General features: G+C 35.0%; 2 protein-coding genes and 1 long non-coding RNA gene across 6 annotated transcripts; 2 read left to right on the top strand and 1 right to left on the bottom strand.

Annotated features, from left to right (window-relative positions):
- Window positions 1-18,912: 18,912 nt before the first annotated feature.
- LOC111910732 (receptor-like cytosolic serine/threonine-protein kinase RBK1) lies at window positions 18,913-24,875 on the bottom strand. The gene is made up of 7 exons (XM_023906558.3): window positions 24,590-24,875; window positions 23,945-24,511; window positions 21,139-21,396; window positions 20,899-21,053; window positions 19,886-19,965; window positions 19,676-19,811; window positions 18,913-19,568 (listed from the first exon to the last, which is right to left on the bottom strand). Exons 1-7 carry the CDS (start codon window positions 24,594-24,596, stop codon window positions 19,260-19,262), a joined length of 1,512 nt encoding a protein of 503 aa, XP_023762326.1. The 5' UTR covers window positions 24,597-24,875; the 3' UTR covers window positions 18,913-19,259.
- A 3,869-nt stretch (window positions 24,876-28,744) lies between these two features.
- Window positions 28,745-30,860, top strand: LOC111910733 (uncharacterized). 4 transcript variants are annotated; one of them, XR_008232241.1, is made up of 3 exons: window positions 28,745-28,787; window positions 28,997-29,873; window positions 30,394-30,860. It is a non-coding gene; the product is annotated as an uncharacterized LOC111910733 (long non-coding RNA). The 4 variants fall into 4 exon arrangements; XR_008232242.1 differs by having other exon boundaries at window positions 30,572-30,859; XR_008232240.1 differs by having other exon boundaries at window positions 28,997-29,511; window positions 29,789-30,856.
- Window positions 30,861-38,562: 7,702 nt separating this feature from the next.
- On the top strand, window positions 38,563-45,306 carry LOC128133658 (uncharacterized). Its single transcript, XM_052771168.1, has 7 exons — window positions 38,563-38,569; window positions 38,629-38,898; window positions 38,999-39,092; window positions 39,411-39,525; window positions 39,757-39,885; window positions 40,567-41,081; window positions 44,934-45,306. The coding sequence occupies exons 1-7, from the start codon at window positions 38,563-38,565 to the stop codon at window positions 45,304-45,306; spliced, it is 1,503 nt and encodes a 500-aa protein (XP_052627128.1).
- Window positions 45,307-72,089: the final 26,783 nt, after the last annotated feature.

The following is a 72,089-nucleotide window of genomic DNA, read 5'->3' as shown; positions in this document are numbered from 1 at the left end:
AGTTTATGGCCGTAAACTCCCTTAGGAGTGTTCCTAGGCCGTAAACTCCAAGTTAATGCCCTTAGAAGCCTTAAAACCACTCATGCCTTTTATGAAAAGTACTTAGAATAATTCCATGATGCAAGTAGAAGCCTGAAACCACCCTAGAACCCATCACCATGAGTTTACGTCCGTAAAATCATGGTGAGTAGTCCCTGGGCCGTAAACTATGTAATAAGGGTTTATTCTTGGAGAGTAAACTCCATTCCTTAGCCATACACACCCTTAAACGCTACCCGGGACACCCAAACACTTAACCAAAGTGTTTTCCGCTCCTGTGAGCGTGTATATTTGTTTAATTAGTATTAATTATGCTAATTATATGTGAACATATGTTATCATATGTTAAATAGGTCATTGTATGTGTTCAAGTCCTTGCGTGACACAGAACGCCCAAACGACACCTTCGTCGGACCTACTTACACCAGGTGAGTTCATACCCCTGAATGAACCTTTTAAATGTTTTTTACATGTTTTATAGGGGGGAATACAAGTTAAACATGCCAGTTATCATATCAATCACATGTGATTGATAACCCGCATGCACAAGATTTTACCACTGTACACTGTTTTACCGAGTAGGAGACTATAATGGTTTTCCATTTTTTCAAAACTCTTACTTATACTGTTTTATCTAAATTCATTCTAAACTAGTTTATGAAGGATTTTCTAAGGTTTTCAAACATATTTTACAAAAGAATACAAATTGTGATTTTCTCCGGATATAAAGGTTTCCATCAAAGTTTCCCTTTTCGACGTATACTTTTACTTGTTAAATACTGCTACTTCACTTCTACTTGATATCGTCTCTACTTCACTTATACTCGATACGCTGCTACTTCACTTATTGTCGTCTCTACATCGTGATACGCTTATACTTGTTCGACACTCTTACTTCACTTGCGACCACTCCTACTTCACTTGTTAGACACTCCTACTTCACAAAGATCACTTCTAATTGATACACACTAATTCGTAGTTAGATGTATGTCTGTGCTTATATAGGTACATATAAGTAATGATTGAAAGACTTAGGAAGGCTCGTCTGCCCTATTTCCTTTTCTTCATTGAGATGTGGTCTGGTGGGATCGGATGGCCGTCCGAAGGTCGTTTGACTCATTAGTTATATATTATGTATATGAGTATGGACATATAGGAATTCTCTAGTCAGTTCAGTTAAGAGTTCCTACCTCTAGTCTACACTTACATTAGAAACCCACTATTGGGAAGTCTCTACCTCTAGTTCAACACTTACACACTACCCACTAATTGGAAGTCTCTACCCACTATTTGGGATGCATCTTCAGGACACGGCCTTCTCCGTCGTCTAGTTGGTAACCAGAATCTCCTATAGGGAGAACGGATATTGTGTGTATAGATCTATACGGGATTGACAACCCCGCACCCAGACTGGTAGCTACAGTCCCGACCTACCAAGCCAACGGGTGACAAATGTCACATTTTATAGACGCTTGTAGGGCGTCTAGTACTCTAGTCAGTATGATTATGAGTATCCCGGGTTACCTTATAATTCATTGGCTTTAAGGTAACGGTATTTCGCCAGCAATTTACACTGTATGCCGGTAATTCATTTTCAGAGTCACACTGTTTTGACCTTACAAGACGTATCTTTCATTTGATGCTGTCTGGGGTCTGTATCCACTGTATTCACAGTATCCACTGTATTCATTGTATTTACTGTTTTAGACCTTGCTAGACGTATCTTTCATTTGATATTGTTTGCGGTCTGTATTCACTGTTTTGGACCTTACTAGCTGTACCTTTCATTTGGTACCTTCTGGGGTCTGTGTCTCTATTTGTTAGACTAAACCAGGCGAGTCGTTCATTCGATACTCTCCTGGAGTCTATGATTCCATGCCTTAGTCAGCAGTCCTCACTGCTGAGGCAAATGTTATTCCCTGATGTCATTTGCTTTCCTCGATGATCAAATTCAGTATTTTGATAATGATAGCAACTTAGGGAAAATGACTTTTTACCACATAACACTGATCAGTCTTGGTAGAAGGATGCTTTATTAAAGAAAATATAGGATTTTCTGGAAAGAACTCTAATACACAGTAAACACTTAAACTACTACTTTATAAAGTTATTTGGATAAACGTCACTAAATACTTATGAACTCACCAGCATTTGTAAAAATGTTGATACTCGCTTTTCAAATAACTTGTATTCTCAGGTCAGCAATTAGACAGGTACACCCCCGGAGCTGTTGATGAAGATGGCTTAGTACCTCGCTATACTTATGTATATCTGTTTGTATTACTTAATACTTTGTAATGTAAACCATGTAAAAACTATTACTATTAATGCAATGTTTTGTTGTACTTTGATTACTATATGCATGTGTTGTGATACTTGACATGACGTCATCCACCCCAGAACGTTTCCGCCGTTCCGGTTTTGGGGTGTGACAGAGGGTACCCATTTCGGGTCGACATTTTGTTCAGCCGCGTGAGCAAGGCAGAGTCTACAGCAGGGCTGTGGTGGGTTTGTGACTTATGTGGTGGATACGAGGGTAGGTCCAGAGAGATCGAGTTCGATCGATGAGGTCCCGATAGTGCGTGAGTTCCTGGATGTGTTCCCCGAGGAGTTGTCGGGTGTGCCTCCTGAGAGGCAGGTTGAGTTCCGTATCGATTTGGTTCTGAGGGCAGCGCCCTATCGCCTTACACCTCCAGAGATGCAGGAGTTATCCTCGCAGCTTCAGGAGCTATTGGGAAAGGGGTTCATATGGCCAAGTAGCTCGCCGTGGGGAGCGCCGATCCTTTTTGTCAAGAAAAAGGATGGTTCACACCGGATGTGCATTGATTATCGGCAGTTGAACAAGCTGACGGTCAAGAACCGTTACCGCTTACCGAGGATCGACGATTTGTTCGATCAGTTGCAGGGAGCGTCTTGGTTCTCCAAGATTGATTTGAGGTCTGGATATCATCAGATGAGGGTGCGTGATGAGGATATACAGAAGACAACATTCATGACTCGTTACGGGCATTACGAGTTCGTGGTGATGCCTTTCGGGCTCACTAGTGCACCGGCGGCTTTCAAGGATCTCATGAATAGGGTGTGCACACCGATGTTGGATCGTTCAGTGATCGTGTTCATTGATGATATATTGGTGTGTTCGAGATCCAGAGATCAGCATGAGGAGCATTTGAGGAGATCCTCGGAGTTCCGAGATCGGAGAGGGTTTACGCCAAATTCTCCAAGTGCGATTTCTGGTTACGAGAGGTCCAGTTTCTAGGACACCTCGTCAAGAAAATTGGGATATTGGTCGATCCGGCCAAGATTGAGGCGGTGATGAGTTGGGAGGTGCCGAGATCCCCTTCGAAGATCAGGAGTTTCCTGGGGTTAGCTGGTTATTATCAGAGATTCATCCAGGATTTCTCTAGGATTGTTGTTCCTTTCACCAGACTGACCCGGAAGGGCGTGACTTTCAGTTGGGGCCCGGAGCAGCAGGCCTCATTCGAGACACTTCACCAGAGATTTTGCGAAGCCCCAGTGTTGTCCCTTCCGGAGGGAATGGAGGACTTTGTGGTATATTGTGACGCGTCGATATCGGGACTGGGTGGGGTACTGATGCAGAGAGGGCATGTGATAGCATACACATCGAGGCAGCTGAAGTCTCATGAGACGAGGTATGCTACCTACGATCTGGAGTTGGGGGTTGTGGTGTTCGCCCTCAAGATCTGGTGTCACTATTTGTACGGGGTTCGGTGTACCATATACACGGACCATAAGAGCTTGAAGTATCTGATGGATCTGCCCAACCTGAACATGCTTCAGAGGAGATGGTTGGACGTGGTAAAGGATTATGAGTGTGAGATCTTGTACCACCCAAGCAAGGCTAACGTGGTAGCCGATGCCTTGAGTCGCAGGGCAGAGAGTGCCCCTTTGCGAGATGTTTGTCTGACGTTGACAGTGATGACTCTGGTGTTGGACACCATTCGGGAGGCCCAGGTAGAGGCCATGAGACCGGAGAACCACAAGCGGGAGCGGGTGATCGGTCAGAAATCTGAGTTCATTGAAGATAGTCGGGGGCTTATGACCTTCTAGGGCTGGATTTAGGTGCCATTTGAGGGCGGGGCACGTGTCATTTTGATGGAGGAGGCGTATAGGTCGAGATTTTCGATCCATCCCGGGGCCACTAAGATGTATTTGGACATGAAAAGAGACTATTGGTGGCCCTGTATGAAGAGGAATGTGGCGTGGTTTGTAAGGAGGTTCTTGACCTGTCGCAGGGTTAAGGTCGAGCACTAGTGTCCACATGGCAAGTTGCAACCGCTTGAGGTTACCCAGTGGAAGTGGGAATAGATTTCCATCGATTTTATCACCAAATTCCCGTGAACCGCGAGAGGCGTCGATGCAATTTGGGTGATCGTCGACCGGCTGACAAAGAGCGCTCATTTTCTTGCTATCAGTGAGAGCTCTTCCGCAGAAAGGATGGCAGAGGTGTATGTGAGGGAAGTGGTATCGCATCATGGTGTACCGATCTCGATTGTGTTAGATCGAGATGTGCGTTTCACTTCCAGGTTCTGGAAGAAGTTCCATGAAGAGTTGGGTACTAGGCTGCATTTCAGTACCGCTTACTACCCGAAGATGGACGGACAAAGTGAGCGGACGATTTAGACACTCAAGGACATGCTTCGGGCATGTGCGTTGGACTTCGGAGGGAGTTGGGACATGTATCTGCCTTTGGCTAAGTTTTCCTATAACAACAGCCATCATTCGAGCATTGGTATTCCTCCATTTGCGTTGTTGTATGGGAGGAGGTGTCGGACTCCCATCTGTTGGGGAGAGGTAGGCCAGTGAGTGATGGGCAGCACTGAGATAGTGCTTCAGACGACAGAGTAGATACAACAGGTTAGAAAGAGGTTGCTGACGTCCCAGAGTCGCCAGAAGAGTTACGCGGATAGGCGCCAATCCGAGCTTTAGTTTCAGGTTTGAGATTTTGTACTCCTGAAAGTTCTCCTTGGAAAGGAGTGATCCGATTCAGGAAAAGGGGCAAGTTGGGGCCCCGGTACATTGGACCATTCAGGGTGATCACGAGGGTGGGCAGGGTAGCATATTGATTGGAGCTGCCTGCGGAGTTGAGCCAGATTCACGATACCTTCTACGTGTCTCAGCTGAGGAAGTGTATAGCCGACGAGTCGGCAGTAGTGCCGTTGGAGGATATCCAGGTGGACGCAGGGCTGAATTATGTTTAGAGATCGATCGCGATCTTGGACCGTAAGGTTAAGGTTCTGAGGAACAAGGAGGTGCCAACGGTTCAGGTCCAGTGGCAGCATCGGAAGGGGTCCAAGCTGACTTGGGAGACGGGGTCAGAGATGCGGGAGCAGCATCTGGAGTTTTTTTCGGCATGAGACTTCGAGGGCGAAGTCTGGTTCTAGTAGGGGAGAATTGTAAAATCCCGCAATTCAGGTAAAGCTATTTAACCCTTCCATTTTATCAAGTTGTCAAGATTGGTCCCTTGAGAGAGTTGTTGTAGCAAATGAGTATGCTAGGCGTACTGGGGAGTATGTTGCGCGTACTCATGCGCTTAATTTGGATGCGGACTCGCCTGGGTACGCTGGGCGTACCCAGGGTTACGCTGGGGGTAACGGGTCCAGATGCAAACCCTAAATGTTTGTCTTGTGCACTATTTAAAGGATGCTAAGGCTCATTTCTCAGCCTCCATATCATAGAGTGAAACCCCAAGAGAGAGCCTTCCATCGTCCTTAGCTTGAGTGTGTGTGTTTTGGAGCTACAAGTGTCTTGGTGTGTTAGTGAAGAAGAAGGAGAAGAGCTTGTGGAGGCTAGGGCTTGAAGTGCAAATTTGGATCTGAGATCTTCAGAGAAAGGAGCTTCATCTAGAGCTATAAAGTTCAAAACTTTCCTCTTCATTTGGTTTGATGTTGCATGGACCATTTCTAGGGTTAAAAGTCCCAAAGGTGGAGACTTTATGAGTGTAATGTACTCCATGGACCTAGATTTGTCCCATTTTAGTGATATTTGTGTTATAGATCCGTAAAAATTCCATCTTGGTCGTTGTTATGAGGTCGTGCTTGAGTTATGAGCTTTTAGGAGTTTGGAAATGGAATGTTATGGGTGTTAGTGACTTGTCCAGCCATGCAAAGGATTAAAGTCACCAACTTTATGGATTAAGAGGCTTAGAAACGGTCAGATCTAGAAGTTGGACGTGGGTCTTAACTGTTTAAGACCTTAAGAGCTTAGAGTCTGAAACTGGGAGTTACAAGGGGCGTAATCCCAGTACGCGTGGCGTAAGGGGTCACACACCCCGTTTCTATGAGGACGCTAGGTACGCCCAGCGTACATGTTTGGTACGCGCAGTGTAACCCAGAGAGTTGACTTTTGTTGACTTTTAGGGTTTGGTCAACTTTAGGGTCTTTGAGCCATGAAAGGGGTAAAATGGTCCTTTACCCTTCTAAGAGTACTAAGAGAGGGAATCGACTGGCGTTGAGAGATGTATTGATTTAGAGTGTTTATTTCATATGATAAGGCGGAGGCTAGTCCAAATTTTTACAGAGTTCGAGATTACCGAGTTACCCGAGGTGAGTCTTCTCACTATACTTTACCTAGAGTGGTAATTAGAGTTATGCGACATAGTATTTTGTATGCTTTTGCATGATGTGATTTCTATGTGATTTATGCCATGTATGTTACAAAGTTTATAGAGTTAGGACCGGAAGGTCCACAGAGTTTGGGCCAGAGGGCCCACAGAGTTATGGGACTGGAGGGTCCCACTGAGACACATTGACCAGAGGGACAAACAGAGTTATAGCCTCGAGTGGCTAATATGTGTTGTGTGTGGTATTTTGGGGAACTCACTAAGCATTTATGCTTACAGTGTTGTGTTATGTGTTTCACGTACCAGTGAGGATCGCGGGAAGGCGCTGGTTTCATCTGTATGCACATGAGGAGCTTTTACATATTATGATCTTTGGATGTGATGTTATGAACTGGTTATGTGATATAATTATATTTTTATAAGAATTATGAATGAAAGTTTGTTTTTAAAATGTGAAAAATTATTTGAAAATTTGGGTGTTACATTAGTTCAATATACATATTCCATTGTGAATTAAAGTAAATATCTAATCTAGACAACAAGATTACCGTCAAAACGAGTATAGATCCGTTGTAATAGCATGTCTTACCATCCCTTCTCCATAACTGTTTTCTGCTGACCAAACAGTCTAGAATATACTTACACCAATCAATTTTAGAGAAGTCTTTTACCAAGACCAACTTATTAACAACATTTATTTGATTGGTACCACTCAAAGTTGATTCAGCAAATGTCTTAATGAATCGGGTAAGGAAATTCAGCCTAAACATAAGATTGTTTTGCTTTGTGTTTTTGATCGTTTTCAGGTATTCTTCACAATGCATTAAACCCTTTTTCTCATATCGATTTTTCCATTCTTGAAGAACTTCATTATCTTTCTCACAACTACTCATGTTCAAGAAGTCTTCCCCTACATTTAGTAACACCAACATGTCATGCACTGTGTCTTTTATAATTCTTATCACCATATTCTCCAGAACTAAACGATTATTCTGTGGATAGTGATCTAAGAGATAGTAGTTAAATAACCTCGGAGTAGTGTCCATGTCAATATTCAGAAGTGAACCAAAACCCATAGACACAATCCTATTTTTCTTTGCAGGGGACATTATTTTCACAACTGTACTAACCCTTCCAGGAGTCATCCTAGTTGCAAGTCTTATATAACCTTCTGGATGGTCCTTGCTTACTTTTCTAACCTTCCCCTCCATCTTTTTGATTTTAACATTCTCATGTTCTATTTTTCCCTTGTTTCTCTTTGGAGATTTCTTTGAATGAGCATCATTCACTACCTTTTTTCTTTTAACAACATTTTCCTTATCTTCCATATCCATACCAATTTCTGCCTTTTCATTGTCTCTCTTTGACCCACTCATACTCTCCATAAGTAATTCATTTAAACTTCTTGGTTTTTCCCTTCAGCACTTGCTTCTGCCGATTTCTTATTATCCTTAACAGGTGTCATTCTCGCAGAACCTTTCCTTTTCATTCTTTTTACACTTGTGCTATCAATAGGAATTGTCTCTTTTTTATCTTTGTTATCAACTGTTGAATCACACAAACAAAATTAATCATTGTCTACTCATTTCCATTATTCACACATTATTTAATAACGCAATAACACTAATTTAAAAGTATATTCGAAATTTAATAAGTAAGTTTGTTATAATATTTAAATTAAAACCATTTATCCTAGAATTATATTGTATACAATTACAAGTTGTACTAGAACTTGAATACAATATTTAATTTTACACTAGTTATATCATAAGTATATATACTATCCATCAGTAATTAGAAGCACTTATGATCTTACCTGATTTTCCAGATTCTACATTTTTCTTTCCATGTTCTGATCTTGAAGTTTTTTTTTCTGTGCTTCTTTGTTTTACTTGATCCAACAATATTTATATGAATTGGTTCACTTCCTTCACCTTCTGGTTCATCAAGTAACAAAAGATACATATTTCCTATAAACATGTTTTAAAATTATTATTATTATTTTTCATGAAGCAAAAAAAGAAAAATGCATGTACATTGATAAATGATATTATCTTTCATGGGTGTTTGATCTGGTACGATAGTTCCTTCTCACATTTGTTTGGCTTGTCGTATCAACATTAATTAGATCCGACTTCGGTTCTGCAACAACTAATGAATCAAATGATTACAATTCATTAGTAATATGTTTCAAAATAACCAGCCATAATTCAATCTCTATAACCGCTATCTATACTATTTATGTTTTCATTCTTTAAAAATGCAACAATGTAGATACACTGATTCTGTGAGAATTGAAGTCAAATAGTAAATGCAAATAAAGAAAAGCCGCCAAAATCACAGTAATAATAATAAAAAACAGTTACTTACTTGCATTTTCAAATTAACCAGCCATATTTCAATCTCTATAACCACTATCTATACTTTTTATGTTTCCATTTTTAAGAATGTAACACATGTTCATATACTGATTCTTGGAGAATTAAAGTCAAATAGTATATACAGATAAAGTAAACCTCAAAATCACACGAATAAAACAACAAATAAAAACTAACTAATAATACAAAAAAAAATACAAAACAAAACAACAATATCATCCCCTAAACTCACACATCAACCACTTACAAGATTTTGGCAAGGTTTAAAAAACCTACCTCACTATACTAAGAAAAATACAAAAAGCAAATCAACGGTATCAGCCCCTAAACTCACACAACAACAACCACATATTGTGATTTTGACAGAATGCATTACACAAAAACATTGTCATACAACATTGTATTCTAGCAGAATATACTCCCATAATACTTCAAACAGAATCGACAAAATAATGAAAAAAAAACAAAAACAAAATATTTTTACACTACCAGAACACAAAACAAAAACAACAATCATATACCCTTTTTTGCAAAACAACAATAACATATATGTAAAATCCAAAATTTTAATTGAATTTTAAATCTCCAATTTCAGAAAACCCTAATAAAAAATACCCCCTTTTTACACTATTTCAGTCTATTTTACTTAATACAACTTTAAAACCACATGCAAATACTACATTGTTCAAACATTCCAATAGAGTGTTATGTATTCAAAAGATAAAGTTTTTTTTTTTAAAATTACCTATAGGCGGAGAAACGAAATCATCATCGTCCTCATCTAGATTCAACACCGTTTCTTGTGTGTTATTAAATTTCGATTTGAAAGAACGCGACCTTGTACTCCTCATTATACTCCAATTTCTTTTACTTCGAACGATCACAATGCACCTTCTGTGAACAATATTCAAGAATCGATGAGTATATATACAAACGAAAACAAAATCTACCGATTTTTTGGTTGATTAGAGAAGATATTCTTTGATTTTGTGTTCTAATACAGAGGAGAGTGGAATCCAGGTTCATGCGATGTTATAGGGATTATGCGGGAAGTTGTGATAAATACACTCAATTACATATTTTAATGGAGTCGAAAAATGTACACAAATACCCTTATTCATCCGTTTTCTTTAAATGTGGGGCTTTTTTTATTTTTTATTTTTATATCAAATTAATATTAATCATTTTCTATTAAAAATTAAATATTTGATTGGTCCACATTTATGCATACAATCAAACAATAATTACTTTGAATAAAATAACCTATGCCTATATATATATATATATATATATATATATATATATATATATATATTATTTTGGTTATTACTGATACTATTTTCTTAGTAGATTTATTATAATTATATCTTTTGAAATAGGTTAATAATAATAAGAAGAAGAAATTAAAAAATGGTCCATCTGGTATGTATTTTTTCGAGGTTCAGTCAAAACCTCAAACTTCATGGTCCTTTTTACCAAGTTTGTATGTAGATTTGGTCCCTCCTAAAATTGGAATGACTAAATATCCCTTATTAGGTTTATTTCTATATTATTTTCCATAAGTGTTTAATGTATTAAATAAAAATAAGGCTTTCTCTCTCTCTCTCTCTCTCTCTCTCTCACTTTCTCATGTACGAAGCACCCCAAGTTCATCTTCTCCAACGTATTCTTCCTCACTAGTTTACCCTAAGCTCTATTTTTCTCTCCATGGCAATGGTCGTTTTGTTCCCGAAATTAAAAAACTAGAGAATGTTTGAAATTTGAAATACATCATAAATGTGATTAACAATCATTTTGTATTGCCTTAAATTTGTGGAGCTTCTTCTCCATCCTCACTAGAGCATACTTCGATTTTGATGAAGAGTTCTCAATTTAATGGAGCTTCTTATTTAGGATCTGTTTTCTTCAACATCAAACTAACTCCGATTTAGGGTCTCAGAGCCTATGGCGGTGGCTCTAGTGTGTGATTAAGCTCTCAACGACTAAAACAATAGTGATTGCGTTTTTGGGCATCATGTATCTACCTCCATTCTAGTGATGATAATATTGCAATCGGTAGTTTCCGGGCCCGAACATAAGATTTTCGTCATATGTGTCGCCAAGAACAAAGAGCCGATTGCAAAGTCGGTGGCCAATATGGGAAGATCGTCATTAACATACCTTTACTAGCATGCTCAAGACAAAGATGAAGCTCACTTTATAGACCGACCATGGTAACGCGTTCAAGAAATCATCGGTGTAAGCTTGTAACATGGGCTAATTTAGAATTTATCTGATTTTTGTATTTCACGAAACAATAACATTTATTCCTGGCTTTCAATGGTTGATGAACTTGCGTTCGAAATTTGTTTGAACTAGTCAATGGTATTGAATCAAGAGTTGCAGGTCTTGACATGTTGTGAATTTGCTACAGGGATGTAACATTCGATTTCAAGTAAGTTCGTGTTTGGCCCTTTAAAATTAAATTTTTTTCACAGAAATGGTCCGTCGTACGTTGGGTGTAGGTTTAGTACACTTAGCGTACATGCACGCAATGAATCGGGGAACTTAACCGTAACCACGTACGCTGGGTGTATGCGGTGTATGTGGGGCGTATGCCTGCCAGGGTCAAACCCTAATTTTTAGGGTTTGCACCCTATTTAATCATCATTATGGCATTTGGACACTTACCCACATGAGGTATTAGCATTTCGTGAATGTTCTACCGTACGTTGGGTGTACATTTAGTACGCTTAGCGTACATGCATGCATTGAATCGGGGAACTTAACCACGTACGATGGGCGTACATGGTGTATGTGGGGTGTACGCCAGCTAGGGTCAAACCCTAAGTTTTAGGGTTTGCACCCTATTTAATAATCATTATGGCATTTGGACACTTACCCACATAAGGCATCAACATCCACTGGTCATTACGTCCCATTGAAACCCTAGTTCATTCTTTGAGCATTTTGAGCATTAGAAGTTGTTTTAATTCCATTTTGGTGTGTATTCAAGAAGGATAAACTTGGTGACCAAGCATTGTTGAGGTTGAGCTTCTAGATCTAGAGTCTTCATCCACTTTGGGAGCTTGAGAATGTATAAGGCTCTTATCTTGTTGATTCATTTTGATAGTTTGAGTTAGAGGCCTTTTTGTAAGTTTTATTTATTAGAACCCTAAAATGGACGAGATCTGATAGTTAGACCCCTTGGCTGAATGGATTAAACACTAAATGACTTAAGGTGGTAAGCAGCCCAGTACGTTGGGCGTACCGAGTGGTTCGCTGCACATACTGGTGATCGGTCGTGTACGCCGTACGTACAACGCGTATGACGAACTATGAATATTTAATCAATTATTTCACGGTTTGACAATTCTATACAATTTAATCAATTTTTCATAAGAATCTCAAAAATATAATGGAATTGTGTTCTTAACATATCGGTGAACAACATAACTTTATAAATTTTAAGATCCACATCAAAGTCATATATATTATCATTTTTTGTTAATTATCCACCAATCAATAAATTTGATTGGTAAAGATCACCAATTTTTCATATCCATGAAACTGGAGTTTTCTTGGGACAATAAATGATTATCCACCGAACAATAAATTTTATAGTTACCAAGTGTCTACTACATGATTAGTCTCATTTTTAAGACTCGTCCAAATTGAAACATGTAAATTTATTTTTCTTTTAGGGCTGAACTAAAGTTAAAATTTACCTTGTATGTCATATCCTTAGGTTTGAAATAAATTCTCTTCATTTTTAATCATGAAAACTTTTCAATTTATAAGTTTTTGTAGTTTTACAAAAAAAGTTAGTGTTAGAAATAAATAGAATGCCTAATATGTTGTTCGTTGGTTCTATGCTGACCTCTGTGACATACTCACCTTTATATTCGGATATTCCTTCACTACTAGAAACATGGGTTTTAGAGACGGACGAATCCGTCGCTAAATGTTGTTTGCGATGGATCAGCGACAGATTCACTCCATAGGTAATTAAAAGGTGGCTAATGACTCAGCGAGGGTTTTAGCGACGGGTCAGTTTTTCCTTGCGACAAACTCAAAAGGACCATGCACTCCATAGGTAATTAAAAGGTGGCTAATGAAGGTGGCTATGAGCATAAGTGTTAGTTTAGGTAGCAGGTAGAGATACCGGTGATGTGGGATTAGGAGTAGTAGGTGTGGATGGGTTGGTGGGTAGGGTATCATTGAAAGAGGTTGGGATGTTTAGTGTAGGGTCAGTAACGGGTAGGTTTTCAGTTAAGGTTGTAGTAGGGATAGTGTCAAATGATGGAATGGGTGTAAGATAACTAGAGATATATGGGTCAGAAGGTGTAGGTGTCATATGTGGAGGATCGGTTTGTAGAAAGGGGAAGTTATGTTCAACAAAAAGAACATGACGGGCGATGCACATGCGATCAGTGGTGAGATCGAGACATTGGTAAGCATAATGATCGGGACTATAACCGAGGAAGATACATGGAAGGGAATGGAAATCCATTTTGTGTTTATTATATGGATGGATATGAGGATAACACAAACAACCAAAAAATACAAGAATGAAAAATCGGGTTTGTGAGAGGAGGAGTGTTCAGTAGGTAACACATTGGATACGGTATAGGATGACATGCAATTGATTAGGAAAACAACAGTGTCATAGGCGAAGTGCCAAAAACAAGATGGAACACCAGATTAAGCAAGCAAAGTGAGTCCTGCTTCCACAGCATGTCGATAACAACGCTCAACAAAGTCGATTTGCTCATTCGTATGAGGACATGAACGTCTATGAGTAATGCTGAGTGGAGAAAAGAAATTAGGGAGATTTCGAAATTCTCCACCCCAATCAATTTGGACAGATTTAAGTTTTGTGTTAAAATGTCGTTCAACCATAGTTAGAAAGTGTTTAATATGAGCAAGCACATCATATTATGTTTGAAAGGGAAAAAACATATGTAATGAGTAAAATGATCAACACAAAGTTGGAAATAGTTATGTCCATCAAAAGAGATAATAGGAGGAGGTACCCATACATCACAAAAAATCAAATCTAAATGCAATAACTTTTAAAATTCGATAAAGGCAAAGAAAGTTTAGAGGATTTTCCTACATGAAAAACATTATAAGGAATACTTGAAACATCCGAAAAATACAACCCAAAAATGTCATTCCCAAAATCATTTAACAAACATAAATATCATCGTCATGGTATGAGTTCATAAAACATGCATATCAAAATCTCATAAAATTCAGTCATCGTAACACAATCTCATATAAAACATCAGAGTAAACTCCCAGGCTAATAAAATTATGGTGTGTGCCATGCCATCATCCCGAGCCCTTTCCCTTGCTAGCTGAAGTACCTGAAACCAAAAATGAAACTGTAAGCACGAAGCTTAGTGAGCTCCCCAAAACTACCTCATACCATACAATAACACATATAACAAATATTGGGCCTTGCACACTGCATCAGGCCCCGCCCAGAATCGGACCAGGGTCTGGCATAAATTGGGCCCCGCCCACTGCATCGGGCCCCGCCCGACATCGGACCGGAGTCCGGCATAAATTGGGCCCCGCCCACTGCATCGGGCCCCGACCGACATCGAATCGAAGTTCGGAATAAACTGAGCATAACATAAGCATGAACATATAACATAATCATATATACTGCCTTGGGCTTGCCCGACATCGGACCGGAGTCCGGAACATACACACATAACATAAACATGCATGAATCAAGAAGACATCAAGCATTCATAACTATTTCTCGGGACCACCCCGACATCGGACCGAAGTCCGGAACTACTATCATCTAAACGGGTCAGCATTATGGCCGTAGACCCGTTCCTACTGGAAGGGAACTCACCTCATTGGCTGACTGCTGAAAAACTGGGTGAGGGATCCCTATCTGCTGCTGACATCTCGATTCTACTCGTCGAGTTCTTTTGTTTCCGAGTCTCACTTATTTCTAACACGCTGAGTCATCTCCTTAACTCAGTGGTTTCACTCATAATCAAAGAAGGGTTTGGGGACATCGATCCGACTCGTCGAGTTCCAAGAACAACTCGGCGAGTTCATTGCATGCTCAGATTATACAGTTGATCCTAGGTGATTCTACTACCTCAAATTCATAGATCTAGACTCCTTAGGCTAGAATAACACGTAAAGTTGCTAACTTTACGGGCATGCATGATGCTATGAAGCTAAATCACCCAAAACAAGCTAGAAATGAGGGTCTAGGGCATAGAATGGGACCTTGGCTGAATAAAGGTGGCAGCTTTAAGCTTCTGGAGCTCAAGAGTGCCTAGATCTAAAGTCCTTACAGTCCCAAAAGCTCTCTCTCCCCGAATTTAGCTTGGAAAGGACCCAAAAGTAGCAACAAACAAGCTTTCATGAAGATCTAAGTGAAAATACGCCAAGGTATAAACTTTATACCTTCAAGAGCGCTGAAATGCAACAAAAACTCTGGATTTCCTGCCTCTTCTTGAATCACCAATAGATCTCTTCCTTCTCCTAACTTCAATCACACAAAAATGGCAAGAAAGGATTTAAGACACTTAATGGGTGCTAGGTTTTCGAGAATGGACTGTGGAGTGATGGAGGCTGGGGTGAAGACTCATTATGTTGCTTAAATAGGGTGCAAACCCTAAGGATTAGGGTTTCCTCCAAATTGACCTACTCGCCGAGTCCATTTCTGATTCGTGAAGTAGTCAACTTAAACCCCGCGGTCCAGCTCGCATCTACTCGACGAGTTAGGGCTACCAACTCGTCGAGTAGCTTTTATAAAATGAACATTTAGAGAATTAGTATCATACCAGGAATGGGGCATTACAATGCTTGAGTTTTATTGCAAAACTGGAAGAGAGTATTTTTTTAACATGGAATGTAAAAGTTGCAAATGAGGGTGACCAAGCCGTTGATGCCATGTGTGAACAAGATTACGAACAACAGTGAAAACGTTTTTGGAAATTGGATGGAATGATGGCAGATGAAGCGAGTAGAGCCCGTTCTTACTTGGACCCCTGAGGAGGATAGTGCTTGACTTCCCATCCTTCATGGAGTAAAAAGTGTCATGAAATCAAAGCAAACATTATTATCATGACAAAATGGTTGAACAGAAAGAAGATGTTGCTTAATTTGTGGCACATGAAGAATATTTAGTAAAGAAAGAGTTTTGTTCGAAGAGTGAAGTTTAATGGAACCGACATGTAAAATGGATAAACCCTTGCCATTGCCAACATGGATAAAAATCTTCACCATAATGCGATTTAGATGTACTGATACTACACGATTCTGGTGCTACATGGCTATTAGCATCGGTGTCAAGGAGTCCGAAGGGAGATTAGGACCGATAATTAGCATGATTGGCTGAAGATTGTTGTCTGTTTCGGATTGGTCACAGTTCAGATAGTCAGATGGGATGCGACCAATGCCACATCGCTTGCAAGTTCCATACATTGTATTCTTATTGGATTCCTAATTGAATTATCTTCTGTTGCTTTGGTTGTTCAGTACATCCATGCCCATGATTGTTGGTGGTGCGACCACGACCACAGTTGTTTTGAGGGTAGGAAGTGTAGCAAACTTGTGGATGTTGGGTAAAAAGTTGTAGACTGAATCTGATTTGTGAGGCAAGTTAATTAAGAGATTGAACGTGATCATGTTGTGAAGAACCTACTAGAGAAGACATGCCAGTAGTATTAGTAGTAAAGGCCTGTGGTGATAGGACAACATAAACAAATTGTTTGATTATGTAATCATGATCTGAGAGTAGTTCATGTAACTCATAAAAGGCAGTTGGAACCCGTCTAGAAAGAATAGTCAATTTCAAACCATTATAATCTTCACGAAGACATGCAATTACAAGCATAACCAAATCTATTTCTTTAAAAGCTTCACCAATGTTGGATAGAGCATCATCATACTCTTTTTCTCTATTGAGATAGGCTTCTGATGTTTCATCACCCTTCATTTGTATCTTCATTGAGTTTCGAGAGTGTATTCCCTGGAAGACGTGTGAGGAGTGTAGACACGTTCTAAAGAGAGCCAAACTTCACGTGATGTAGTAATGCCTTGAACATATGAGAAGGAAACCTCTGAGATTGTTGAGATGATCAACATCCTGACATAGGCATCATTAGAAATCCAATCGGATAGTTAGGGTCTGGCTGAGCTTTTGTGGTGGTTTCTTTTTTTTTGAAGTACTGGTATGTTCAATTGTTTCCAGTGGGCAAGTAATGGTACCATCGGTATAACCAATGAGATTGTTTGTGACAAGAAAAGGAAGAATCATGGTTTTCCAAAAAACATAGTTTATAGGAGAGAGGGTGAAACCGAACTTGTGAGAAAGTGCGAAGTTTTCTCAGGTGTAGTGAAGACAACGATTAAGGCCATTGTACAACCGAAAGTTTAGAAGAATGATTAGAAGATGGTTGGCTGCAATTAGAGTTGCCGAGAATTATGCTGTGATACCAAGCCAAACTTTGTCAAATATTGTGTATTGTATTGTATTTTATTGATAATCACATACATAAGGAATATATATACCCTGTAATTGTCTAATATATATTTGGACCATACCTCTAGTTCTTTTTATAAATGTTATAAATTATGATGATTTATATTAGAGGTGTGCATAAAACCGTACAAATCGCCCGCACCGCGTAACGCGGTTTAGAACTTTAGTGGTGCGGTTTGTGGTTTGAAATTTTATTAAACCGCACTTTGCGGTGCGGTGCGGTTTGCGGTTTATAATTGCAAGATTGCGGTCCAAACCACACCGCATATATATATATATATATATATATATATATATATATATATATATATATATATATATATATATATATATATATATATATATATATATTCGGAAATGCATAACTAGATAACCAAATGGTTATTATAGTTTATTCTTATATATCTTTAAAATTTCAAGATTACTCTTGTAAGGTGTAACCAACATTTATTATGATTTGCATCATTAAATATAAAGAACTTCACATCTTTTCACGTCTTATGTATATGTTTTTTTGATTCAATGTCATAGTTAATTACTATCTATGTATTTTAATTATTGTTATTATGGTATTAATTAATTCTTAATAATATTGTTTTTAAAAACCACCTATAATTATAGATATTGTTAAAAGTGACACTATTAGTCAGACATATAAGTTATACAAATGGATATTGTATCGTCGTATCAATAAACAGAGATATAACTACATACAAAATGTTGCATGAAACTTAATTTTCCTCATGTAAATCATAATGAAATGCGAGAATGTCATTTTGTAATTACGTATTTAAGATTAATAATATGTTACATCATGTAGACGATTTTTTCAAACCGCACAAAACCACCCGCATCAAACCGCACCGCACAACGTGGTTTATAGCTTTCGCGGTGCAGTTTGCGGTTTCTGATAAACTCAAAATGCATATGCGGTGCGGTTTGTGGTTTTAGGTATAAACCGCACCACGCACACTCCTAATTTATATTTTAAAATCTAACATCAGCATATAACTTTGCTGTCTAATAAAGAAAAAAAAATGTTTTAATATTTTGATCATTTATTATAATCTTATAAAATATATGATTCACATTAATTAAAAGAAAAAAGAAACTTATAAATTATAAAATTAATATCAATACATCAAATCCAATTTTCATATCGTGTTCATCTATGTCGTATAATATGCCATTCTTATCAATAGCCCTCATCAAAGATCACAAAAGCTTAGACTAGTAACTATCAAAAGATCGTAACAAAGATGTATATGTACCTGGCCAGGACTACCCTAGATGTAAAAGCCGATTTCTTGTTTGTTGATAGGACATATGAGCAACATTATAGTTGTATTGCTAACGTGCGCTTGGAGTGTAACTTACTATTTTGGGGGTTTAATTAACCTTCCATCTTTCTTTCTAAACACTTACATTTTTGGGATTTAATAAATGTATATATCATAAATACACGATTTACAACCCTTTTCTCCCTCTAAAATCAACAACAACCAACACTTCCAAGAAAAATATACAACAAAAAAAGACAATACCCCTTTGGCCTTTGATACACCAGCACGTTGTTACTGTTAACAATAATGTTAACAGCAACAACGTGTCTGATAAATACATACAAGTACGTATACAGTACAAGTACACATACAATGTGTCTGATTTTATGTCAGACGCACCGTACCTATACAAATACACGTACAATGTGTCTGAGTTTATATCAGACGCACTGGACCTGTACAAGTTTATATCAACCCATAACAAGTTCCCGATGACGATTGAGATCATTGAGATACGTTGTAGAAGTATAACCCTCCAAATCACAAGCATCTAAAATCATTGCTCTCCCATCAAATGTCTTTTGTCTCAAATCCATGATTGTGGAATCCCCTTTTAGTATTTGAACAACTCGTTTCATGTTCGGGCGTTTTTCAGGCATGTGATGAATACATGATGAAGCAAGCAAAATTATACGCTTTACTTCGATAAGTTCATACGAATTTTCTAATCGAGGATCGATTAGTCCCTTTATGTTACCTTTCTCCAATAGCGGTTTCGCCTACAAAAGACTATATAAGTAGAATTCCCTCATGATTTTGGTTAAAGAAATAACAATGTGTTTTAATTTATTTGTTTATTATTTTTGTATTTAATTCTTTTACATACCCAAATTACGAGACTTTGTCGACGTGAATCAACAGCACGACGACCGGAGATAAGTTCGAGCAAAAGAACTCCAAAAGCAAATACATCTGTCTTTTCATGAATTACTCCGTGCATGAAATACTCGGGAGCCATATATCTAAAAAATATTTTTTTTTTTAAAAATGATTTTTTGATATAAACAACCAAACAAAAAAGTAAAATTTATAGTACCCGAAAGTGCCCTCGATTGGTGAAACAACTTGTTGAGCCCATTTTTCGGGTAGCCATTTCGCTAGACCAAAATCTGATATCTGCTCAAATATATATAAACTATATATGAGTTTTTCTTTTTATTTATATATATATATATATATATATATATATATATATATATATATATATATATATATATATATATATATATATATATATATATATTAGTTAGAGAGTGTTTGAGATTATTTTTCAAACCGACTTTTTAGACTTTTGGCTTTTTCAAATAGCCAAAAGTTTAAAAAGGTGTCAGGCAAATTCAAAAGTCCTTTTAGATTGATTTTTAGGCAAGAAGAAAAAAAAGTGGTTTTAGAAGTGAGGAATTGGTGATTTTTGGCTTTTTGGCTATTGCTCCCTCAAAAATTAATCCAAACACATTTTAAAAACTTTTTTTGGAAAAAACCATAAATCGTCTTTTTGTCAAAAATGACTTTTTAGGTTAAAAAGCAATCCCAAACACCCAGGTAATATGATATATGAGTGAGTGTTTATATCTGATCCCAGAAAGAATGACTTTTTGGGGTGGTTTCCTTTTTTTTTTTTTTCATTAAGTCGTGTATAGGTAAAGTGGTTGAATGGATTTATAATGATGTCTTATTAATAAAGTGTTTTCTAGACCGAATAAACCGTCTAAACGAGACTAAATGACCATTTTACCGTTACATTCCAAAAAACAAATTTCACACTATTCATTAATTGTAATGATATTCATCAAATTTAACAGGATAGAAATTATGAGGAAGAAACATTCATTATTAGTTGTACACATAAAGTGCTTAACCCGTTATTGCTATTAAGTCACAAAGAGAAAGAATCTTATCTCTATTAAGTCCTAAATTTTTTACAAATTTTCCTTAGTTTGTTTTTTTTCACTCCATTTGCGTAAGTGTGTCATTTTCGCAAATATTTTTTAAAAATCATTTATCCGAAGTTTCAAGGATTTATCGAAGTAGTGAAATAAAGAAATTAACCTGAGGTTCATAGTCTTCAGTTAATAAAATATTCGAAGCTGTGATATCGCGATGAATTATACGTTTGTTACAGTCATAATGAAGATACTGTAAACCTTCCGCAATCCCAATCGCTATCTTAAACCTTATCTTCCAATCTACACTCTCTTCATTGCCTAAAAATTAAAAATTATGTAAGCTGTATACGGGTGTTTCTTTTTTACTTAATGTAAATACAGAAAGTCGGGAAATGAGATTTACCATGTAGTAAAGTTGCAAGGCTACCATGAGGGGCGAATTGAAGGACAAGGTGCAAATCATTATCAGAACTGAAACCGATTAACCTAGCGGCGTTTGGGTGGTTGATATGTGCAATGATCCCAAGTTCGGTTAAAAAATCCCCAACTCTATCTTCATCTTTTTTCTCTTTTTTTGTTATTTTTTTTACGGCTACAATTTGACCATCGGGTAAATAGCCTTTGTATACTTCTGCGTGCCCGCCTTTTCCGAGTAAATTGTCTGCACCAAGCATTTTGAACATGACAAAACAGAACATGCTATATTGTATTTGGTATGTATTAAATTAAGGATCTGACTCTGTCAATGGTCCCACTTAAAAAAATGAATGGGAAAGAGAGTCGCTATCAATATCTTAGATAATGGAAGAAAAGAATGGCCTTATTTTTCGAAAATAGTCTGACCCAAGTTGTACTGTGTTTGGCATACACTGTATTTATTATTATTTTTTTAAATCCGTCTTAAAAAAAGTAAACACGGAGGGAGATGGACTCACTATCACGTTCTCGTCTGTGTAAAAGACTAAAATAGCCCTAAACCATGTCAATAAGATAAAATGAATTTTAAAGGAAGAAAAGAATGGTCTTATTTTTCGAAAATAGCCTAACGCAAGTTGTATGTGTTTGACATACACTGTACTTTTTTTTTTTTTTGAATCCGTCTTAAAAAAAGTAAAAACAGAGGGAGATGGACTCGTTATCACGTTCTCGTTTGTGTAAAAGACTAAAATAGCCCTAAACCATGTCAATAAGATAAAAAAAAAATTATGTTGTCGAACCTAAAAACATTAAACAATGTGGGACAGAGACTCGCACTCGCTATTGCTATCGCTATCTTGTATGTGGAAAAGACGAAAATGTCCTTGTTGTGAAAATAGCTCTAGAAAATTTATCGTGTGTAATTTAGTCGTGGCTGGTGTGAAAGGGGCAGTCGTATGAAGGAGTGTTTTTGTTTGTTGTGTGTAAGTTTAGGGACTTAGATGTAAGTTTATTATATTGTTGGAAGATGATTAATGGAACATGATCACATGGTGGATCTAGCCATCTAGGGTATGTAGTACATTTATGTGATGAGATTGAAGATGATTAATGAAAAGAGCATGTGGGGTTTTTGGAGTATTCTGATCACAGAAGATGTCTCCATAAGTCAAGTCCAATTGAACTACATTTTTTTATCAATAAATAACTCAACTCTTTTGTGTGCTTTTGGGCTCTTTTATTGGTCCAGGTGCAGCCATGAGCTATTTAATTTTCTGTCTTTTTGTAATTATAGAATTTAATAATTAATCCAATAATTTATATGTTATGGTTCAAGCATAAAGTGTCGGGGATCAGGTTTTGCCTAAAACCTAAACCTGGTTTTTGTGTAAAAAACTAAAAATATATTCCGACATAAAAAAATTGTTACATTTTACACAATCAACAGTAGATAACTATATTTTAAATTCGTTTAGATACAAAAAAGTGAAAAACCCATCTTTTAAATTTTTTGGTTTTGGGTTTGTTTTAGTTTAAAAAAATTTGTCTGAATAGGATAAGATAAGAAGTGGTTATTATTATTGAGTAAAAGGGAAATTGCAACTAGTTTGTGAGTGAAGTAGACACTGCACCTAGATTTGATTACAACATATGCTCTTACACTGGTTCAACTGTCAGAGGTTCTTTTGTCCTACAAAATTTATTGGTTTTTTTTGTCAATTATTGGTTATCATTTTGGTCTAAAAGTTTAATGTATGCAATATTGATAATACTGTTTCAAAGTTATTTAGAAATATAAATGCTTTTTGATCGATATATTGAAGTTATTGTAACAAAAAAGATAGAACAAATTTATTATAACGAAAAAGATGTAAGACACATTAAGTAAGGCAAAATTTAGTTGGTTGTGTTTGTTTAATAATACAAACTACAAAGTTGTTGTTATAATAAAAGGATGTAAGATAAATTTGTAAAAAAAGAAAAAACTTATATATGAAAATTTGTATAAGTTGGAAAATAGAATATACTTAAAATATTTGTTTGGAATAAAATAATGTGTAATGGGTTAGAGATAAATCACCTTTTACATATTTTTTATGCAAAAATGCTCCTTCTAACCGGTTACATGAAAAAATAAATTATAATATTCTTAAAGCAAAAAATAACACTCACGCTTAAATTAGAACCTTACGTACAATTTTTATCTATGTATAACTATTATAAAGACGTGTGTGAAATTGGCAATCTAAAAATAGCAAATTAGCAATAATCCTATTGTGGTTTGCAATTAAATGAAAGTGACTTTCATGATTATATTAAAAGCTTTTTTTTTGCTATATCTCATGTTACTTAGAATAAGCGTTTAAAGGGGTCGAAAACTTATATTTAAAATATCTACAAACTCTAGACAATTTATGGTAAATTAAGAAAGTGAAAGTCAATTAATCAAGTCTTTTCCTCAGTTTATAAAAATATTCTTTTTTCAACAGAAAAATGATAATAACAGTAAAACTAAAACGCAAATATTGATTGATATATGTTGCTAAAAGTTAATATTCTCATAAAGTTAGAATTTACAAAATCCTGATGCAGATTAAGTTAGGGGTGCCTTTGAGGATAAGAAGTCTAGTTCATTTTCCATTATATTAAATTTGACGAATATTATTTTAATGTTTTTTTTTTTAAAGTTACATGTTAAGATATATTAATTATCTAATTCTATAATCGTTGTTCAAGTTTAATTAACTTGTTGGCATAAAAAATTCAAGAGGAAATGAGAAAGAAAGTGTTACCATGGCTGAAACCATTTGTAGCCGACTCAAGTTCTTCATAAGTGAAACTCCGCCATGAAGGTTTAGGCATATAAAACTCGTTAATGGTCGCCTCCGAGCTATTATTCCTCCCAAATTTCTTCATGAAGCTCTTCCTTGAATGTTCATATCCAGCCACCAACGGCCCAGTCGAAAACCTTCTGAACGATTTCCACTTCAAATTATCCATCATATTCCTCCATGGCACCGTCTCCGCCGTTGGCGACGCCGGAACGCTGGTGCTGTTGTTTTCCCTATCTCCATCTCCGTCGCATCCTCCCGTCGTCGCCACTGCCGGAGGTTTCTTATCAAATTTCAAGCTGCAGGTGCTCGCGCTCGCACTCATGCTCCTTCTTAGGTTGATACTGTTATCGGAATCAGAACCGGATCCAGGAACTTCAAACACGCCTCTTGGAGACGATTGATCGTCGCTTTCACTACCACGATCGCGTTTGTTTTTCAAGCTTTCATCCGATTTCTTTTCTAGGTTTTTATGAGGTTTCTTCGAGCTTTCTCCCTTCATTAAACTCTTCGGCATTTTTCGTGAACCTAGAGCACAACGGAAACCGGAATGAGATAAAATCGTAAATAAATGACGACAAATTTTCAAAATCGGAGAGCAATTACCTTTCATTTCGATGCGATTGAGCTTAAATTGATAGGACAGGCTCAGTTCCAACAACACTTGGGGAGTTTTTCTCGCATTTAAACCATGTCCATAATCAATGACGTGCGCGGTCGTTCCACGGTGGGAGACGACGGTGACAGTGACGGAGAAAGTGAGAGACGGTGGCGGAGAAAGAATGGACGAAAATCGAATGGTTCAGAGAGAGAGAAGGGGGGAGAAATAGTATGGCGTTGAGAGGCAGATATTATTTGAAGGAAGAGTATGAGGAGGGAAGATTGGAAGATGATGCTCTGCCTTCGAATTTTATACACCGTTTCCTTTTTATTTTTCATTTTTCTGTAACAATAATTAAATATATTTCTAATCGATTTTTATTAAGATCAATAATTTTTTTACAAATAGAAACAAAATTAAAATTTTTATTTTCTATTTTTAGTTACAACTAGTAGAAATCACATCGCGCATTAGGTCATAGAACTTCTATGTATTTCTAAATGTCCAACAGTTCAGTAATAGTTACACCATATTAAGTGGACAGTATCAAAATATATTTTAAAAGTGGATTTATTTTATGCAACACATAGAAATACATGAGTTTAAATAAAAAAAAATCAATAATAACATAGTTATTTGGTAATTTATCAAATGGTCAATGACCTAGCATAAAAAGTGATTTTCTAAAATAAGAGGTTATGTGTTCAAATATCATTAAAACACATATAAATATTATTTACGAGTAGGTTAGTTTGTTTTTTTTCTTTTTTTTTTTTCAAATAATAACATCGTTATTTAGTATAAGCGTAGTACATGATATTGATAGTAAGAACATATAAAATTTTATAAGTTAAAACTATAATAAATACGAAAAAAAAATTATAAAGTCTATATAAATTAGGAATAGATGATAACATAAATTAATCAAGATTAACTATACAAACATATTAAATGATATTAATAGTAAGAATGTATGAGTTTTGTGTATTAATAACACAATAAATATCCTAAAAGTTTATAACATTTAAATAAAGTAGAAACACTAGATATTGTTAATGAATCACAATTAATTGAGAAATTATAATAATAAAAAGTAAGAATTTTAAAAAATTTATGTAAAAGACCAAAAAAACGTAACATTAAAATATAGTAACATACCAAAATCGGAACTTATAAATTATCAATAATTTAAATTTAAAATTACTATTTTATCAAAATATTTTGAGACAAATGAAAAAGTTTAAATATGAAAATCTGTTATGATCGAAAGCAAAATCTATATTATCAAAGTGATTTTTATTTGGCATATTGTATTATATGGTGAAAAATTTGTAAATGATTTGGGTTTAGCCATTTTTAATCTGAAAATAATAAAACCAAATAAATAGTATTAGTAAACATGTAAGTGGAAACCATATATATATATATATATATATATATATATATATATATATATATATATATATATATATATATATATATATATATATATATATATATATATATATATATATATAATTCAATAAAAAAAATATAATTGTTTAGATTTAACGGATATTTATATAAAAAAATTAAACTAAAATAGATAAAAATCAAAGTATAAAGTTATTTTGCATAGAAAGGTGTCGTTTAGATAACCTAAAGACTAAAGTTCAATATATAACAAAAAAATAGCCAAAAATCAATTTCATTTATATATTTATCTATTTTTCGATGGATGTGAATATATAGGATTATAAAAAATAAAAATAAAAAAAATAAAAAAACTCTTATTTTTATCTTATTTTTTACTTTTATGGTTTATATTTTTATAGAAGGAAAATTGAATATGTGAAAATTAATTATCCTTTATAAATAGATAACCTAAAGACTAAAGTTCAATATATAACAAAAAAAAATAGCCAAAAATCAATTTCATTTATATATTTATCTATTTTTCGATGGATGTGAATGTATAGGATTATAAAAAATTAAAAAAAAAAAAAAAAAAAAAACTCTTATTTTTATCTTATTTTTTACTTTTATGGTTTATATTTTTATAGAAGGAAAATTGAATATGTGAAAATTAATTATCCTTTATGAATACACATTTATATCGATATATAAAAATATTTTTTTTATTCAAAGTTTCAGTTTTTATCTTTTTATCAATAATGGCAATATAAACTGTAATATTTTTTATAAAAGATAATTCAGATATAAATGATCGATATACTCATTTTGTTAATAAATTATTGACCATTCACTAATTACTCATTAATATACATTATTTTATAGTTATATTCAATATGAATAACCTAAGAATTGACATATCAATTTATTCGTTGATATGATTGTCATTCACATGTGAATGATGAGTATGAACGATAAATAATTATGTGAATGGTTGCTAATATTGACAAATCGAATTACATGTAAATTCGAATAAATATTCACATTCACATGTGAATCTAGCTAGATACGTATGCAATCTAACTAAATTCATTCGATTTCTTTTACTATTTCAACATTTTGATCGCACAAAAATTGTTTAAAAAAATGGATACAATATTCATTTTTATGTGAGTTAATAATTGTAAAACAAGATACAATTCCAATTTACAATATGCATCTAAACGAGGTGAAAGTAAATAAAATATAAAGTTCAAATTCATAATATAAATCTGAATGAGTCGAAACTTAAAAAAAATGAATTCAGATTAATGTAAATATGAACGAGTTAAAACTAAAAGGATTTCTATTATTACAAAAATTATAAATTTTCAAATATTTATTTATTTCATGAAAAATAAACCTTAAAAACAAAAACAAAACAAAGCTGTTTTTTTTCATAATGTGGTACATAGATCTCCAACTAACAAATATACATTCATTAACATCCAACAATCTAGTGGTGTTACGGAACAACTACCCGACGAGTGGTAATAACGACAACTACAGTAGGTTTGACAGTAGCTTTTTTCTTTTTTTCATATTATTGGTTCCTTATTATTGTTATTATTATTATTATTTTATTTTTGTTCTGTATGAACCTAACAATACAAAGATAATTTAGAATCATTAATCTTTTATTCTTTTATATATATATATATATATATATATATATATATATATATATATATATATATATATATATATATATATATATATATATATGTATGTATATTAAAGTTGGACCATTGTTAGGAATAGTGAACATCCATCATTTTTGGCAAAACTGCTCCTTCTTCTATATTAACTTTGTTATATTTAGCCTTTGTTGCTATTGCTTTCTTTTTTGGGCAATTTATGCCAAGTTGTCCATTCTTTGTGGACACGTGCTCTAAAGGATTGCCACAACAGATTGAAAGGTTGGCTATTTTAGTGGCAGATCAATGGGAGGTCAATGTCTTGGATTACTGTCCTCGACACGTGTTGTGTCACCCTCTTCCACCTCTCCCGCTTCGAATCAGATGTGTTTCTCACTCATTCTTTCCTATCTCTCATCGACTCCTCCCTTTTTCATTCCTTTTGCTTATGAGACCATTGATTACCCACCGAATGTTTAATTGGTGAGTATCGAATGCACGCAGAAGATCCCTCTGACCAAGCGTCTCGAGCGGTCGACCCCTAAGCTTACCTTCGCCATCAGCATCACCATCTTCAAAGAAGTGATCCAAAGTTGTAAAAGAAGAAGATGTCGCTTTGTTGTGGGTTCAACAACTAGAGATTTCCAGTGATTCCAACTTTAAATCAATATGTTTCTACAAATGAAGGTACAAATCAATCTGTTTTTGGTTCGACTTTTGATTTGGAGGCATTTGGATTTTCCAACACATGTAAAATTGAATTTCAAAGTCCTATTAAAACCCCTTCAATACGTTCTCTTTTCCATATGAAAACACGCACACACAATAATCCTATTTCCACCTTTATCTTCATGTATTTATTCATTCTTCTTCACGTAGTATTGTTGCAGGTGTGCATATACAATTTGAATTGCCTCCACATCTCTTCTAATCCCGCCTCCCTACGGCCATCACCTGTCGCCGTCGCAGTCGGCCTTTCCTCCATCTCACCCGTGTTGGAACCTTGGATGATGATTTCTTCAATGGAGATGAAGAGCTTGATCACCGATTCTTCGAAACCCTCCCCACACCACAACTAAATGCCACCTCATTCATAGTTGATTTCTTGGCTGCTCTTGACACTCTCTACAAACAGGTAAGACTTTAGAAGCTTATCAGAACTGTAAATTGCTTTAATCGGTTAACTGTTCATTTTGTTTTATTTTTCAATGAATATTTGTGCTCTTGGAGTTTACATGAACCTGTTTAAACATGAAAGTGCTGATTGTGGCTTTTATTACTTATTTTCTTGGTGTTTCCAAATTCCAAGTGTTTTACCATTATTATCTTTGTGTAAACTTATAGATCAAGCCAAAAGGAGTGACCATGAAAGCATTGTTAGCCAAAGCTACATCAATTGCATTGGCTAAACACCCTATCGTGAATTAAAGTTGTAGAGATAGAAAGAGCTTTCCCGTGCTTCAGAATGTTCATAAGGTGAACTTCTTACGCCCTAATTCTTTTTTTTTCTAACTTTCTATATTAAGTTGTGTCTTCAAACATTGGCCTAACTCAAGGTACTAATAAGATTGATAATGTTCCAAATTCAAACTTGAATGCCAGGTATCCATGTATCAATAGACTGATTAATGATTTTTATGTATCATTTGAATATTATTATTCGGCTCAGGTACCGTGTGACGGGGCCTAATTTAGAAATCAATCCATCATTTGGTAAACGAATTGGGTACTACAATTAGGTTCCGACTTTGATTGTTATTGATGTTTTTGGTTTTAATTATCTATTTTACCAGCATTACAGGATACTTATTTTGCAGTATGATATTGTCGACATCTAACCGTCATATTTCGATTTGAAGGTAATATTTAATGATCGTTTTTTTAGCAACTTTTGTTTGATTTGAAGCTTTTCTTTCACATTTGGGATTTATTGTGGTTTCCTACTTCTGTCAAATTAGAAAGAATGTCAATACGTGGCTCTATTTGAATGGTTCTACCACTTCCGATCAGCTCCACATCCGTCCAATTACCCATTTACCTCTTTTGCATAGATAGCAACTCCATGTCCCACCTTTTTCTTTTTAGGGTCCTTATATTTTGAGAAACATCTACTAAGATCACCATTTTCATTTCCAGGTGGGTGGATGGATTGAGGAATGTGCATGGTAGAGTTCAACCACCAAATGCTAGCAACAAGGCGCTTCTAATCGGTTCTCATTTGGTCAATAATCACCTTAATACTTTTTAATAACAAGATTTTAACGTTTTAGGGAAAATTACACATTATCAGCCTTTTACCTCAAAAGCCATTATGAGTTTTTATTTGCATAAAATATATGTATTCACTTTTTCTCTTCATTTCCGTCATTATTGACCTAAAAAGCAGCTACCAGGTTCAATTTCTCAGTTGGACATTTTTCAATGAGTTGGCATTTGACATGGCAAGTATTTTTCAATGAGTTGGCATTTGACATGGCAAGTGAAATGGCCACATACATGTGTAAAAGTGTCAAAAATAGTTGTTTTTAAGTGTCTATTAAGTATAACACATGCTTATATGGACATCAGATGCCACATCATAAAAAATTGTTCATGTAAGCAAATCAAACTTGCTAACCGGGTTTTGTAGGTAACTAATGGCTGAAATGAAAAAGAAATATATACCAATGGCTTTGATACAAGTAATTTTTTCATACTTTTTTTTAGGTTTAAGGTTGATGATGTAATGATTTTTTGTGTAGTTTTCGTTTTTCTATCTTAAGTATTTCTTAAGTGGTGGAGTTCTTTTTCTTCTCTCAACATGATATTGTTATTGATGTTGGTATGTTTTGAAGAGTTTGTAAGCCTCATTTTTCAGTTTTTCGCTAATATTATGAACATATTTCTCAATTTTTTTTAATTTTGTTTGTTATAATTTAGATGATCAAGAGTCACGGACGTTGATGGGATTTTATGCTTCTCCTGGTGTATGCACATACTAATTTGTTTATAAATGAGTCTTTAGACAAGAGATGAGAATGTTGTAAGTGTATTTTTTATAGTCAATTGATTTAGAAATTACTTTAACAAAAAATATACTGATGCTTATAGTTATTTTTGTTTGAATCTAAGTTTGCGTTTGTTCTCAAGAATGTATTAGGATGTTTATAGTTATTTTTGTTTGAATCTAAGTTTGCGTTTGTTCTCAAGAATGTATTAGGATACATATGATAGAAGTATCACTTTTTATGAAATTGTAATGACATATTTTATCAGTGCAACCCAACATAGACCCAAGAATTAATGCATCAACCATTGGAGTAGATGTTGAACAGGTATGACCTACTTTAATCTATATTCTAGCAATGTACGTTTAGTTATTTGTATTTTATATCATCCTACTTTCACTTCTCTCTCTTAAAGCATTCTACTTTCGAGTTTTTAAAGTTTTGTATAGACAAATAGTCCATGAAGATAGACCGAACAAAAAATCTCACAACTAACCTCACAAAGCGGGGTCTCTCACCTAGTTTACTTTAAAACATTATATTTTTTATAATTTATTATAGAAAATCTATTATCATAAATCTTCTCCGATCGTTTTAAAAATCTAAATAATTTATGCATATATTTGTAAAACGTATTATAAAGCTCTCAGCTAATTTGTTATTTTTAAGAGCACGTCTCACATTTAAAAAATAATAATAATAATAATAAGCTTAATAGTAACATTTAAGACATAAATATACTAAGATATGAAAAGTTAGAATAAAAAGTAATAAATCTACCGTCCATGTTTAATATTGTTATAAAAATAAAGGTGAACTAAATAAAGTTTTTTTTTTTTTTTTTTTTTTTTTTGATATTTTTTGTTTTTCAACCCCTATATTTTATTTCAATTTATGAAATCCACTTTTAACATTTACTTAAAAAATTAACCACATTTCAATATTAAGATTGGAAATCATTAAGGATTTTCAATATGTTGCAATACCATTTGCTCGACGTTACTGATATTCATACATCATATAGATAAAATAAGAGAGAAATGATGGCTTGATATTATCTCTTAATATTTACGTTTATATTAAAATATAATAACAGTTAAATTACAAAAAATAGATATAACATCACATAACAATTTCTTAAACTTTCTTTACCTACACCTGTTCTTAATATTTCAATGGTCCATTCTGTAAACTGTCTTTGTAGATTTATTCATTGGCCGACATTTTGATTTTGATTTTGTTCTAGAAATGATCTTATTTTGTCTTTATTAAGATATATTTAAATATCAAATTTACATAAATAATATATAAAAAATGTGTGGAGCAAAAAAATCATTATATATATATATATATATATATATATATATATATATATATATATATATATATATATATATATATATATATATATATATATATATATATACACTAGGCGAACGCCCGCGCGTTGCGTGAGATATAAAAAAAATATTTTATATTAAAAGTAACTAAATCATTGTTATTAACAATTAAATAATAATTTCATAAAAATATAAAAAATGATTTTTAGTATTGTTATTATGTTGACCTATATTATAAGAGATAAAGTTGAAACTTGAAGTTGTTTTGCATATACAAAGTTATATGATTAAAATAGAAAAAAAAAATTTAAATAAATAAATCGTTATTGTTATCTATTAAATAATAATTTCATATTAAATTAAAATGCTTATATTAAATAGTATCATTATGTAGAAAATACGATAATAGAGACATCTTTTTATCTATCTTAAATTTTATCATTTTGTACAACATATGATAATAGAGACAACTTTTTATTTTAAATAGTAAAAAAAATGTTTTGTATCATAAATATTACCATAATTATGTAGAACATATGATAATAGTGACGTCTTTTATAAGGTTAAAATTTAAATTGTATTACATACAAGGTAGTAAAACTTGGCTAATACAACCAAATACTCGACATGTTACTTAAACTTGGCCTCCAATTGAAGCAAGTTTGCCTAACTCAGGTAGAAGACACTCGGATCCTTATTAAACTCGATCCAAATCTAAAAGATACGATCCAAAATCATTTTCAAAATTCTGAAATTTAATTGGTCACTTGTCGACAAAGACAATCTCACCAAAGAATACACTCAACGTCCTACAAAGTTAGATGCAAGGAAGATCTCATGGCTTAGTCCTTTTGAAATATTTCACAACATTTCCTATTTATAGAGAGGAGTACATTCTTTTGTTTACTCTCACGATCAATGTGGGATGCAGACATTTTAAATAAACTCATTTCTTTATTTGCCAATAATTTCATTTTGTTAAATAAAATATTAAATAATAAAAATAAAACGTTATCCAGAAAATTTATTGTTTAATAGCTCTATTTTTCAGTAATCTTGTAAGTTGCTATAAAAAATTAAGCTTTTATTGAATAACTTTTTGTTAAATCCTAAAATCATAAATTCAGTTGGGTATTTAATATAGAAAGTTTGTTTATATGTATTTTCATAATTCAAAATATCATTATAAAATGAATTCATTTATAAAATATAATTGAGTATATATATTTCGTGCTTTTGAATCAAAGTGATTTTTCAAACAATTATAATTTTATGTTTTGGTAGATTTTTTTTTTATATTTATATAACATTATGTAACTTATAATATTATTATCAACAATTTGAATAATCATGGGAGTTTCAAATGTATGTGGTGAAAGGAAAATGCTTCATTTATCGGTCCAAATTGATCAAACTCGGACCGATTCAGCTTAATATACCAAACTACATAACGATTTTTCTATTGAAACCCGGTTTGTATATATTTTGTGTTTTTGAATCAAATTTATTTTTCAAACAATTATAATTTTATTTTTAGGTAACTTATTTATAATATTATTAGAAACAATTTGAAAAATCATGGGAGTTTCAAATGTATGTGCTGAAAGGAAAATGCTTCCTTTATCGGTCCAAATTAATCAAACTCAGACCGATTCAACTCAATATACCAAACTATATAACAATTTTTCAACTAAAACTCTGTTTGAACTTAAAAAAATCTTGTTCAAAACCATCTTCGGGATTTTAAAACATAAATGGACAGTTGTCAATAAAGACAATCTCACCAAAGAATACCCTCAACATCCTAAAAAGGTAGGCATAAGGAAGTTCTCATGGTTTGGTCCCTTTGAAACATTTCACAACCTTTCCTATTTATAGAAGAGGAAACGTTCTCTTGTTACTCTCACCATCGACGTGGGATGAAGACATTGTAATAAAACACGCTTTCTTGTGAATAAAACATTATTCAACTTATTTAGTAAAACACCATTTCTCTTGTTTACCCTTTCTTTATTGTTCAATAGTTCCATTTTTCTATAATCTCGTAAGTTGCTATCCAAAAAAGTAAGTTTTTATTGAATAACTTTTGTTCAATTTTAAAATCATAAATTCAGTTAGGTACTTAATATAGAAATTTTGTTTATATGTATTTTCAAGATTCAAAAGTTCATTATAAAAAGAATTCATTTATAAAATATAATATGCGTATATATTTCGTGCTTTTGATCAAATCGAATTTTCAAACAATTATAATTTTATGTTTATGTAGATGATTTTTATATTTATATAACATTATGTAACTTTTTTAAAATATCATTGGAAACAATTTGAAAAATCATGGGAGTTTCAAATGTATGTAGTGAAATGAAAATGCTTCTTTTATGATCCAAATAGATCAAACTCGGGACCGATTCAACTAAATATATCAAACTATATATATTTTTTTCTAGTGAAACCCGGTTTGTAGATATTTCGTGCTTTTAAATCAAAGTGATTTTTCAAACAATTATAATTTTAGCTTTAGGTAGATGGTTTTTTATATTTATATAAAACTATGTAACTTATTTATAATATTATTAGAAATAATTTGCAAAATCATGGGAGTTTCAAATGTTTGTTGTGAAAGGAAAATGATTCTTTTATCGGTCCAAATTGATCCAGTTCCGGTTCAACTCAATATACCCAACTACATAATTTTTTTTTTCTAACTGAAACACGGTTTTAACTTGAAAGAAGTCGGTTCAAAACCATTTTTTGAATTCTAAAAGTTAACTAGACACTTGCCAATATAGTTAATCTCATCAAATAATACCTTCAAAATCCTACAAAGGTAGGCATGAGGAAGTTCTCATGATTTGGTCCCTTTGAAACATTTCACAACCTTTCCTATTTATAGAAGAGGAAACAATCTCTTGTTTACTCTCACCATCGATGTGGGATGAAGACGTTGTAATAAAACACTCATTCTTGTTTATAGAACATTATTTAACTTATTTATAATATTATTGTAAAGAAATTGAAAAGTCATGGGAGTTTCAAATGAATGTGGTGAAAGGAAGTTAAAAAATGGGGTTTCAAATACATGAGATTCAAGAAAAAATTCTAGCTTTATAAGTATATATATATATATATATATATATATATATATATATATACATATATATATATATATATATATATATATATATATATATATATATATATATATATATATATATATATAGGGTGAGGTTCAATAGAGAACCATAATTAACCGATGAACCAAGGAACCAATCTTTTTTTCAACTTTTAGCTTATTTTTTATCAAAAAAAAAAAAAAAACTAAAAATACAGAAATTCATAACTTTTTATCCCTTTTTCAATGATATCAAATTCGAAAAAAAAATAAATAAATAATTCGTCAAAGTCACAATGTGAATCTTTGAAAATTCACAATGTGAATCTAAGTTCACACGGTGAATCCGAAAAATATATTTAACATACACAATGTTATGTTATAAATTTAAATATTTTTAGTTTTTTTTTGCGATAAAGAATAATCTCTAGAACTTGGAAAAAAAATTGGTTCTTTGGAGAACCAATAATTATGGTTCTCTATTGAACTTTTCAATATATATATATATATATATATATATATATATATATATATATATATATATATATATATATATATATATATATATATATATATATATATCAGGGATGGACGCAAGCAAGAATACATGGTAGGTGTTGCCGGGATGAATAGGTGTTGTCGATACACAAAAAATAGGTAGAAAAAAATTGAAAAATCGAAAAAAATTTCACTACGGCCAGAAAAGTTAGGGCTTGCCGGTACCACACTGGGAACCCCTTAGAACCGTCCTTGATATATATATATATATATATATATATATATATATATATATATATATATATATATATATATATATATATATTGAGTAAAAGACATCAATTAACTTTAAAAGTTAATCGTGAGACAAGAGGAGGACTAGTTTTGCTAATGTAAGCATAGGGATGAGCAAAAGGACCGAACCGGACTAGAACCGGGAAGCGGTTTCGGTCAAAATCAAGAACCGAACCGGCCCGGCGGTTCTAGCGGTTCCGGTTCTACCGGTTCCCGGTTTTATCGGTTATTGTTGTCTCTTCAAATATTGGAACCAGTCCTCGAAAAATAGTATCATACGGTTCCGGTTTTTGTCGGTTCTACCGGTTCCGGACTTCCGGTTATATAGGTTCCGGTTCCAAAAATTCACAAAAATAACATCCCGGTCCCGGCCCTACCGGTTCCATCGGGTTCGGGTTCCGGTTCCGGTGCCGGTTCCGGTACCGGTTCCGGCCAGTTCCCGGTCCATATGCTCATCCCTATGTAAGCACATAAATCATTTGATGATTTATGTCATGTTGTTTAATTTAATATAATTAATGTGATCATAAATATTATAGAACCCATAAGTTTGTTATTTTACATATATTATAGAATAAGAACGAAAATATAACTATCAGTTTTATTTTTTGTGGCAAATAACATATGGTTTACTAAAAGAGATTGAAATATCTTGTTGTGGAATACCGATAGTAACCTCAGAAGTCACATCGTATTGGTTATTTTATTGATATCGTAAGTTGGAATATCAGCATTCCGGACTCAAACAAAAAGTAATTACTCTATCACTCACGAGATTGCCATACCCTTTTCTTTAATTTTTGATTGACATACAAAATAAAAAACCATATTGTTAAATATTCAGAAGAATTAATCAAATAAAATAATTTTAGCCGATATTTTGTGTAAAAAAAAATTATATTTAAGAGCTCCATCTGATATGTTGTGTTTAAAAATTATAATGAACAAAAAGGCAAATTGCAGTAAAAGTTTTAAAATTTCAGTTTTTTAAGACAAATAAAATTATTTTTCTGACTTAACCACCATTAACTAATTTCTTCAAATTAAATCATCGAGCATTGATTTTTTTTAAATCAACCACGCTTACCTACATAGGTTTCCAAGTTTTTTTTTTTTTCTTTTTGATTTCATGACCTTTTTTTTATTACATTGTATTTAAGAGAAAAAATAACATGGGCCCCCATATCATATGTTTTTGCAAGTGAAGGAATGTGGAGAAAATATACATGTTGGTATGGTGGAAATACATAGCCTTAATGTGTCATGTAGGACATGTATGGTATCAAAGATGATATGGTATTTCATTGTTAAACAAGCACCATTTAATGAGGCATCCCATGAGATGGTTTGCAAGATTTTCATGTTGAAGTTTTTGTATGCTTTTACATATGTTCTAGTACATGACAACGTTGGCCATAGTTGAAAGTACAATGTCTAAATGGAAGTCATGAGTTATGTGGTGTTGCTATAGAGAGGATGTGCTTCCATGGTACATTAATCATATTTTTTGGTGAGTTTATTTTAGAAAGTAGTCCACCCCTGAAATACTTGTTGCTAGACTATCCCGGTTTAGAGCAAGGGCAAAGTGGGCATTGGAATAGAGCCCATAATTTTAAGGGGTCTAATTTTTTTTTTTAATAGTATGTATAGTTTTAGCCCAATCTAAATTTAAAGTAGTCAAGAATCATTATGTATGGGAGAAGGCACAAGACATCATTGACATTCGATGCAGTCAATAGAAGCTAGTCATTCAAAAAAAAAAAGCAATCAACGACAACAACTTAGCAACAGTGACTCAACATTTAGGCTTCAACAAGGGTTGATTATCAATTTTTGAGTCATGTTGTCTTGCTAATCAGGTAATACCGTGATAGATTATGAGAAATTGAGGATTATCAGTTTATAATTATCAGTGTAATAGATTTCGAGAAATTAAGGACTGCCAGTTTATAATTGTCAATTGCATACTTGAATGAATAGAATAATAGATTATCAGTTTCTTGGATTCATAGAAATCAGTTTAATAGTTTATTAATATTATAGTTATTAGTTAATGATTAAAATCTTAATTTTATTCTGAAATCTGATTCAATCAGATTATAGATGTTGAATGAATGATTCTAAAATAGATTATTAGAAATTGAAATTAAATTATGAGAGTGTTTAAAGAATCAATACCACTTTATCGGATTATCGTTAGTTGATAATGTTAATTGTAAAACTGTTTATCAGAAATCAGGTTATCTGATTATCAGATTTTCAAATTATGTTTCTTGTAATTACTTGAATGTTAAAAGTTGAAACTAATAAACTTGTAGTGATGAAGTCTAAACAACCATCCGGTAGTCAAAAACGTAAAAAGAGAAAACTAGATTAAGAAAGAGAAAGGTTGCGCCAATGCTCTAGATAAGTTTATCCTTAGACAACATGTTGAAGAGCAAGAGCATGTAGAAGTATAAGAGGTAAAAGAGAAAGAGCCCGTTAAAGAGCTTGTTGATATATATATGATCCAAGAAAGTGAGAAAAACTTAATTCTTAGGAGATTAAACTTTTGGTAGAGAAAGGTCCTAAAAGATATAATAGTATTATGTACGGTTCCTACAATAAATTTGGTAGAAGATTTTCTACAGCTTTATATATAAGAACTTTATCAAATTTGTAGAAGTGTGATAGAAAATGGCTAGTATATTCGAAAGATCTAGACATGGGATTTCATTTCTGTTAGAAAATGGATTTTGAAAGGTATATTGGATGTTGAAGGTTATGCAGATTGGCACCATGTTACCACTAGGTTTAAAGAACACAAAATTGCATTGGATCATCTTACAAGTAGTAATAAGTGGTTTAATATACGTAAAAGAATGAACTTGAACGATAAAGTTCAATACGAGCAATTCAAGAAAGAAAGATATTATTGGAAACAAGTCCTTTTGAGAATCATTGCAGTAGTGAAGTTTCTTCCTAAACATAATTTAGCATTTCGTAGATCCAACAAAAAGTTGTATAAAAAAGGTAACTATAAATTGTATTTTTTTGTTCCAAATCCACCAAATACCTTTTAGTTAATTATTATGATTGATTCCACTTCTTATTTGTTAATTGTATTTAACAGGTAATGGAATTTTTTGGGTGTCATTCAAATGTTGGAAGAGTTTAACCCGGTTATCAAAGAGCATGTGTGGCATATCACAAGTGATGGAATTCATGTGCATTATCTTGACCAAATAATCCAAAATGAACTAATATCTTTGATAGCTCAAGAAATTAAAAAAGAACTTATCAAGAAGATAAAGGAAGCAAAGTACTATTCAATCATACTTGATTGTACTCCCGATTCAAGTCCCCAAGAACAAATGACTATAATAGTAAGGTATTTAAAGTTATCATATAATTATGTTCCTCGATCCCGATTCAAGTCACCAAGAACAAATGACTATAATAGTGATGTATTTAAAGTTATCATATAATTATGTTACTATCGAGGAGTCCTTTTTAGGTTTTTTAAATCTTAATGATACATCCAGAAAAGGACTATTTGATATTACACTTGAGGAGTTAAAGTCTCTCGGTCTTGAAATTGATGATATGCGTGGTCAAGGCTATGATAATGGAGCAAACATGAAAGGAAAACACCAAGGAGTGCAAAAAAAGATTTTAGATATAAATCCTAGAGCATTTTACACTCCTTGTTGTTGCCATTTTCTTAATCTAACATTATGTGATATGGCTAACAAGTGTATCAAAGGAAAGAACTTTTTCGGATTCATCCAACGCATTTATACTATCTTTGCAAATTCTACTAAGAAGTGGGAAATTTTCAGAGATAATGTTAAAGCTTGGACTCTTAAGTCATTGTGTCAAACTCGTTAGGAAAGCCTAGTTGAGAGTGTAAAGGCTATTAAACTGAAACTTGTTGATATACGAGAAGCTTTACTTCAAGTTGGAGAAAAAGGTAATTATGATGCAATTGCAAGTGAAGCAACTTCACTAGCAGAAAAAGTACTTGGCGACTTTGAATTTTTGGTATCACTATTATTTGGTATGAAGTAGTAAACCATGTGAATATTTAGCCTCTTGTGATGTGTAATGGGTTTAGCCTTTCCTATAAATAGGAAGTGAGTGGCTGCCATTTTATGGAAGAACCATTTTGAGAGATTAGACTAGGAAGATAATTATTACATAACCCACTTTGTAATAGCTTACTAGATCTAATGAGAGCTAACGCGATTATTTATTCTTTGTGTTCTCCGTGATTGATTGATTCACTTAATCTTTACAATTCTGCATACGTCATCATTATCGGGTCACTACAATTGGTATCAGAGCCAGTGTTCTTGAAGTTTTCAAGAAATTGATCCATGATGACAACATGATTTGGTTAATCACAAATTGTTGTATGCTCTTCATATTTTAGAGTGTTTTTTATTCTAGAAATTGAATTATTCTTTGATCTTGATTCAAATTCAATTTTCCCTCACTAGAATTCATGTGTTTTTCGTCTTCTCTCTCTAGAATTCATATCGAAATCACTTTCTTTCTCTAGAATTTTGATCAATTTCGCTTTCTTTCTCTAGAAGTTCATTCGAATTTTGCTTTCTCTATCTAGAGATTTCTTTCAAATCCACTTTCTCTCTCTAGAAATATCTAAGTTCTTATGATCTTTTTGTTAATTGATAAAAGATGGTATGTTTGGATTATGATTCTTGGATCGTGATGATTGAAGATGTTAAGTACAAAGTCAATGAATATCAATATTATGGATTATTGTTGAAAGATGGATTTATTACAATGAATACTTTGATTTCTTATTGGAACAAGAAAGATGATTCTGGAAAATTGATCTTTCAACCTCTTTGTAATATTGAAAGTTTGGTTGACATTTCCATGAGTATGTTATCTTGGTGTGGTAACAAAAATGAAGGAAAAGAAAGAGAATTGTTCATAAAGGAATATGTTTGTCTTATTGAAGACCCAAGTGATCTTCATACTATTGAATTTGTTGAAGATGTTCTTGAAGAAGTTCATCATGTTCATGATGTTCTTGAAGTTCAAGACAAGGGATTTCAATGTGATTCTCATGAAGTTTTGAAAGTCTTTTGTTCAATTGGAGTTCAAACTGATGATTGCTTGAGTTCTTTTGATTCGTTTGAAGGAATGGTGCCACATAGAAAGCCTTTAATCCAAGAAGTTCAAATGTATCAAACTCTAAAAGATTTGATTCAATGTTGCCAAATTCAAGTTGTGAAGAATGAAGTTGTTCTTGAATTCAAATCTTCAAGATCCAAAAAGATGAAGAAGAAGAAGAAAAAGAAGATCAAAAAAAAAATTTGGGGTTCTAAAAAATATTCTTTAAATGTCGTTTTGAAGAAGAAATCAATGAAGAAAATTTGGGTTCCTAAGCAATAATCATCAAATGTTGCAATGACTTTGAATTCCAAACCCAAAATTGTTAAAGATTCTCAAATTCGTTATGAAGATGAAGTTAGATCTTGGCGAAATAAGAAGAAGTTACATGGATGGTACAACATGCATCATGGGTGGTACAATGTAAAATTTAGAGATTTCTTAATTCCAACCAAGGAACCGAGGTCTTCCATGATCAATTCGTTCATTGCAAATGAGAAAAGAATTATCAAGAAGGTTTCTCAAATTGTCAAATGGACTCCAAAAGTTCATGATTTCGATACCTTGTTTTTGAAGATCCGATGATGAACGATTCAGGTTTTCTTGAAATTCAAATTCAATCATATTTTCAATTCATGATTTCGTTATTGATGTTTGTTCGTTTTGACTCATTGGATCTAATTTGTTTCAAGATCTATTGTTAATCCAATTTTTTTTCTTTCGATCTATTTGTTTGAAAGTTTAATCCAAAACTTTAATCCACACAATTTGAGCCCAAACAAAACTTTGATATTGTTCATTCACTTTGGGATCCAAGTTCTAGACCAATATTAATTCCAGATACTTTCTTTCTGTAACATCCCAAAAATCAAGGATAAAAATTTCATTTTTATTATAATCAAAACATAGATGCAATTTGATCCAAACATTTCTAAGTAACACATTTATCAGAGTTGAATCCCAAAATCACGTATTGCGGAAAACACGGGTGTATGTGCTGCGATCAAGCCAGACCCTTTGCTTCTGAACTGGAAGTACCTGAAACCAAACCACAAACTGTAAGCACGAAGCTTAGTGAGCTCTCTAAATACCACATATAACGCAAACATACTGTCAAGCATATCTGGGTGCCCGACCTATCCAGCCGAGCATATCTAGGTGCTCAACCTACCCTTTTCAGGCATATCTGGGTGCCCGACCTACCCTTGTCAGGCATATCTAGGTGCCCGACCTACCCTCTGATTTATTTCAACCAGTTATGGGGTCTATTTCGCCCCTATCACTACCACATAAATCACATAATCATCAAGCAATACATAAACGATGATAATTATCACACAAACAACCATCGTATCATGCAATAAATAAGGGTCGACCTTGGTGCCTTTGACCCGTAACTTTCACGAAGGGAGACTCACCTCGAATGCAGAAGCTCGCTAAAAGAAATCCCTAGTTGCTGCTCTGACGACTTCCCGAGCTATCAATACTAATATAACACCCAATTAGCAATTAGGTTACCAAACCAAGATCCATAATCCATACTTGGGGTAAAATGACCATTGTATCCCTGACCAAAACTGAAGCCTAAGCCCAACACCAAAAGGCCCAAAACTACAAAATTCATAAAAGCCCACTAATGGCCCAATTTTCCAAATTAGGCCCAACCCCATATGGGCCTTATCCAAAAGCCCAACAATTCTTTGTCAATAGCAAATTTCAGAAAGCCTAAAGACACCACGAGGTTCAAGCCCATGGGGCCCACAGAGGCCCAAATCCATTAGGCCTACAAGGCCCAACAAAGAAATGACACAACTTAGTCCAAGAAGGTGTCCAATTCCAAAAACAATTCCTCAATCCAAAAGTCTAACTTTCAAGGCCCAAGACCCAAATCCAAGGCCCAAAGATGACAAACAAGCCCAAAATGGCACTGGGCCATTTACATTGGGTGTACACACTGGTACGCTGAGCGTACTCCTAAATTCTACAGTACGCGGGGCATACTTACATTTATGCGGAGCGTACTTACGTTTACGCGGGGCGTACCCACTATTTCTCCAAAACTTATTTCATGACTTAATCCGTTAAGTCCTTCCATAAAAACCTCAGAATACCTTCCAACTAAGTTGTTAATGCATAAAGTTGGCACCTTTATGCATTTACATGACTCAATGGGACCTAATAACCATTTTAATCCATTAAAACCCAACAAGAACATGCATGGACCATATCTAAGCATCAAGCAAGCATTTATATGAACTTGTAACCTCAGAATTGCTAAGAGTGGCAACTCCAAGCTCCTGAAGTGGTGTCCAACCACTAGATCTTGCTCATGAGGTCAAAATGAAACCTTTTACCTTTAAAGAGCTGGAAATAGAGCAAAGAGTCGAGATCTACAAGCCTTCCCTTAAACCACCACCGTGTACCAATCTTCTACTTCATGAATAATCACCAAAACCCACTAAATATGCACAAAAAGAGTTCACAACACATTTGGATGAGGGTAGGGCTCGAGACTTGCGTTGGAGGGCAATGGATGATGAAAGAGGGGCTAACACCTAGGAATTAAGGTGTTTAAATAGTGAGCCAACCCTAAAATTTAGGGTTTTAGGATCCTGAACACTACACTAGGCATAATTCCAGTACGTTGGGCGTACAACTCAAACACCCGTATCCACTTTTCCAATATTATGTTGGGCATACCCCAACTTACGCTGGGCATACTCACGCGCATGCCATCCTTGCATGCATGGGATGAAAATGCAAGCTTTTTCCATTAAGGGCCAATTTATCCAATATCTTCAAAATACCATAACTCTCTTATCCTAGGTCCGTTTCCAACTAACCTTATATCCATGCAAAAGGTGGAGAGAAGCCCTACGCTCCTAAAAACACACCCAAACCTTAAAACCTCCCAAACAAAACCCAAAACACAAAAAGATCAAGATATCACATTATAATTATACCATTGGCCTCCAAAGACACAATCGAGCACTTGGATCACTTATATTATGACACCAACATCCGAAATGGACCAAATCCTTCCCTTCCCAACGCACTAAGCCTTGTAACAATTGATGATTGGGCCGCAGCCCCGAGCAATGAAGCAAATCCAAAACCGAGTGTTACACTTTCGATCCTTTCATCTCCAGTTTGATCATTCTCGATAATTTCTTCATATCGTGAATCCAAATTTGTTTGACTTGTTTTTAATTTCCTGATTCATGGATGAAATTGATTAATTTGTGGTTTGATCTAAATTTGATCGATTCAATTGAAGAGTCAAACTAAAAGTCAAAGTTGAATTGTTGGTTGTGATTCAGTGACTAGAATTCGAAATTGGTTATTGAATGGTTGAATCAAAATCATATAATGAGAGTCCTATTCGAAATCGAGTTTGTTATTGAATTGATTTTGGAATCAAAAGTTGATTTTTGGAGTCGTAAGTTTGGTTGACGAACTGTTGGATGTTTGAAACTATCAATTTGCGAAATCGATATATGTAATTTTGATTCAAGAGGATTCGATTTTGGTGTGTTATTCATTTAATTCTTACAGAAAATTGGTCGAAATCAAAAGTGATTATGATTGCTACAGAAAATTCGACTGAGCATGTATGAATCTGGTATTCAAATTGAAAGGCTAATGTTTGTCAATGGTACTTCGACTGAGGATTGAATTTGATTTTGGATTCGAAATTGGATTTTGATTGGCAATCGTTGGAATCGAAAGGGGTTGGAAAAACACTAGGAAAGGTTTGATGAGAGTTCAAGTAGCGAAGAAGTTTTGTTTACACCTGAAGAGAATTTCAGAGTTAATTATTTCTTAGACATTGTAGATCAAGCTATTTCTTCTCTTGAGACAAGATTTGAACAATTCAAAGAGTATGACAAATTATTTGGTTTTTTATTTCCACATAATTTGAGGGGAATTGAAGATAAAGATCTTAAGTCGTCTTGTCATTGTATTGAAAAAGCACTCAAGTTTGAAGAAAGATCGGATATTGATGTCGAGGAACTTTATACGGAGTTGGAATTATTTGATACACTGGAAACCAATGAAGTTAGCAACCTTATAGATGTTTTGAAGATTTTGAAAGAACTTGATTATTTCCCAAATGTAAGCATTGCATATAGAATATTGTTGACTATTCGAGTAACGAGCGCATCTGCGAAAAGGCGTTTTTCGAAATTGAAGTTTTTGAAATCTTACTTATGCTCCATAATGACCCAAAAAAGACTTAGCGGTTTGGTGATGATATCTATAGAGAAAGAAATATTAGAGAATATAGAATACTAAGAGTTGATCAACCAATTTGCTATCAAGAATGATAGGAGACCTTCACGGGTCGTCGGTTAGCTATTACGATATGTAATTACTCATGAAAATACTATGATTTTGCTATATTTATTGCTATAAAGTTTATCGTCATTTAAAACAAAAATAGTTAATGTAGTTTAATTCGTTACACATTAAGGCCTAAGGGCCTTTTTTATCCAGCTCGTCTTAGGCATTTGAATCCTCAAAACCGACCATGACTTATACATATGAGCGGTGTTTGAAAGAATAAGACATATAACCTAAGCCTCATTGCCTGAATTTGTTTGATATGTAGAAAATACCTTTCTAAGATGTGTTTTTAGAACTTAAAGGGCCTCATGTAGGGTTGTAATGAAGGTTAAATGTGTGGTTACTTAAGGAATCAAGAATTTGAAACTTGACACCATCCTAAATGATAGACCAAAATCGTAATTATGTGGTCTTTAAGTCATAGCCTTATAAATAAGAGCAATAACCATAATAGTTAGGGTTAATGAAAATATGTGCTTTGCATTAGACTTCATTTTTATGTATTTTATTATTCATATCAATATTTTAGAGTGAAAACATAGGAAGAGATTTATGAAAGGTCCCTAAGATTCAAGAAGCATTAAGAACTCATTTTGAAGATATCATACTAATTGATGGAAAACATCATCATCAAAGCTAAAAATTATGATCCTCTCATCATCCATAAAACTCGATTAAGGTTATGTGTGAATTGAGTTTGAGTTTTGTGACCATTGTTGTTTAAATAATATCTTGATTATGAGATATGAAGTAACTTGATTATATGGACATAAATTATCTTAATGATGATAATATGGAATATTTTACGATCATATTTCCAAGATGGGATATGATGAAAATCTAAGGTTCATATCATTTATGTGGCTTTTCCATAAAAATGATTGGGATTTGGGTTATAATGTTTTAATTGATAAAAGTTTTCTAGACCTATAATATTCATTTGTAAGTGTTAATGGCTTATAGGTGTTGATATCCAACAAACTATGAATATGATGGTGCATGTGTTGTATATATTGTAAACTAAAAAGCATATAGATATATGGACCACTACGTTTGAAGGTGGTGCTCAAAACGTAAGTGAATTAAGAGCATTATGTGTTGAAGGTATTGCTTAAAAGGGGTATTAAGTGAAACAACTGAGTATTGGAGGTCATAATTAAAGGATGTTTAAATTGAGGATATTTGATACGTAAGGTAATATTCATGACTGATATAAAGGAAGTCCACTAGTTTGTTAGGTTTACCTAGCATCTAAACACATGATCATGTCATCATGGCAACGTACACAATACAAAAATCCTAATTGGTCATGAAACCTAAGGATATAAGTTTCATACTGTTTATTGCTACCCTATGAAACACGAAAAAGAAGAACTATATTTCTCTTTTGTAGCTAGACACCTTTGATCTTGAGATCTTGTGTGTGCTATCTTGTTTGGATGAAATGATCCAAAACAGAATCTCTATCTTGGTTCACACCCAATGAACTCAAAAAGTATAATAAGATTAACTAAGAGGAGGGTCAAATTCATAAACCCTAGGAGGGAGAGGAATTTGTCCACTATAGAAGGAGGAAGAAGGTTGGCAAAAACTTCATGCCATGGTGCAAGTAATGATGTGATACCTATAGCCCTATTTATAATCTAGGAACCCTTCCTTAACTTTGTCCTCCATCTCATGTGGGATGAAAGTAAATTTCGAAAATCACCACCAATGCCTGTAGGATGAGGTGATTTCATCCAATGCATCTATGAATTATGATCTAATCAACATTCAACCATCTGATAAGTGATCAACTATTCCTTTGTTCTAAAATATATTTGTATTAATTAGAGACATGGATAATGGTCAATTTTAGAATTCAAGATTATGTTTTCCGATAAATATTTGTGACGATTATATCTGACTACTAAATTGAACACATCAATTTTAGTCAGGACACGACCAAGTACTTAACATATCAGCACCAAATCATCAAGGGGACCATAGATATCGTTTCTCATATTAAGAGAGAAGGAAAAATAAACCTCAACTACATAGTTTTTTTCTAGTTCATAATATCATACATGGACATAACCTTTATTGCTACTAGTTGAGGATAGTGTTTGAGTAAACCACTGCATAATAGAATTATAGATCAAAACTGTCACACCCCAAAACCAAGAACGGCGGAAACGTTCCGGGGTGGAGGACGTCATGTGAAGTATCATAACAGTGTAAAGTAGTAAACAAGCAACAACATCATCCATTGCATTAAAAGTAAAGTTTTAATACATGTGTGTTCTTTCATAATGTACAACAATAAAATAAATAATCAAAATAAGATGAGTCTTGTCTGTGCTCCGTCTTCTCAAAACCTGGCTATCGTACCTGTCTAACTGGTGACCTGAGAATACAAGTTATTTTGAAAGCGAGTATCAGGCTAAAGCTGGTGAATTCATAAGTATTTAAGTGTCATTGTCTTGTTTTGGAAAGCTGTTGTGAATGCCATGTAAATCTTTAAATGAAACAGTTGATATAAGTATGAAAACCCTAGAAAATCCCTTATTCCTAGTAGTATGAGATGTAGCCTTCTACCAAGACTCGAATGTTTTGTAAGTAAAAATGATAGTTTTTCCTTCCTTTTTGACTATTACTAACAGTACTTAGTCTAACTCATCGTTTATGTGAATGTATCACAAAATAAAGTAATAGGAATAATGAAATCAGTCTAACTCATCGTTTATGTGAATGTTTATGTGAATGTATCACAAAATAAAGTAATAGGAATAATGAAATCAGTCTAACTCATCGTTTATGTGAATGTATCACAAAATAAAGTAATAGGAATAATGAAATCAGTCTAACTGATCGTTTATGTGAATGTATCACAAAATAAAGTAATAGGAATAATGTAATCATGTAATTGTTATCCTTTTGTATTAGGATTAACACGACATCGCGATTAGCGGAATGTATAACCTTTGAACATCCGTAGATTGTTCAATTTTCCTCTGTAGCTGCAGCAGGTGGGAGGAAGGGTTAGTCCCGTAAAGGTACTCCTAGTATAAGTATTAACCGTAGGCATCCGTAGATGTTCATAAACCACTGGTGCTAACAGGTGGGTTTCGGAATGGTTAGTCCCGTCTAGACATCTCGTTGAACTGGGATAGGCAGGACAATTTACACAGAAGGTACTAATAAATCATCCTCGTGAATCGAGATACAAGTATTCATGTAAGTGTATACATATTCACGTAAGGTATTCATGTAAGGTATTCATGTAAGCGTACTCATGTAACATGTAATGTATAGTATAGACTCATGAATGAATTGACTCTGATGTAATTCCTTGTAATAGGAATAATGTTTTGTATCTTCTAACTATCCCTATAATAGTTAACTGGAAGGTAATTGGTTGTCCAAGCAGGTTTATACACCCTTGCTACACAAGAGTGTGGGAAACTGAATGAAGGATGAAAACTATAACATCAATACATATATAAGAACATAAGTGTATAGATATAGTTTTGTTCAAGAAAGTAAAAATGGTTTTGTAAGATATCTAGGAGTTTTGAACAATAATTAACAATGACTTGATGTCATTTTAATAAACATTTCAAATGTAATACTTTTGCTATCAAGGTATTTTTAAGATATAAAACCATTTCATGCATCACATTTTGAAGTATGTGAAATCTGCTGGATGAAAATGTTGGGTTTTGAGCATTCTAACACTTCCTGAGTGTACATGCAACCCTAATAACCTTGGATCTATGTTTGTCTAATTATCATGGAAAGTTGATTTCCAAGGCTATGATCCTATCTAGCATACATAGGGAACAATTTTAACTTGAATAATAGATAGAGCTACATACCTTGTTGTTGTAAGTGCTCCTTGAAACCTTGTGAGCCTAGCACCTCAAGTGTGATGCCTCAAATGGTTCACACAACACTAAATGCAAAGAATAAACTTGAGAGAATACTCTAACACATGCAAAAATTGGCCAAGCCCTCTTATTTCTTAGTGTAGCCGATTTTGGGAAGAAACACATTGCTTATATAGTGTGTTGCATTAGGTAAACCCTAATTTAACATGACTCTTCATTTCTTGATCCATGGGTTAACTCCATGGAGCATCCATGGAGCATCCTATGGGTGGAACCCAACTGGATAATCCATGGAGCCTCTTATCCCACTATATAAGATATGGAAGATTTACATAATCTACCCATATATTTAATTAGTTATCTTTTGATCACTTAATTAATTCTAAATTAATTCTTGATCACAACTAATTAAATAATATTATTAATATATTAGAACTTATAATATATTAATAAACCATATGTGTTATTTCTCTCATTTAGTTTATTCAATTGCATGGTACCATGCAACCCAAATGGACCATGCCGGTTCGGGTCAAGTATTTACCAGAAATAGTTATGGACTTAGACACCTTATCCAACAGTCTCCCACTTGGATAAGTCTAATAACTATAACTGCAATACTTTAGGAACCAATCGGCAATCGTAGCTCTTTCAAGGTCTCTCAGAACTGAGAAGAGGTTGATACGCCATTTAAGATAAGTGATCATATAATCCGCTGTTCTAGGTATCAGCCGGACAATTACATGGAACAAAATCTTACTTATTGTCCAGCAGTTTGTTTCCTAATTTCCGATTTGTTTGACAAAGAACTTAATTGAACACATCAACTTAGTTCTGACCGGGCCCGGTACATAGGTCAAACCAAAATCATCGAGGGGCCCAGATATCAGCTTCTAATTCAAGAAGGAACAGATAAACTTCGACTCATATGTTTGTTCTACTACTAGTTGAATTATACACAAAAGCACGTTTTATAACATCAAGTTACCAATGCGTTTTCGTACAATCAATGCATAATCAATTCATAGGCAACAAATCATATCTCTAGGTTGGAGGACTTATATGATATTACCGTCTCACGATCACTCGAAATAAAATTCCATGAAGTGATTCCAGTGAGCGTGGGTTGATTCCAATACTCAGAACTTATGAGCACTCATGAAGTGTTGTCTTATATCCTGACACCTACAACCAACTTCATGACAGTCTTACTTCATATCTACTTCCAACATATGATTGATTGTGGAGAGTTTGAATAATATGTGAAACCACAACATACTATTATGGAAGTCAAAACATGTAAAAGAAATTATAGTAAATGATTGACAAAAGATAGTAACACTTTACTCATAAATAAACACAACTTTTATTCATCATCAAATGTCAATTACACTTTACAAATTTCATAATGTATCTAACTACTAAAACTTATATCATCCTTCAGCCCTATGCTCCGAGCATGCTGGAGATGCTTAACCCTACTCAGTCCCTTCGTGAGGGGATCTGCTGGGTTCTCATCCGATGATACCCTCTTTGCCACGAGGATTCCTTCTTCTATGCGATGTCTGATAAAATGATATTTTCTGTCGATGTGTCTGGATCTCCCGTGATCCCTTGGTTCCTTGGCTAAGGCAACAACACTTTCACTATCACAGAAAATTTCCATGGGCTCCTTTATAGCTGGTACAACTCCAAGGTCTCGAATGAAGTTCTTTAGCCATATTGCCTCCTTTGCTGCCTCACTCGCTGCTATATACTCTGATTCACAAGTGGAATCAGCCACTGGCTCCTGCTTGGAACTCTTCCAAGTGATTGCTCCTCTGTTTAAGGTAAAGACCCAGCCTGAATGAGAGCGGAAATTATCCCTATCATTCTGGAATCTAGCATCACTATACCCTACAACTCTCAAGTCATCACTCCCGCCGAGGGTAAGGACCCAATCCTTAGTCCTCCGTAGGTACTTGAGGATATTCTTTACCGCAGTCTAGTGTGCCTTGCCAAGATTCCCCTGATACCTGCTAACCATGCTCAAGGCAAAGGCTACATCAGGTCGAGTACACGTCATAGCATACATGATCGAGCCTACTGCTGAAGCATAAGGTACTTGACTCATTTATTCTATCTCAGCCTCGATACTTGGGCTTTGTGTCTTACTCAATCTGGCGTTACTCTGGATGGTTAAATCTCCTTTCTTGGAGTTCTGAATGCTGAATCTCTTCAGCACCTTGTCCAAGTAGGTACTTTGACTAAGTCCATTTAGTCTTTTACTCCGGTTTCTCAAAATCCTTATCCCTAGAATATAGGCAGCTTCTCCTAGGTCCTTCATAGAGAAACTCTTCCCAAGCCAGGACTTCACTTCCTGCAGAGTTGGGATGTCATTTCCTATGAGTAGTATGTCATCCACATACAATACCAAAAAGCTAACAATACTCCCACTAGCCTTGACATACACACAAGATTCATCTTCACTCCTAGAAAAGACAAAATCCTTTACTTTCTCATTAAAGCGGAGATTCCATCTACGAGGTGCTTGCTTTAATCCATAAATGGATTTCTCTAGCTTACACACTCTATTAGGGTACTCGTTGCTGACAAAACCTTCTGGCTGACTCATGTAAACATCTTCAGTCAGCTTTCCATTAAGGAAAGCGGTTTTGACATCCATTTTCCATATTTCATAGTCATGAAATGCAGCTATGGCTAACATAACCCTAATAGACTTAATCTTGGCTACTGGAGAAAAAGTCTCATCATAATCCACTCCTGGAGTTTGAGAGAAGCCCTTTGCAACCAGTCGAGCCTTATAAGTGTGTACATTACCATCCATGTCGGTCTTCTTCTTGAAGATCCATTTGCACCCTACAGTCTTACGACCTGGTACATTCTCAACCAAGTTCCAAACTTGATTGTCATACATGGATTGTATCTCGCTATCCATAGCCTCTTTCCACTTAGCAGACTCAGGGCCTGCCATGGCTTCCGTGTAGCTGTTAGGTTCATCCAGACCTACTAGTGTCTCATCACTAATAAGTGTCTCACCTTCCGCAGTAATATGGAAACCATAGTAATGCTCAGGTGCATTCCTAACTCTCGTGGAACGCCTCAGAGGTACAGACTCGTCAATTGGCTCAACAGGAGTTTCCTCCTCAAGTTGAGGGCTAGGGTTTGAAGTTCCTTCACCACTTGACTCTTGAAGTTCTTCAAGGTCAATTTGCCTCCCACTGTCTCCTTGGCTTATAAACTCTCTCTCTCTCTCTCTCAAGACTCCTCTTCTTGCTACAAAGACCACATTATCACTAGGTCTGTAGAAGAGGTAACCAAAGGATCTTTGTGGGTAGCCGATGAAAATACACCTCTCGCTTCGGGGTTCTAGCTTATCATGAGACCCGCGCCTCACAAAAGCCTCGCAACCCCAAATCTTGATGTGGTCTAGTTTAGGTACTTTACCAGTCCACATCTCGTAAGGAGTTTTGGCAACTTTCTTTGTAGGGACTATGGGCGGCAGTCTTTAAGGCATACCCCCAGAATGAGATTGGTAGCGAAGTTCGAATCATCATGGAATGAACCATATCCAACAAGGTTCGATTATGCCTCTCAGCCACACCATTCAACTGCGGTGTCCTGGGAGGTGTCAATTGTGAGACAATCCCACATTCCCTAAGATAGTCGAGGAGCTCTGAACTAAGATTCTCACCACCTCGATCGGATCAAAGCATCTTAATGTTCCTGCCCAATTGATTCTCGACTTCCTGTTTAAATTCCTTAAGCCTTTTGAAAGTCTCTGACTTATGCTTGATTAAGTAGACATATCCATATCTACTATAATCATCAGTAATAGTCAAATAATAATGATTAGCATCCCTTGTGGCATGTTTGAATGGTCCACACACATCCGTGTGCACAAGATCCAACAAACCTTCACCCCTCTCATAAGAACCAGTGAAGGGTGACTTTGTCATTTTTCCAAGTAAACATGACTCGCAACTATCATTAGACTTTAGGTCAAATGACTCCAAGACTCCATCCTTTTGGAGTTGGCCTATGCGTTTCTTGCTTATATGTCCAAGACGACAATGCCATAATGATGTTTTATCCAAGTTATTATTATTAGGAGAATCAATACACAAAACATTATTTCCTAAGTTATCAACCACAGATACAGTTTCATACACACCATCACAAGGTAATGCTTTAAAATAAAGAATATTATTAAAGAAAGCATTAATCGAACCAACTTCATTATCAAATGAAAAGGTAAAACCTTGTTTATACAATGCATGAAAGGAAATAATATTTCTTTCCATTTCTGGCGAATAACAACATTTATTCAAATCTAAACTAAACCCACTACTTAGCGATAAAGTATAAACTCCAATCTTGGTGACAGGTGAAGCTTTCCTGTTTCCCATGATCAAGTTTATTCTTCCTTGCTCCACATTCTCACTTCTTCTTAGTCCCTGCAAATCAGAATAGATATGAATACCACAACCGGTATCAAGGACCCATGAGTTAGAATGGGGTGAGTTATTAGATAAGATAGTGTAAATACCTGCATGGTTGGGTTTAACTTTCCCATCCTTCACATCTTGCTGGTACTTTGGCCAGTTCCGCTTCCAATGTGCCTTTTCATGGCAATAGAAGCATTCAGCCTCTTTTGGGTCAGAAGAAGGATTGATGAAACCTTTCTTGGTTCCACTTGAAGAAGAGCCATCAAGGGTCCTAACCTTGGTACCCTTCGAAGAACTCTTTCTCTTCTTCCCTCGTCCTTTCCTGATTGCCAAGACAGGGGCGGAGTTGGTAGGAGTAGGAGTAGTAACAACCGCCTTACCCTTAAGACCACTTTCCGCGGTCTTTAAGAGTCCTTGAAGTTTGCTGAGAGTGACCTCTTCCTTGTTCATGTGGTATGTCATGCAGAATTGATCATAACATGAAGGTAAGGAGTGCAAAATAATATATATTGCTAGCTCCTCGGGGAAGTTCACATTAAGCTTCAGCAAGCGGTCCATAATTCTTTGCATTTTCTGCATGTGGCCCGTGATGGGTTCTCCATCCTTCATTCGGGTTGTTATCATGGAGGAGATGATTTTATACCTCTCTTGTCGTGCACTTTGATGGTATCTTTCCATCAAATTTTGGTGCATTTCAAAAGGGTAAGTCCTCGTAGGACTTTTGGAGGTCGGCTGACATAGTGTCCATCATGATGCATGCCACCTTGGTGGCATCCCTTTCATGTGCCCTAAAGTCAACGATCTCTTGAGGAGTAGTAACTGTCTCATCAATCTCCTTAAGCTCCTTATCGAGGACATATTCTTTGTCCTCGTAGCGGGTAATCATTCGAATTTTTCTGATCCATTCATTAAAGTTGGATCCATCAAAAGTGACTTTCCCACACAAGTTCATTAGAGAAAAGGAGCCATTAGGATTAGAGGCAGAAGCAGCAGTGTTTGCAGACATTTGAAAAGAAGAAAAGTTTAGTTTAGAAATAGAGATAGTCCTTAATACAACACCCAAATGTAGTATTAAGGCTAGGACCCAATCACAATATATTATACTTAGAAGAGGTATGTCGTAATCTAAGTAATAACATATTTGAAAGGTAGGTGAATGACGATTCACCAATTTCCACCAAAGTCGAAATATTAAAAATATTTAATTTGGTTCTTAGAAACTCCTAGATTCTTTTGAGATTCAATGAACTTTTCAAAGGCATGTTTCAATCTCGAGTGTGCCCTCCAAGTTTTGTGACTGGGATGCCGAGGATCACAAAACGAGGTGTGAAGTAACCATGCAAATTACTTGGCACCCTTAATGTATTACCCCTCAATCGATGTGCCGGTTAACCACACACGCTCCATCGATACTATGATAAATATTAAGTCACCCTTTACCTACCTTGTTAAGTCCAAGTTAGTGTGCCGGTTAACTACACACGCTCCACTAACGACTTAGACAAAGTGTAAAGTGTAATTTCATGGATTAGCACCTTATTCACATTTTTCCTAAAGTAACTAAGATTGGGAATTTAATAAAACTTTTAGTTACTTTATAATATTCATCATACTTTTAATGAGAATTTATAAGTCCTTGTCTTACCCATTAAGTTGCCATTTTGTAGGCAACAACCTTATACCCACCTTATAGACCGGCTTCGTGAATGAGGCGTACTAGCGGTAAGACGACTTTGATCTTATACATATATATATATATATATATATATATATATATATATATATATATATATATATATTATTAACTTATAATATTATAAGTATAAGGGTTGAATTTTAACTTTTAAAATTCTAAGGGTTGGAACTAAAGTTTTAATCAAGACTTTACTTGTTCCAAAACTTGAGGGCAAGCTTTGTAAACTTTCCAAACTTTTCATTTCTTGTAACTTATGAGTTTATTAGGGTATTAAAAATGAAGACTCTTCATTTTTGTAACCCATGTGTTCTTTTAATGGTTTTAAAGCAAAGTGACTTTTGGTTTTCCATAACTTGAGGACAAGTTATGGACTCCATTAAAACACATAATGATCAAGAATTAATCTACCACATAGGTTACAAACAATTCCTATGATCATCTAAACATCATAAGATCAAGAACATGAACGTGAACACTTTCATGAATCAAAACTTACACTTAAAACTTTGTAATTTTGATAACTTGTTGTTGTAAATGGATTAGAAAAGACATTACACCATCTAAAACAAGTTTTCAAGTACTAAAACAGTTTAGGGTAATGTTTCTAGTCCATTTCCAGCAACTAAAGTCGAAAATCTGCATTCTGAGGCTCCTACTCACCAAGTGCACGAACCTACTCGGCGAGTAGGATGAAGATACACATGAACTCGACGTGTCCCCCCATGGACTCGGCGAGTTCATCAGGCAGATTGCAAAAATATTGACTTTTTTCAACAATTTTGCACAAATAACAAATAAACAAGCCTAGGCTCTGATACCACTGTTGGGTTTTGAGCATTCTAACACTTCCTAAGTGTACATGCAACCCTAATAACCTTGGATCTATGTTTGTCTAATTATCATGCAAAGTTGATTTCCAAGGCTATGATCCTATCTAGCATACATGGGGAACAATTTTAACTTGAATAATAAATAGAACTACATACCTTGTTGTTGTAAGTGTTCCTCGAAACCTTGTGAGCCTAGCACCTCAAGTGTGATGCCTCAAATTCTTCACACAACATCAAATGCAAAGAATAAACTTGAGAGAATACTCTAACACATGCAAAAATCGGCCAAGCCCTCTTATTTCTTAGTGTAGCCGATTTTGGGGAGATACACATTGCTTATATAGTGTGTTGCATTAGGTAAACCCTAATGTAACATGACTCTTCATTTCTTGATCCATGGGTTAACTCCATGGAGCATCCTATGGGTGGAAACTAACTTGATAATCTATGGAGCCTCTTATCCTACTATATAAGATATGGAAGATTTACATAATCTACCCATATATTTAATTAGTTATCTTTTGATCACTTAATTAATTCTAAATTAATTCTTGATCAAAACTAATTAAATAATATTATTAATATATTAGAACTTATAATATATTAATAAACCATATGTGTTATTTCTATCATTTAGTTTATTCAATTGCATGGTGCCATGCAACCCAAATGGACCATGCGGGGTCGGGTCAAGTATTTACCAAAAATAGTTACGGACTTAGACACCTTATCCAAAGAAAACACAGTTTAAAATACATATGAGTGATTTAATAACAGATTGTTTTCTACTTGTATTCCCCCCCCCCCCCCCCCCCCTTAAAGCATTTAAAATCATTTAAAACATCGATTAAGGGGGTATGAACTCACCTGTTGTGAGTGGTTCTAACGGGTATGCATGTCAGGATGAGAAGTTCCACGAATGAAGTCCCGAGACATAATAAGTCCTAATTGACATATAAGGACACATATTGACATGAATATAGTGTTTATAACATCTATATGAAAGGAAACACCTTGACCAAGTGTTGGAATCACATGTGATTCAACATAGGACGGTATAAAGGCACTCACATGAGTTTACTACCATGAGTTCACGGCCCAAGGGAGTTTACGGCCGTAAAATCATGGCTACTCATGTGGGAATGCAAGTTTCAAGGCTAGGGAATGATTTAAGGACATTAACTCTAACCTAGGATGAAAAAGACCACCTTCCTTGGAGTTTTTGAGGAGTTTACGGCCCTAATGAGTTTACTACCGTAAACTCATGGCCATTTATGTTTATGAGGGTCCTAAAGGTCATAAGGAAGCATTCTAACTTCAAGCCTAAGCCTTAGGAAGTGTTTGTGGCATCAAAACACCCCTAACTTGAGTTTACGGCCCATTGACCATTTATTCATGTGTTTGCGGCCGTAAACACTCATGAGTGTTGGTATTTTGATTGTTTTGGCTCCTAGACACATCAAGGTAATGTGCTATGCTAGTCTCTTGGCTTAATGAAGGCATTTAGGGCATTTTGGCAACTTAAAATGGAGTTCACGGCCCAAGAACATCCTTGGCCGTGAACTCACTTTTAGCCCTTGTTTCTTATTGTTTTTGATGTCTAAACAAGCCATGGGTAATCTCTAGGTTCAGTTCCAAAGTTTGGAGGGACATTGGGCACACTTTGGTCCTAAATTTAGTGTTCACGGTCCAAGAAGATCTTGGGCCGTGAACACTGTTTACTTGGTGTTTTGAGGTTGTTTTCTAGCCTTAAACTCATTTGTGTACAAGTCCAAACTAGTTTCATTGCTTAAGGAAGGACTAGGCACCATTTGGCCCTTATAAAAGAGTTTACTCTCCAAGTGTTCTTTGGCGGTAAACTCTCAAATCTTGCGGTCTTGATCTGATTTTGATGTTATTAAGCACAATCTAAGCTATATAATACAACTAGATAGAAGTACTCATGATTTGGGATGAAATCCCGAAGATCCGTGAGAGAGAATTCGGCTTTTCTCTACTCGGAAATGTAACTAATGAATAAATATGGTTCAGAATCCTATATATAGTCCTTGGATTTTTGGTAGAAAATATTTTATTCATGAAATGAACTCTAATATCATAGAGTTTTGGAATAACAGAGTTGCACAAAACCCTAGTGCATCCACTCTCCTGATATCTCCTTAAGTGTAAATCCTGAAATACTCAAACTTATACCCAAAAGTCTGGAAATTCACTGTAACTATTCTAACTTCTATTGACTTGATATGGTTTGTTCAGAATGGAAATTTCGGGTTGTCACATCATCCCCCTGTTAGAGGGAATTTCGTCCCGAAATTAGAATCTATGTAAGGAAGTAGGTAGAAGTGATCGAGTCGTGAGGTGGAAACTTCCTAATCGATTGGTTTTCATGCTCATAAGTGAATCTGGGTCCTCGGTTGGTATTCTAACGAACCTTCACTAATGGGCGACGACGTTGCTTTGTTCACTTAACCTCTCGGTCGAGGGTCACTACGGTTCTAATACGAAGGCGAGGATCTAGTTAATCTCGATCTCGTCGAGTGGCTTACGAGAGTCCTAACGAAAAGGTACGGTTTAAAAATCGAGACACGAAGGGTAAAATGTACGTTAATGAGTCCGTGGAGTAGGTCTAGTTTGTGAGATACAGGACCGATTCTGGTAAGAATCTCGGAGGTCCTAACTCTATTGGATTTAGCTTTCCAAGCTTTACGAAGCGTATTAAGCCATTCCCAGAGTGATATTTCCTAAAGAATTTGGTCTCTCACATGGAATTCCAAGGGTTCTTTCTCTTGCTTAACTTCCCAGTCAAGGGCCACCCCTTGCTGGGTCAAAGTTGAAAGGGTTTCTGTGATTTGCGAGGAGTTCTGAATGGACTACGATAGTAGGTCTGCACGACCTAGAATATGGCGAATCTCTGTCGGCGTCTCTGGTGTCGACAAATTCTCAACGGTTTTGACTAATTGAAAGAGTATTCAAAATTTCCCACATCACTAACAGTGTGTCTTAGGAATCTGACTCTTCAATTTCAAAACTCGTGTTTAGAGAACTTCGCGAAAGTTCCTCTGAAGGTAATGTTTCTATGGGTTCTTTCTTACTACGAGGGCAGATAAGTAAGTCATTACAAGGAGGATGATGAACTGATCTCAATAAGAAAGACGTACTCTACTCATTTAGCTCATGAGTACTATGGGCGTATTGGTCCTATCCGAGAGGTATCGCTACGGACTCGAAGTGTCCGCATCGAGTTCGGAGGGTAGTCTTCAGGACATCCTTCCCTAACACTCGAACTATTGATATTCGGATCTCAGGTCCATTTCTGAAAGTAATTCTTTCCTATGATTTCTAGTGGAAATCTCGACGGAGTCCTCGATAGCCGAGGTACATATGATGCAATCCGTCGACTTCTAGAAAAATAAGACCGGAGTTCTCAAGGGTGAGAAGCATGATCTCCCAATTCTATTGCTGAGTAGTTCGCTGAGTTCTCCGGGCTGTTCTTGTATCTACGTAGGTGTTTAGACCGTAAGGCGATCTGGTTATAAGAGTCTTACTGGGTTCTAAGTTTGTTCACATGCCAATGCAATTACTCGTAGGTCTTGGGCAGTCTCCGTCCTGAATTTCCTATTAGAATTCATACGTGGTTCAACGATCACAATCTCGTGTATACGAGTCGTATATAATTAAGATTGAAAAGGTAGTCGAATAACTGATTCTTCCTTAAGCTCACATCCTATCGAGGGAAAAGAAGTTAAAATGGAATCATCAATTCTGAACCTGTAGAACATTGAGTAAATATCATTCTCATGTATACATTCTTCAGTGATAGATCAACCGTATGAATCTTTGGATTGAACTTGACGTACTGCATGAGTGATACTGTGGGGATTTCTTCTGAAAGGAAAAGAGCTATGCGGTACTCCATGCATGAGTACTTCGGTGTTCTGATATGACAGTTTCGCTGGGAAAGACGTTTACTGAGAAAGAGATGTACGTATGAAGCTGGTATTGCGAGGATCGAATTTACTCGAGTCGTATGATAAAGTCGGAATCATATGAAAACTAAATACATTAGATTTGAACATAAGGTGTTACAGACAAAACACAACAGTGCAATATCTAACAGAGTTACTGTACTTTCAGATTTACTACAAGACTATTGATGCGAACAAGGTATACTACAAAAGACAAGTATACGCAGCACGAGCATCCCTAAACGGACGGGATCTCGCAAAAGATAAGACTCTGGTTGCACTAGTTTTGGATAAATTATAAGTCTGTTACTACGAAACGCCTTAATTACATTAACGTGGATCCGGAGTAGTCTCTCTTGCGGCGGTGTTCGGTAGCATACTTCCGTCTGTGCCAGCAATTGCTACCTTTGGGCAGTTCCTTCTGTAGTGACCTACCTTGCCACAACCGTAGCAAGCCTGGTTTACACTTGTGTTGGGTACTTGGTTGTTCGGCCTTGTTAGGCTCTTGCAGTAACGCATGGTGTGCCCCTTTCTGTTGCAGTTTGAGCACTGCATCTCCCCACAAGGTCCATGGTGGTGATAACTGCATTGGATGCATTTTGGGAGATTTCCAGCATATTGTTTGGCTGGTTTAGGGACAACTGGGATACCCGAAGGGATGGTAGTAGGAGGTACTGATGTCGTGGCTGTGAAGGTTGTTACTGGTGGTTGTTTCATGTTCGCCCTTCGAAGTGATTTGTCCTTAGATTTAGCCCAAGCCTTCCGTTTGTTACACTTAGCATTGAGACTCGGGGTGTCGTGATAGTTTGCTGCTCGTTGAAGTGCTTGATTTTTACTTGGATTGTAACTTGTGTTAACAATCCCGCAAACATTTGCGTTGTTAGCGTTAAGGTGGGTCAGAATAGCTGACATGGCAGCCGAGACTGCAGCTTGAAAGGTAGTTGCATCAATCTGAAGAGTTAGTGGTTGGTTGATGGGCTGATCATTTTTCTTTGGCGACATGATTCTGTTACACGGAAAGAAAATGAATTTGTGAGCGAGAATGGTTAAACCTAGACGTAGTTCGATTGCTCATGTAAAGTATAGAAGTGTGCTCTCTAAGGTTTGACCTACATCCCTATGATGCAGTCCTAGCAAAGATCGGAAGTAAGTTCGTGCAATGGTCTCAAGATGTTTGTCGTTCTAGCCGAGGTATCGTTGGTTGGTGAGTAACCTGATCCAACCATTAAAAGAGACTTGGAGATGTCTCCGGAGTTAAATTGCTATAGTCCAATGACTTGACTAAAGCATGTTTCAAATAGATCCTATTGAAAGGATGATAAGAGTATTTTTGAAGAAAATGACACCGAAGTTAGCCGACTGTCAATATCTTTGATACTCATGACGTACAAGTTCGGGAAAATGACCTTGTAAAAAGGTCTTACATCATATCCAGAGTAGATAGTTCTTGACAGCGTAAAGACCTAACCAAAAGTACTTACGGTACAAGATAGTTTCATAGAAAATGCCACATCGGGCATAGACAGAAACACGATTCCTTTCTAACAAGGAAAATAAAGTAAAGTATCTACTACTGGCGACGGTCATCCCTCTGGTGAACTCTCAGTTCAGCCAGTTGGCGTTCCACATCAAGTAGGTGTCTTTCGTACACCCTCTGGCGTACTCGAAGTTCTATGACTTCGGCTCGTGATTCAGCCAGTTTTTGCAGCAGGGTTTCATGGTTTCTCTCATATCTCTCACGAGCATCTTCTAGACAAATGGTGCGGAGGGTATGCATTCTCGCGTCGGCGACAACTTCAGTGATCTGATGTAAGGCTGTCCTACCTTGAATCTCATTTCGGGCCACTCTGGGGACCAAGATTGGCAATATTCTGTCTACTGAGCCCCCATTGCTCAGGTCATAGAAGCTTCGGTCACCATTAAATGGCATGGGCTGATCTTGTCCTTGGCTCCATGTTTCCAAACATTCCACCCACTCTGGCGTCGGACCATGAAAAGTCGGACGAGGGTTAGGAATTGGAAAGGGAGCTGCCTGGGGTAGGTTCTCAACCTCGAGTTCAGAGTTAGCACTGTACAAGAGATCTTCATCATGGTGATCATTCACGGGGATAGGATGATCATTCTCTGGCTCTTCTTCAAACCATCCAGAAATGACCTCGTTCGGAAGGTACAGGTTGCCGTGGGGATGGAGTCCAGCCATGTTATCTACGCGAGAATTTTGGGTAAGGAAATAATTATTAGACGAACTATCTAGATAATTATTAGAAAATCTTCATTAGTTATATCGCTATTTGTAAAATGCATACCAGTTATATGTAATCAACACAGGATAGGCCTTCGAATAAGTGACCTTAAATTCAAATCCACAAGGAATAGGGGTAAAGCAAAATTTCACTGATTTTAAGTCTATAACGTCCTAGTTACATATAGCCTTAGTGTATCCACTTAGCAGGTATCAACTTAGTAATGAAGACCCTTTTTAGTTCTCAAGTAAGTAATTATGGTAACACAGAACACCCCTATGGCATTTTAAACTTAGGTTCTGTTATAATGTTCTCATTGTGGTAATGTTGGTAGGTTTTTAGACTTGTTGCCATATCACAACCATTCTTGGGCATATGCTAATCACTCCTCGGACCAGCATAGTTGATTAGGCTATGCTACTCCAAAGACTGACCATACATCCCCAGGCTTACTTGTGATGTTCAACAATCGTAATACTTTTGTTCTTGTCATTGTGACATGGATTTTAGTATGAATGCAGGGACGTATACTAAATTAAATATTTTACTATTTAAAGTATAAACTCTTAGACAGAGTGTTTTAATCCCAATGTATTTATAGTTAGTATATCTTTTATGGGTTGATATACTTAATTCACTTTAAACAATGCTCTGATACCAATCTGTCACACCCCAAAACCAAGAACGGCGGAAACGTTTCGGGATGGAGAACGTCATGTGAAGTATCATAACAGTGTAAAATAGTAAACAAGCAACAACATCATCCATTGCATTAAAAGTAAAGTTTTAATACATGTGTGTTCTTTCATAATGTAAAACAATAAAATGAATAATCAAAATAAGATGAGTCTTGTCTGTGCTCCATCTTCTCAAAACCTGGCCATCGTACCTGTCTAACTGGTGACCTGAGAATACAAGTTATTTTGAAAGCAAGTATCAGGCTAAAGCTGGTGAATTCATAAGTATTTAAGTGTCATTGTCTTGTTTTGGAAAGCTGTTATGAATACCATGTAAATCTTTAAATGAAACAGTTGATATAAGTATGAAAACTCTAGAAAATCCTTTATTCCTAGTAGTATGAGATGTAGCCTTCTACCAAGACTCGAATGTTTTGTAAGTAAAAATGATAGTTTTTCCTTCCTTTTTGACTATTACTAACAGTACTTAGTCTAACTCATCGTTTATGTGAATGTATCACAAAATAAAGTAATAGGAATAATGAAATCAGTCTAACTCATCGTTTATGTGAATGTATCACAAAATAAAGTAATAGGAATAATGAAATCAGTCTAACTCATCGTTTATGTGAATGTATCATAAAATAAAGTAATAGGAATAATGAAATCAGTCTAACTCATCGTTTATGTGAATGTATCACAAAATAAAGTAATAGGAATAATGAAATCAGTCTAACTCATCATTTATGTGAATGTATCACAAAATAAAGTAATAGGAATAATGTAATCATGTATATGTTATCCTTTTGTATTAGGATTAACACGACATCGCGATTAGCGAAATGTATAACCTTTGAACATCCGTAGATTCTTCAATTGTCCTCTGTAGCTGCAGCAGGTGGGAGGAAGGGTTAGTCCTGTAAAGGTACTCCTAGTATAAGTATTAACCGTAGGCATCCGTAGATGTTCATCAACCACTGGTGCTAACAGGTGGGTTTCGGAATGGTTAGTCCCGTCTAGACATCTCGTTGAACTGGGATAGGGAGGACAATTTACACAGAAGGTACTAATAAATCATCCTTCTGAATCGAGATACAAGTATTCATGTAAGTGTATACAGGTAAATGTATCTAGGTAAAGGTATTCACGTAAGGTATTCATGTAAGGTATTCATGTAAGCGTACTCATGTAACATGTAATGTATATTATAGACTCATGAATGAACTGACTCTGATGTAATTCCTTGTAATAGGAATAATGTTTTGTATCTTCTAACTATCCCTATAATAGTTAACTGGAAGGTAATTGGTTGTCCAAGCAGGTTTATACACCCTTGCTACACAAGAGTGTGGGAAACTGAATGAAGGATGAAAACTATAACATCAATACATATATAAGAACATAAGTGTATAGATATAGTTTTGTTCAAGAAAGTAAAAATGGTTTTGTAAGATATCTAGGAGTTTTGAACAATAATTAACAATGACTTGATGTCATTTTAATAAACATTTCAAATGTAATACTTTTGCAATCAAGGTATTTTTAAGATATAAAACCATTTCATGCATCACATTTTGAAGTATGTGAAATCTGCTGGATGAAAACACAGTTATAAAATACATATGAGTGATTTAATAACATACTGTTTTCTACTTGTATCCCCCCCCATTAAAGCATTTAAAATCATTTAAAACATTGATTAAGGGGTATGAACTCACCTTTTGTGAGTGGTTCTAATGGGTATGCGTGTAGGGATGAGAAGTTCCACGAATGAAGTCCCGAGACACAATAAGTCCTAATTGACATATAACGACACATATTGACATGAATATAGTGTTTATAACATCTATATGAAAGGAAACTGTGACAACCCGAAATTTCCATTCGGTCAAACCCTAAAGGTCAACCACTTCGTATCGTAAGTCAATGTCATTATTTCTTATTTTTAAGAAATATAAAGTTCGTTTGATTATTTTAATAATATTTTTAAACGAACGGGTGAAAGAAAGTGTCGTCTCGGGTTTCGAATTTCAAAAACCGCAAACACTTCGCGTAATAGAAACAACCGACAAAACTTTTATATTTTGGGTTGAAAAAGCACCCAAAACCGTAAAATCATACCTATGTATGAGTTTACTCCCCATGTAAATAGTCATTTGTGTTTACTCCCTAAAAAGTCAAAAGAGTAAACTCCAAGTTTTCTCTCAAGTATCATCCAAGATTTAATTCCAAATCTTCAATCTTGTAAGTGTTTTAACCCTTTCAGGTTAGTAAAACACTTAATCTAGTGTTTGTGCATCTATTCATCCATTCATTTCCGGTTTTTGTTTAGATTTTCCAACACACCAAGAACACACACTAAGTGTTCTTGGCCTTTTAGCACAAATCCAGCCTTCCAATAGTAAGTGCTTCTATCCTTGAGTGATTTTAAACTAGTACTACATTTAAACGTTAAGAAAATATGTCAAGAACACAAGATTGAAGGTGTTCACGGTCCAAGAATGTTCTTGGGCCGTAAACACCATAAAGGGCACCAAAGTGTGCCTAAGTCCTTATCTAAGCCCTAGTTTGATGTTTAAACCATCCTTGACATGTTTAAACCCTTCCTCATTGAGTTTAAACCTAGAAAAACATCAAAGATTGTAACGCCCGCATTTCCAGGCTAGGCATTTTCGTTGATATAATAGTCTAGGTTAACCTTTGTAACCCGTTTTGAAATAATAGAAGTGTATTATTTGAGTATTATGTGTTTTGTGCTTAATTGCTTAATTAGGTGATTTGATTAATTAAGAATAAAATGAGCGTCAAAATTTAAGTGTAAAATAAACTTGATATCTTTGGATAATGTTGTAGTAGTTGAAACGAGGTTTCCGAATATATAAAGAACACCCAAATCTGACTTCGTATGAGGAAGTTACGATTTTCTGAAGTTTCGACTTAGCGGTATGCAGCCCGAAATACTCGCTTTGAGATCCAGCAGTTTTTAGTCGAATCAATCTAAAAGAGAATCGAAGATCTCGTTGTTGGTATCGAAGCGATGAAAGGTTAGGCGAGAATGGACGTCAAACGAAGAAGTTATGAATTTATAACGAAGTTTTTCTGTCCCGGCCGACGGAGTCTAAACGAAAGTTGTAGAGTGTAGTCTCACATACGCGTGGATATAAAGAACGTCGAAAACGGATTTCGTATGAAGAAGATATGAATTTCCAAAGTTTATTAAATAATTAATATTTAAAATTAATTATAAAATCCGGTATTATCCGAAGGGGAGTCATCGGACTCATCCGAAGTACGCCCAGCGTACTGCTGTATGCCCAGTGTACAGCGAAGCGTGACGCACCTTGTACTCGAGTTCTTCGGATGACGCATGCCATGACAATTCGGACACGTACGCCCAGCGTACTCCGAGGCTCCAGCCTCCTATAAATAGGATGCGAGGGCAGCCGACTCATTTGCTTTTTTTCTCTCTTCTCTCTCTCCCGTTTTGCATGGTTTTGCGTGCCAGAAGTACCCCGAAGCCCCGGTATCATTCCTGAGCCCCGAAGCAAGTCCCGAGGTCCTGAAAATCCCGAGAAGTAAGTTTCCCGAGCCGAAGCTCTGCCCGCGAGAAGTTCGATTTTTGTGGAGATCTTCCAGATCTACCAAAGAATACTATTTCTATAAGTCGTAGTGCTGTCCGATCATCTTCTAATCAAGTGAGTGTATACTACCTTTCATAAACACGATAATAATACAAGTATGGTTTGAGTGTATTAAGTATATTGTTGTTTATATGCGTGAGTGTGTGGTTACTTTCTTCTAACGCATAATTATAAAGTATTTTATACGAAATACGTGTTATGTGTATATTTTTTTGTGTTATATGTGTGAATATATATTCACTCTCTTCTATCTCATGGATCTGATTTGTTTTCTATGAAATACGTGTTATGTGTGTGTGCCTCATCTGTTATGTGGAATATGTATTGATTAAAGCATGCTATACAGGTTTTTAAAACTATGTATAAAAATGTATATTTTTATCTACTAATATGTTGGGTAGAATATGGGTAGATAGTTGGTGTGTAATAAACAGATGAGAGGCCTCGTTGTTGTTTTGATTCAGTCATCTAGCGGAGTTTAGATGACGACCACAGACTTTTCTAGACAGTCCTGTGGAACGCTAGCAGGTTCGCCACCTGTAGGTGTTAATGAACTTGGGTGTTCATTCGCTGTACTCCATCCCCCCTCATGGTTGCCTTATTTGACTTATATTGCTGAGGAACCCCCGAAGCATGTGTTGTCGCCCCGATGAAATATTCTTAGACTAGGTCCCTTGTGTTAGTTATTTTAGGGACATAAAGTGAGAATAACGAGAATGGGTAATTGGGTCATTGTTGGTTGATGAAAATTAATTTAATTATTTATTGTGGGTCGAAAACCCTATATGCTGACCAGGCTTCCAAGCCTGACCCACTCAGTTTTATTTGTATTACAGGAAGTGGCGCAAGGGCATAAGATGGATGAACCATCAAGTTGATTTGTTTACAAGTCTGTATATGTATATGACTTGTAATGTTATCGTTGATGCTTTATGGTCTGTATCGGAACATGACATCCCGAGTTTTGATTATATAATGAAAATACATTTCTTTTATGAAATGCTTTGGTAAACATTGTTTTATCACGTTTTGTTTTTGGGAACAAATTCCGCAACTCTTTCAAATCAAAAGGATTTACTCTGAAATTATTTTAAAAACATAAATGAAAATCGGTCTTTTTTGGCCGAGATTTTGGGGATGTCACAAAGACCATCAAATATAGGGGTTTACGGTTTGGGGGATCTCCCAAAACCGTAAACACCCTAAAAATGAGTTTAAGTTGGTCATTTTCCTTCCTTAGGCTTAGAAACTAGCTCATACACTTACCTAATTGTGTTAAGGACTTGAAAACATGGATTTACACTCTTCCGTATGGGTTTACGGTTTATGAACCCAAGGGAAAATGCCATGAGGCCGTAAACTCCTCAAAAGAGGTGTTTTGATGCCCTAATCCATTCGAAAGGCCAAACCACTTAGTAGAATTGCTCCAAGAGGCTTGTTAAACCACCAAACAACACCTAGTCATTAGGACTAGAGTTTACGACCGTAAACTCTAGAGTTTACTGCCATAAACTCTTGGTGTCATGACCATCAAAACCGTAAACTCCAAGGGAGTTTACCCTTGGACCCCAAACACACTAGCCTTTCCCTACAACACTTAGATGCAACCCTTGAGACGTATAACACTTGTATAAAGTGTTTAGCATGTCCTAGAGTGTCTTAACTTTGTTTATTAGTTGTTTGAAGACTAATTATGTATATACATATATCCTTATATGTTATTAGGATCTTTGTGCGTGTCTAAGTCTTCACTTGACACCAGGCACTTATCCGACACTTCCTTCCGATCCACTTACCACAGGTGAGTTCATACACCTTAATCAATGTTTTAACTATTTTTCACTACTAGAAAAACAGCCTTTTACGACGCTCGTTGCGCGTCGTAAAAGGCTCAGACGACGCGCAAATGCGTGTCAAGAAAGGCCCTGTCATAAAGTGAGACGACGCGCATTTACGACGCTCATTTACGACGCACAATTACGTCGCGTATTTACGACACGCAATGCGTATCAAGGAAGGCCCTGTCATAAAGGAAGACGACACGCATTCGCATGTCGTTACCTTACGACGCGCGTGTTAATGACACGCAATGCGTATCAAGAAAGCCCCTGTCAAGAAAGGCCATGTCATAAATGAAGATGACACACATTTTTGCGTATCATAATTTTAAATGTTTTAAAAAAAATATTATATTATTGATTTATTAATTTTCAAATTAAATAATACCTTAAAAATCTCATAATACAAAATAAAATACCATAAATAACAAAGATAATTCATTTCACTAATATGTCAAATACAAATAATTCCAATATTGAGTAATTGTAATAAAGGAAATGAACTCAAGAGAAGTAGAATTTATATACAATCGCATTATCTAGCTTACTATGTGCTAACAACTCTCTGTGTGTTTGCTTTTGCTTGAGTCTTGTTTCCTCCAAAGCTTCTAGCCATGCCAAAGTATGAGTGTTGCTTTTGCTTGAGTCTTGTTCATGTCCAAATCAAGTAAAACATTGCTAACCTATATTCATCAAGTCCTTGCCGTGAGGTCTTAGATAGATGCTTAACTGCAATATCCAATCCTTCTAGTAGGCCCTAGAGATCAACCTGCCAAAATAGTACACCAAATTAATCAGAAGCTGAGATGCTACCTATAGGACAATCCAAAAACACAGTAAATCCATGGACTTACTATGGATCAATAATTACATACACCAAAGTAATGAAAACAGATGTTTGTTGGCCACACAACACACATAAAAAATGTAGCAGAAATGACACATACCTTCCTGGAACTGAATTGAAGTCACCACAGACGAACATTGGAATATCTGCACTTGCAATTATCTTTTCCAATCCTCTTAACAGTGTGTGAACCTTTAGTTTTCACATTTATATAGTTTTTAAGTTATTAAACAAGAAGAAAAAGTGTATATATACAAACAACAAGAGATACTTATCTTCTTTGTTGTCATTTCTCTTCGATAAAATCTACACTAAAAGAAATGTGTGCATATATGTTAATGTCATAATTCCTATGAGGGCAAAATGGTCATAATAATTCGGAACAATCCGGAAGAGTATTTTTGTCCGAGTGGAAAGTGAATCTTGATTTTATACATTTATATATATATATATATATATATATATATATATATATATATATATATATACATACACACACACAACACAACACAATATCAATGTATGTCAGTGTGTGTGCTAATAACCGAGAAGCTAAAGAGCTTCCTAACATGGAAGATAACATGAAAGTAGCAAAAATGAAACCATGTGGAATGTCTTCACCATTTGGGCTTAGAGAAGGTGTCCATAGAAACACAAAAGTGTACATTGAACCCTCGAATAAAGATTGTATTGCACCCAATAATGCTATCTTTTCATCTGTTTTTACACAAAAAAAAGAAACTATTAGGTCCAAATTTAGAAGGCAGAATGATATGTATGCATAATTACAAGATTGCCACTTTGGATTCTTCATGCTTCTCCTGTATACAACACCTGTCTTTTATATTCATGGATGCGCTTCACTTGAATGTCAAAAAGGGTATTTGGGTCAATTGTTTCGCCTGTTACTTTCGATATGTACTGTGCTAATCTCTATTTATTGGCCATTTTGGCTGAATCCCATTCAGCTTTAAGTTCTGGATTGTATAAGCAATTGACCTGAGAAATTACCAACATGAAACCATTAAAACTGAAGAGAAATTTGATAGAAAAAAGTATAGTTGAGTATCAAGAATTCAAGATTATGTCCCCTTGAAATGTTGGTGCTTTTAAGCAAATCAAGAAGCATATCAGAGTTACTGTAATAAAGTAACTTGTCAACAACAGATAGACACCCATAACAGATATATAAATCCACCCCAGAATCAACAACCTGTTCAGAAATGAGAAGAAAAGAAAGGGTATATCAGGGAAATTGTAAAAATTAGCAAGAATCAGTACAACATGATTGACAAATGAAAACCAACCTGGATCAAGACATGTAATAAATCATTCCCAAATTTCTCTACAAGATCATGATGAGTCACCAAGAAAGCTTCTTTTTCTGCAGGTAATGGAACTTCTTGATTTCTGGATACAACGGGTAGAAGCTGAATCAACAACTTCAAAACTTCATGCATTTGATTATAATGTCCATCAATTGTTCGAGGGGAAGGGACTCCATGTAAAAGGTCATATATTGACAAGATCTCTTTCAAGATGCTACTTATATTAAGATCAAAAAGTGTCTTCACAGCCACCATAGAACCAAAAGCAAGTTTAACAAGTAGTCCAATTAAACCCTACATAAAAATACACAAGAGTTCTTAAAAAAGATTGGTAAAAAAAACAAAAATTGCTAAAACTAGAAGAAGATGGACATACAGTATGAACATAATAAGATATAGTGGTATGGTTGATCAGGTCTATAAGATATGCCACTTGATGAATCAATCCATGTTTAGAAAGTTCATCAAGCATTTCACTGGATTCTTGTACTCTTTCTGCTATTTTAATTAAGCATGTAGCAACATGTTCAACAAGCTGCAATCGCAAGAATATGTCAGTAAAGTACAAAAGATTATTAGAAAGACCATAATTATATTTATACCTGATTGTCTTAGCTGCAATCACAAGAATCAGAAGATGTTGAAATCAATGAGGTTTTTGAAGCTTCTAGAGCGATCTGCCTTAGCTGGTGTAAAGCCTGTCACATATTTAATTTTTTATTAATCAAGTAAAATGACATAAGGGTATATTTTGAAACGTTATGGATTTAAAATGTTGTATTACCATCACTGTTGTTTTTTTGAGCGAGAACAGTTGGAGATCATATAAAGGACGCAAGACTTTAGGTACCCTCCATGCCTAATGAATGATATAATAAAGTAATTTAGAATATAAATGGAGTTTAAATATGAATATATTTGAATCTAGATATAGTATATAGTAAAATGACATAATGATATAATAAAGTAATTTAGAATATAAATGGCTGCTTACCTCTACATTAACTTTGTCAAAAAGCTCAAGCTTAAGATCATACTCATGCTGACCAGCTGAAGCAGATAATGTAAAAACACCTTCAGGAGCAAGATTCACTTTTGCATCTTTTGTATCCGCCAATAAAACTGTGATATAAACTTTATCCTCTCTCTGAGCCCACTTAATTTCTAGATGACGACTACAAAGCTCAATATATTTTTGAATTTATTAGGATACACCAATCATTGAACAAAGCATAAGCAAGCATAAATATGTAAAAGTAATAAATCAACTGTTTTCTAATTCTCACCATTGCAACACAGAGAACCCAATTCTTGTGCCCCGAATAGATATGTAAAAATGTAACAATTTGT

Source organism: Lactuca sativa, chromosome 4, assembly GCF_002870075.4.
Source record: "Lactuca sativa cultivar Salinas chromosome 4, Lsat_Salinas_v11, whole genome shotgun sequence".
Lineage (NCBI taxonomy): Eukaryota > Viridiplantae > Streptophyta > Magnoliopsida > Asterales > Asteraceae > Lactuca > Lactuca sativa.
This window is presented reverse-complemented; position numbering and strand designations above follow the sequence as displayed.

Coding starts and splice junctions, on each gene's coding strand:
- LOC128133658 (XM_052771168.1), top strand. Junction 38,899..38,998: donor CAAAAAGTTGTATAAAAAAG/GTAACTATAAAT, acceptor TGTATTTAACAG/GTAATGGAATTTTTTGGGTG. Junction 41,082..44,933: donor TTAATCCAAGAAGTTCAAAT/GTATCAAACTCT, acceptor ACATAATTTGAG/GGGAATTGAAGATAAAGATC.
- LOC111910732 (XM_023906558.3), bottom strand. Junction 21,397..23,944: donor TACAAATGGTTTCAGCCATG/GTAACACTTTCT, acceptor TGCTTGGTGCAG/ACAATTTACTCGGAAAAGGC. Junction 19,966..20,898: donor CTGAAGACTATGAACCTCAG/GTTAATTTCTTT, acceptor ATATTTGAGCAG/ATATCAGATTTTGGTCTAGC.